Source organism: Globicephala melas, chromosome 4 (assembly GCF_963455315.2).
Source record: "Globicephala melas chromosome 4, mGloMel1.2, whole genome shotgun sequence".
NCBI lineage: Eukaryota > Metazoa > Chordata > Mammalia > Artiodactyla > Delphinidae > Globicephala > Globicephala melas.
This window is the reverse complement of record NC_083317.1, coordinates 97945797-98017885: the sequence shown is the minus strand read 5'-3', so window position 1 is coordinate 98017885 and position 72089 is coordinate 97945797. Positions and strand designations below refer to the sequence as shown.

The window sequence follows — 72089 nt, the reverse complement described above, 5'->3', positions numbered from 1 at the left end:
TTTCTCTTTCTGACTTACTTCACTGTGTATGACAGTCTCTAGATCCATCCACGTCTCTACAAATGACCCAATTTCGTTCCTTTTTATGGCTGAGTAATATTCCATTGTATATATGTACCACATCTTCTTTATCCATTCATCTGTTGATGGGCATTTAAGTTGCTTCCATGACCTGGCTATTGTAAATAGTGCTGCAATGAACATTGGGGTGCATGTGTCTTTTTGAATTATGGTTTTCTCTGGGTATATGCCCAGTAGTGGGATTGCTGGGTCACATGGTAGTTCTATTTTTAGTTTTTTAAGGAACCTCCACACTGTTCTCCATAGTGGCTGTATCAATTTACATTCCCACCAACAGTGGAAAAGGGTTCCCTTTTCTCCACACCCTCTCCAGCATTTATTGTTTGTAGATTTTCTGATGATGCCCATTCTAACCAGTGTGAGGTGATTCCTCATTGTAGTTTTGATCTGCATTTCTCTAATAATTCGTGATGTTGAGCAGCTTTTCATGTGCCTCTTGGCCATCTGTATGTCTTCTTTGGAGAAATGTCTATTTAGGTCTTCTGCCCATTTTTTGACTGGGTTGTTTGCTTTTTTGATATTGAGCTGCATGAGCTATTTATATATTTTGGAGATTAATCGTTTGTCCATTGATTCATTTGCAAATATTTTCTCCCATTCTGAGGTTGTCTTTTCATCTTGTTTATAGTTTCCTTTGCTGTGCAGAAGCTTTTAAGTTTCATTAGGTCCCATTTGTTTATTTTTGGTTTTACTTCCATAACTCTAGGAGGTGGGTCAGAAAAGATCTTGCTGTGATTTATGTCAAAGAGTGTTCTTCCTATGTTTTGCTCTAAGAGTTTTATAGTGTTTGGTCTTACATTTAGGTCTCTAATACATTTTGAGTTTATTTTTGTGTATGGTGTTAAGGAGTGTTCTAATTTCATTCCTTTACATGTAGCTGTCCAGTTTTCCCAGCATCACTTATCGAAGAGACTGTCTTTTCTCCATTATATATCCTTGCCTCCTTTGTCATAGATTAGTTGACCATAGGTGTGTGGGTTTATCTCTGGGCATTCTATCCTGTTCCATTGATCTATATTTCTATTTTTGTGTTAGTACCATATTGTCTTGATTACCGTAGCTTTGTAGTATAGTCTGAAGTCAGGGAGACTGATTCCTCCAGCTCTGTTTTTTTTTTTCCTCAAGATTCCTTTGGCTATTCAGGGTCTTTTGTGTTTCCACACAAATTTTAAGATTTTTTTTCTAGTTCTGTAAAAATGTCATTGGTAATTTGATAGGGATTTCATTGACTCTGTAGATTGCTTTGGATAGTATAGTCATTTTTCACAATATTGATTCCTCCAATCCAGGAACATGGTATATCTCTCCATCTGTTTCTGTCATCTTTGAGTTCTTTCATCAGTGTCTTATGGTTTTCTGAGTACAGGACTTTTACCTCCTTAGGTAGGTTTATTCCTAGGTATTTTATTCCTTTTGTTGCAATGGTGAATGGGATTGTTTCCTTAATTTCTCTTTCTGATCTTTCATTGTTAGTGTATAGGAATGCAAGAGATTTCTGTGCATTAATTTTGTATCCTGCTACTTTATCAAATTCATTGATTAGCTCTAGTAGTTTTCTGGTGGCATCTTTGGGATTCTCTAGGTATGTATATTCTCATGTCATCTGCAAACAGTGACTGTTTTACTTCTTCTTTTCCAATTCGTATTCCTTTTATTTCTTTTTCTTCCCTGATTGTCGTGGCTAGGACTTCCAAATCTATGTTGAATAATAGTGGTGAGAGTGGACATCCTTGTCTTATTCCTGATCTTAGAGGGAATGCTTTCAGTTTTTCACCATTGAGAATGATGTTTGTTGTGAGTTTGTCGTATATAGCCTTTATTATGTCGAGGTAGGTTCCCTCAATGCCCACTTTCTGGAGAGTTTTTATCATAAATGGGTGTTGAATTTTGTCAGAAGCTTTTTCTGCGTCTATTGAGATGATCATATGGTTTTTATTCTTCAATTTGTTTATATGGTGTATCACATTGATTTTACCTTTTAGATTATTAATAAGTTAAAATATCAGTGACAAACACAAACTTTTTTTCAGCTTTATTGCATATACATGAACTCTTAAGCTTTAGAACAGGTTAATGATTAAGAGGACACCAAATATTGGTTGGAAAAATGCTTCCTATACCCTGCTGGTTAGAGAAAAAGTGTTGGGCTCTCAATAAAATGATAGGTCCGTAATATTCCACTGGACAAAAACCAAAAATGGAACTTCTTTCAAACATATGCTCTCAGTATACATTTCCAGTAGCATTTTTGAAGTTTGCTCTTTTATAAATGAATATAAGGTCCTTCTTCCCCCTTCCTGCTTCATAGAAGAAAGTCTCCTCTCCCCAGCCAGAGTATCACAATGCCTGCCTGAGTCTTACATCACTCACCTCTTCTGGGGGCTCACAAGACAACTGTTGGTCATTAAGACGCTTGAAAGAACTGAGGTGTGGGCATGGCCAGGCCTCAGGTGGTAAGACTCTCACCCTTCATTCTGTTCCTAAAAGCAGATATTTAGTAACTGACAAAGCTGTGTTTTGAGTTGTGTTCTGTGGTGACTGCACAGCATGGAATTATTCAAACGTGTTATTTTAGCAATCCAGACAAGCAGATTTGTTACTAGAGAGCAGAAATATTTCTGGTACACATAGGGACTAGATAGTATATCTACCCATATTTAAACTTTAACAAATCTTCTGATAATACTTTCCTAAATTATTCTTGAGTATAGTCATTGTGAAACATATGATGTTCAATTGCACTGATGTTTTTAAAATTTGCAATTTAGGAAATTTTGAAGTAATTAAAAAAACTTTTAATAAAAGCAATTAAAAGTTATTGCTAATTACTCTAGGTCAAAAAGATTTATGTAAACTTTTCAAGTATCTTTTTTCCCTAAGCCCATATTTTGTTATTTTATTTGGAAAGCTCCTGCAATCAATGACTGTCCCCAAGCGTCTCTGCCTTCCTGACATGCATTCCTGCATCCCTTTGCTGTTATTTCAGGAAGGAAGGATACAACAAGCCCTGGGGGAAAAGAGCAACAATTGAAAGTTAAGAGTTGAATTCCTAATGTAAAATAAAGACATTACTGAGATTGGGTTCAAAACAAATATTTTGTCTGTCTCCTTGGTGGTTTCTCACTTGCCAGTCGGAGCTGAAAAGCTCCTTCCCTGTCAATGCAAGCAGGGAATGCTAATACATCATCTGTCTTTGAAGTGGAACAAATACCCTTTACTAACAAAACTGATCCAAAATGTAAAAGAATATATTAGAGCAGACTGTGATGGTTGTCAATAAATATGTTTTCATTACAACTATTCACTCACAACATCATGAACAGCTGCAGTATTCTCTTACGTAAATGAAAACTACCCTTCCCGCTCAATCATGTCTTTACAAAGTTAGGGGGCTCTATTTTAAACTTTATGTTACTTGACATTGAAGATAATTCTAATTACATAAATACTCATATACACAATTATTAATTCAATTTTCATTCTTTTCCTGAACTTCACCCCTTTAGAAATCCATGTGATGCCAATGATGGACATAATGGTTAGGAATTTTGCTGGTGAAGTCTTTCCAGGCCTCAGTTAAAGCAGCACAAGAACTGATAGTGAGGCAGGAGATAGATGGGCCCCAGGCTGGGCAGCTGGAGTTTGTCCCCTGTGGACAGATACTCTGAAACAGCAGGAGTGAGCGAAGAGCTGAGCCCTCCCAGATAAAAGATAGAGACCACATATTCCTCATTCTCGAGGTCAAGGATACCTTCCCAACTATAAATGCACAGAAAGCCTCCTCGGAGGTCTAAAGAGAGGGGGCGTCACCTCATAGCAAGGGATGTTAACCTACCCATAGGCCTCTTCACTAGAATCCACCTTGGCTAAGAGATGCACGTGCACACGTGGGAGGACCCTGAGACAAACCAAATATGGACTCAGAACCAGGCAAAGAAAGATGATTGGCCAAAGCAAACCCAGAAGAAATGCCCCATAAGTGATTCAAACTACCAGGAGGGCGCCACTCTCTCTCTGAGTTCACCTGTATCTACCCACACATACCCTTTTTCCTCCTAATAAACACTTTACTTGTTTCACTACTTTCCGTCTCTATGTGGAAATTCATTTCTACACAGCTGACGGGCCAGGGCCTTGTCACTGACCACTGGTCCCTCTAGTGGCTAGGATTCAGCGCTCTCACTGCTACAGCCTGACTTCAGTCTCTGGCCAGAAACCGAAATCCTCCAAGCTGCTGCAGGTTGAGGTCACCCGAGATCAATATGATGATAATACCTAGTTCATAGGGATTGTGAGAATAAAATAATACAGCTAACATGTGCTAAAAAAATAAAAATAAAAAGGAACAACAGGCCCCAAATGGAGTCACTTGCCCCAGGACAGCAAACCAAGACCTAATAACTAAACTAACTGCAGTTTCACCCTCTCCCAGGAATGTAACCTTTCCCCAGTCAACCTGGGATTACCTGATCAGCACTAGTGAGGTAATCTGTTTGACAGACTCTTGTCTCTCCCCTAAAGGAAGGTAACCTTGCCTGAACAAATCCACTTTTTGTTGGAAACTTCCTTTTCCCACCCCCTTCAGCCTATAAAAGCCTTCCATTTCATACAAATGGAGCTCCTTTCTACTTGCTAGAGCTCCTTGGAGCTCCTTTCTACTTTCTAGACAGGATGCTGCCCAATTCATGAATCACTGAATAAAGCCAATTACATCTTCAAATTTACTCAGCTGAATTTTGTTTTTTAACAATGGAGAGTGGCGAAATAAATGCTAGCTAATTTTTCAGTCATAATTTGAAGGTACTGTTTTTGTTACTTTACTACGAATAATTAAAAAATATTTTATTTGCTGTGAAACTAGCCTTGAGTACTCCAAGATTTCTGCATAAATAACTAGGTACTTACTACCGCCTTTTGAGATACAGTTCCCGTACTGCAATCTCACAACTGTCTTTATGAAAATGTGTTAAAGTTGAAAAAACAAAGGAAAAACAAACTTAAGAAATACTCCCCATTGAAGGTCCAGCTTACATTGAAGAGAAGGCTGTGTGTCCTCTTGAGAGAGTTTGCCCCCAAAGAGCAAATTCCTGACTGTTCCTTCTGCTTGTCTGATGCTTCAATACTGTTGACATTAAAATAGGGCCAGTGGGGCTTCCCTGGTGGCGCAGGGTCGAGAGTCCGCCTGCCGATGCAGGGGACACGGGTTCGTGCCCCGGTCCGGGAAGATCCCACATGCCGCGGAGCGGCTGGGCCCGTGAGCCATGGCCGCTGAGCCTGCGCGTCCGGAGCCTGCGCTCCACAACGGGAGAGGCCGCTACAGTGAGAGGCCCGCGTATGGCAAAAAAAAAAAAAAAAAAAATAGGGTCAGTGAAGCAACTTCCATTTTCACTGACCCAGTCTTTACAATTCACCATAGATTCTAGAAAAATACTCAAAATTATTTTAGCAGACAGTTCTTATTATGCATGCTACATGCATAACAACATTTCAGTATCAGAGACTTCTACCCCATGAGCAAATACTTTCAACCCCAAAGCCAGCATAAACGATCTAACAAGAATTAATTTTTCAATAATAGACATTATGGTCTGATTTGTTTCCCCCACTCTGCAGTAGCAACTACACGATTTTTTTTTTTTTTTTTTTTTTCCGGTACGCAGGCCTCTCACTGTTCTGGCCTCTCCCGTTGCGGAGCACAGGAGCCATTATGTAATGTATGAGCCATTACTTTGTCTATGGTCGTAGACATAGACATAATGATTATCCCATCACACACATTGTACTGCATCAGTTTTTTTTCCTTCTTTCTGTCTTTCTTTTTTTTTTTTTGCAACCTCAATTACACCACTTTTTTACTATCATGATTTTAAAAAACTTTATGACTGGAAAAGGACCACATTCATAAAGAGTTGTGCCTCATGTATGCTACATGTTCAGGCATTTTCATGAGTAGTTAAAATTCTTTTAATGCAGCCAGATTGCCCCTGATTTGCGATTTCACATCTTTTGTGTTGCAGTAGATTTTGTGACTGGTTCATTTTACAATGTTTACTGACTTAATTCAGTCAGTTATTGTTTTCTATAAATTAGAATTTGGGGGACACTTCATAGAATATGGAAAACCTGGAACTGAATATTTGAAAATAGAAGTACCTGAGAAAATCCATGCTGTTTGTACATTCCTGACATAAATCCATAAAGAGTGACACATTTTCTTTCCTTGTCAAGTCGTGCAACCAAAGTCACACTACCACCAAAACTGACTGAAAATTTAAACATTCAGATAATCGGTTTGGTGGATGCTTCACCAAATTCTCTGAACTACCAGTTACTTACCAACGAGTTACAGAACAGCAGTAGTTTAACATGATCTAGGGATTCCCTGGTGGTGCAGTGGTTAAGAATCCGCCTGCCAATGCAGGGGACACAGGTTCAAGCCCTGGTCCGGGAAGATCCCACATGCCACAGAGCAACTCAGCCCGTGCACCACAACTACTGAGCCTGCTCTCTAGAGCCGGCAAGCCGCAACTACTGGAGCCCGTGTGCCTAGAGCCCGTGCTCTGCAACAAGAGAAGCCACCGCAGAGAAGCCTGCGCACCGCAACGAAGAGTAGACCCGCTCGCCGCAACTAGAGAAAGCCTGTGTGCAGCAACAAAGACCCAACGCAGCCAAAAATAAATAAATAAAATAAATTTATTTTAAAAATAATAAAATAAAATGATCTATACATCATTATTATGTAGAGGATCAAGTAATCATGCATCCAGACAACACCAGGTGTGAAAGATAACCCTTCCCCTTATTCCAAGACAGTCCCTGAGGGATAGGACAGCCCCAGAGCATTGTTGGAAAAACACTGAAGTAGATTCTAAATTCCTTTTCAGTGCTAAAGTTTGAGAAGTCCTCAAACTTGGAACGGTAGGTCATACAGATTAAGCTTAAAGAGTAGTATACTACAATTCATTGATGAATGGCTCTTGTTGTTCATTCAATGCAAACAGGTTTTAGAGCTAAATTCATTCTTTTGTGAATGGACTTTTGCACACATTAAAACATTTAGTTCAATGGCTATATTCCTGTCTGAGTAAATCATAGAATCCATTAAGCTCAACATTTTAATTAGTATGTCCCAAACTCCATCACTCATCACCTGGGTGGCCTTGGTCCAATTACTTAACCACTCTAAGCTATAGTTTCCTCAACTATAAAATGGGGGGAAAATCATTATGACTCATAAGGTTGTTAAAATGATTAAATAAATGATGCCTGTGCCCTGCCTGACAAGTAGTAAGTGCTCATTAAATGTTCATTAATAGAAGAACCAGTAGTAGTAGATACCATATTTGGAGAGCCATCGATTCTGTTTTCCAAGAATTCTGTTAGTGAGAATTCTGTTTTGTTTTGTTTCTGTTGCATTGCTATATACAAGAATGCAACTTCCATCTCTAAAATTACTCAAATAATGAGTCAGGGAAAAATAAACTTAAGTCAAGAGTTTGACAGTCTGAATTGGCTGAACACTTCTAAAAGGAAGATAAAACTGCATGCACTTTTTTGGTTGTTTTTAAGTAGATTTTGGACAAGAGAAAGAAATGAAGAAGTCCCTCTCCAAAGAAAGCCCAGTTTGGCGGTGAGAAAACTTTGGAGACAGCTGAGTAGAAGGAGAGTCAGCAACTGACTTTCTCTTTGTGTGGAAGAAACACTAAGAGCCCATCCAGAACTGTGGGATAAGAGAGGAGGGTGGAGGGAAGAAAAAAGAAGAGGCAAACAAGGGGCTGTCACCATCCACCACTTCTGCTCTGAATACCTTTGAAAAAATAAAGTTGTAGGAACAAGGAGAAAGAGAAAAGTCACCATTTTATTCCCCCACTTGAGATTCAGTTAGAGGAAAACATGCAGATGGCAACAACCCCAGGATGGGTTCTCTCGGTGACAAAGTTCACTTGGTTCTATGGATCTCTAAAGTTCTAGCCAGCTCCTGCCACTAGAAATAAAACATGTGGCAACAGTAGCCCAAGCCCTGGAGACCCCTAGGAGTCTTCTAAGAGGGTTCAGTATAAAGTTGGAAGAGTCTAGAGAATTCATATTTGCTCAATTATTGGGAAGGAATAAACTGGGTTAGATACCACTTGTTCCTAGATTTTGCATTTGTCTAAGCTTCAAATGAGATTTTCTTTCAAATTTATATCAAGAATCATGAACATAATCTGTTCTGTGCAACTTCTATATTCCAGTCATGGTGCTAAGCACTTTATTACATTTTATCTTATTTAATACTCACAGCTTCACTGGGCAGGTGGAATTATTAGCTCCATTTTCTAGCCCAAGAAACCCAACCTTGGAGAGATTGATTAACTTGCTCAAATTCACACAGCTGGTCACTGGCTGAAATGGGATTTGTACCTATTTGATGACATATTTGATGGTGAACATACCCTTTTATATTTTACAATAACTTTTCATTTAATTTTGTTTTCTTATCTTTGAAATATATGTTCATTGTAATAAAAATACAGATAAGCAAAATAAGTATATCTTTGCATTAAGGGTTTAATTTGCTTAAGAAAAGTTATTTATTTCAAAATCCTACTCAGCAGTTTTGCAACACTTCTCTTCCTATGGAGGGTTAACTTTTTGAGGATTTTCTCTCGTTTACCCACTCTTCCTAGGATAGTTCTTTGCCCATTATGGGCAATCAAATGTATGTGGACCAAATAAATCCAAGAGAAAGCTGCTTGTTGGGGTTACCACACCAGTTGAGATCACATTTCCTAACTGTAGTTCCCAGAGTTGGGTGGTAATACTTGCCCAGCCATCCCAGTTTTCTGGATACAGAGCAGTGTGAACAGCATCACAAGTACTATCAGAAAATCTGGTTAAGAGTGAATATCATGGAAGTGTTGCTCCATTTTTTTTTTTCTACTCTCAAAACATCTTTGAGCAGTAACTTATTCACATATAAAATTTTTTTTCTCTTCAATTTTTTCTTTTCTTTTTGAATACTGTAGTTGGTTTTGGGGGAAATATGCTCAGTGAAAGAAAGAAAAAAGAGTATATGGTTGACAAAGAATAAAATAATAAAAAGTTTCTAAAAAATTAGAAAGTTTAGGTTCGGGAGTTTTACTCTTTGGGTGTATCCTTATTTAAAAAATAATTAGATGATAAGAACAAAAAAAAATAATAATTAGAAAGGAGAAGCAAAAGATGAAAGTGTCCAAATAAGATTCCTGATCAGTTGTTTATTTTATTGATATATTTTATCATGTATTTGAGTTACAATATTTATTTATCAGGAATAAGAAAATTTTAATCATAAAATTAGATAACATCATTTCAACATTGGATCTTGTTATTTTCTTCACAGGTATGGTGGAGAGTCATTCCTTTGCATGTCCAGATAAGATCTTTGTTGTCTTGGGGAGCTGCTCCTCCCACATTCCAAAATATGGTCCTCATATGGGAACCACATGACAGGGGCTGCTGACCACATTATCCCAACCCCCAGGATGGGGCCTGGGTGCTAGAAGGCCAATCGGAGTATTTTCATGAAATTTTTCTAACGGAATCTGGCAGGAAATAGCTTTGTTCCTTGTTAGTTACAAGGCTATAAGAATATAAGCCCCGAACTATCTGCTACCAGTTCCTGCCTCATGGATATCACAGCCTAAGATGATGAAGACAACAATCGGAAATGGGAAGAAGTGTGTGTGTGTGTGTGTGTGTGTGAGAGAGAGAGAGAGAGAGAGAGAGGGAGAAAGAGAGAGAGAGAGATCCATTGTCTCTGAAGCTAAATCTACTTTCCAAGGTTTGCCTTTCAGAACAAATACACTGCCCATTTGCAGAGCTAGTTTGAGCTGAATACATGTTGTTTAACTAAAAGTCCTGACTGATAGCCAAAATTCAGGGTGCTAAGCAAACAAAGTCTGCAAGACATCTATTTTCTAGCTTCTATTCCCCTTGACATCTGTCCTGAAAGATCTATATAGGAAATGTTGAAGTCTTTTGGCAAGTGCATAAAAATATTATTCAACAAATGTATTCCATGCCTCTTTCGGGCCAGGCATTGTGCTAAGTAGTAGAAATACTAAAGAAACGGGCAAGAAAGTACCCTGTATCCATGGCAGAGGCATACATCAAAGCCAATTATTATAGAACTGTGTAAGAAGGGCTTTAATAGATGCCTGTGGAAAGTGTCATGGAAACTCAAAGGAGCAAGCAAGTTCAAATACTTGAACTTTGAGTATATTTTGAAGAATGGTAGAATTTTCCCAAGCAGAGAACAGAGAAAAGTGCACTGTGGACAGCAGAAATAACATGTTGAAGGGCATGGACAGATGAAAAAATACATGCCACATTTGGGGAATAACAAAACCTTTGATGAAACCAAAACATAATGTTGTGGAGTTGGGTAATAGTGAGGGATTTGGCTAAACAACTAGGCAAAACTCAGATTCTAAAAAGTCTTAAATGCCATGCTAAGGAGTGGACTCTTTACTGTAGGCTGTGAGAAGCCACCTGAAGTTCTCAATCAGATGAATGACATCATCTAATTTGGATATACATGTATATAATGAACACACATGTACCCATCACCCAGTGAACAATTGTATCAACTTGTGCATGAGGTTGGGCAACTTTTCATACAGTTCAGAGTAATTTTCGTATCTTTTTCTATGAATTTTCTGTAGATCTGTTCTTGGCCTTTTTCATCTCAGTTTTTAGAAGCTCTTTATGTATTAGAGGTACCTTTGTATTATATATCATTACACATTTCACTGTATATTTTGCAAATATTTTTTCCCAGGCTCTTATTTGTATTTTTTACTTTGTGTCTGATATGGTATTTTTACCATGAAAAGATTTTTAATTTTCATCTGATAAAATTTGTCAATCTTTTTTCTCATTGCTTCTAGATTTTTGAGGCATATTTAGGAATGCTTTCTCATCCCCTGATTATAAAGGAATTCACAAGTGCTTTTTCAAATATATGCATGGTGCTTTTTTATACCTTTGATTTAAATATCTGATCTGTTGGGAATTTATCCTGGCTTATGGTGTAAGAAATGGATCCAATTTAATTTTTCTCCATATGGCTACCCAGTAATCAGAACAACATTTATTTAAAAGTCCATCTTTTACCCAGTGATGTGTGATGCCACATATAATGTATATTAATTTCCATATGCAATTGGATATATTTCTGGATTTTCTCTTTTTCCTTTGGTTTGTTTTCCTATTCATGTGCTAATATAGAATTGTTTGAATTACAGAGGCTTTACAGTACTGTAAGTGGCTTTTTCTCCTAGCCCTTAAGTTAGGGAAAACTGACATCTTCATGATGTTGGCCTTTCTTTCTCTCCTAGAATTGATATGTCTTTCCATTCATTAAGATCTATTTTTTTCCAAAAGAAATTTCCAGTTTTGCTCATATAAGTTTTGGACATTTCTTGTTAACTTTATGTTAAAGTATTTTTTTCTCTTTTATTTTCTATCATAAATGGGGTCTTCTCTTTATATATTCAAACTGTTCTTTATTTATACAAATATATGTTTATGTATAGGTTTGTAAACATATATACATACATATGCTATTAATTTTTATATCCTCATTTTATAACTTGTTATTTTATCGAGATTCTCTTGTTGATTATTGTATTTTTCCATGGATTCTTTTGAATTTTCCAGCTGTATAATCACATCCTCTCTTAATAAACATAGTTTTACTTCTTTGTTTCCTATTCATATTTCAGTAATTGCTTTCTCATGTCTAATTGCACTGGTTAGTATCTGCAACATAATGATAAATGTTATGGATATGGTAGGTACCTTTGCTCTTGACTTTAGAGGAAAAACTCTACAATATTAAATATTAAACAGTAAAGTTTTCCCATCTTTGGGGAAACTGATTTAGGGATGGTAATATATTGGTTTGTAAGATTTGGATCTATCATCTCAAGCTTTTTGTAAGACATCAGAGTGAGGATCTCCATTGTATATGGCTCTATTTTCTGAGAAAAAGCCCTAGATGGAATATTTATTAGGTCCTTACTTTTTGCCAGATACTGTGCTAAGCGCATTACATGAATTGCTTCATTCTAACCTAACAACAAGATTTAGAGTTATTATTCTAAAATTCCAGGACAGGAAACTAAGACAATGAGGTTAAGTAATTTATCGATATCACCTAACCATTAAGTGGTCAAACTAGTATTTGAGCCTAAGCAGTCTAATGCCAGAGCTTAAATATAACCCCTATGTGATGCTGACTCATAGGATTTGGAGAGAAACTAGTTATTCATTGCAGTTGAAACATTGGTAATGAATTAAATGCTCAAGATTTTATAAATCAATAGTGAAGAGTGATAAGAAAAATGTTGAGAGCCAAAGAATTAAAGAAGAGACAGAAGAGGAGCCCAGGGAAGAGACTGAGAAGGGGCAGGCAGAGAGATGGGAGGAAAATAAAGGAGAGAGTACATATGGAATGAGAGAGGAAAGAGTGTCAGGAGTGATGCAGAATTCCAGTAGGGAATGTGGTTTATTTTCTGACCCTGATTCTTTATTTTCAAGTTCCAAAATTTCCCATCATGCTAATCAATTCCTGTTCTTTCACTATTTTCCAAAAAAAAAAAAAAAAAGATACCTGGTATGAAATATTGCAGGATATCCACAGCTATCTTAATAAAATGTTCACAAAATAGTCAAACAGAAAAAAAAATCCCTTTTTCATAAGTGAAGAGTAGTACTTGCATTACCTCAGGAAAATTACAAACTTACAAAGGTTCACCTTTTGCTTAAATATATTTCAAGTTATCAGTCAAAATATAAGTATTATAATGTGCAACCCCACAAAAGGAATTTGATTAGTTAGAATTATAATCTCTAGCAGATTCTAAAATTCAATCTTTATATGTAGGGGACAGCATTAAACTCTGCAGATAACATTATTCTAACAGCTCAGGTTTCTTCCTCCTCACTGTACTCTTCAATTGCAACTGACATATAAGGAACAAATAACCAACATAGTAATCAAATGAACAAACAATTTATCAAATTTTTTTTTAATCCTCTGTAACTAGTTTAACATAGCAGTAAATATATTAGCTTTGCTTTGTGATCTTTATTTACATCATGTCCTTCTTTGTAAGATATAAAACGCAAGATCAATGTGGTTATCCATTTGGCCTTGGTTGAAAACATTCCAGTACAACACTGCCATTCATCTTCATAGTCATTTAAATGCAATTTGTTACTCAGTTTTGTGATTTAATATTATGTTTTATGGAGCTGATAGGACTCCAGAATTGCTTTCTGAATTATCCATCTTGTATATGTATATAGGAAAGCTTTTTCAAGCCCCCAAAATGAGTTCTTCAAGAGCAGGAAGGGTGGGGAGAATGAATCAATAGGGTTTTACGTTTCTGCAGAATCATAATTTTAAGTGATCTTATATCCAGTTTCAAGTAACGATTTGTTGACTATGTAACATCTGCCATCTTGTGGCTGACTTCAGGTACTACAGAATAAACTCAAAAATTGTATTTTTACAGTAATAATAATAAGGAAGACGGCAGGGTTTTGGTCGTTGTATTACAACTACATTTCATGTAGGAAACATACATGTTTTTATTTAACTAACTTTTTTGTGCCAATTTGATCTAATTATAATTTACTCCATTTTGTGTTGACATCTTGAAAGTAAAGGCGAAAAATAAAAACAGAAAGAAAATAAAGAGAAAGAAAAATAAAATAACATTTTTAAACCTGCCACAACAGAAGATATAAACAGTAATAATTTAATTATATTTCTTAAGTTGTTTCAGTTTTAGGGCGATTCCACTTTATCATTGAACAAATGCTAATTTATTCTTGAAACATAATTAGAATAAAGCTAATATATTTAAAAGAAAACATCACAGATAAAAATGAGTGTATAAATCTCCCCCTTTATTTTTACTAATGTTAAATTATTATATACATATCCTTCACCATCTCTGACAGAATTGACTTTAACTGGATAGTCTCCATGCCAAAGGTAATGATTGATTTTCTGTTCTTATCTCACTCAATTCTCAGCAGCATTTGACATAGTTGACAGATCCCTCCCTCCTCCTGGAAGCACTTTCTTCACTTGGACTCCAGGACACCATATTCTTCTGGCGGCACCAGCTACATAATTTGTGAGCCCAGAGCAAGATGAAAATGTGGTCTCCCTTGTTCAAAAAGCAAGGAAAAAACGCCCTAAGGTAGTAAATTATAAAGCTTTTTCCTTTCTTCCACTGTCTCTCCCTCAACTTGTCATGTTTTTTTAAATTTGCTTTCTATGTTGTTCATAAATAAATAAAAATTTAGAATTTAAATTATCGACATGAATTTTACCATCCAAATTTACATTATGCAATGCCAGATTTAATGAAAATATAAGAGCATTTAACTCGCATGAATTACACAATTCATATTTTGTAGCCCATGCACACATATATATTTTTAATTTTTTCCAGCACAGTGCTGCACAAGACTAATCTAATTATTTTTATTTCACTTCTTGAAATGCATGCATTCTATCAATACTGTCTATTTTTGGCTTGTGGATGAGAAAGGAAAAGTCTCTATGGCCTCCTCTATCTTTCCCGCTCCTTCTACATTTCAGGGTGAGTGGTTGGCTAATACAGGGAAGTAATGTAAGCAGCTCTTTGCAGGAAACGACCCTCAGCAGGAAGCCCCTTTTCTTGTCACTTTAACAAAACTATATTGTAACTAACTTTTAAACCAAGCACCTCCATGCTCTACTCATCTCTGGCCCTAGCATCTTCCCTGGCCCGGGAAGATGCCATGGAGCAATTAAGCCCGTACTCCACAACTATTGAGCCTGCGCTCTAGAGCCCGCGAGCCACAACTACTGTAGCCCGCGCGCCTAGAGCCCGTGCTCCGCAACAAGAGAAGCCACCGCAATGAGAAGCCTGCGCACCGCAACGAAGAGTAGCCCCTGCTCTCCGCAAGCAGAGAAAGCCCGCACACAGCAACGAAGACCCAACACGGCCAAAAATAAAAACAAATAAATAAATTTATATATATATATAAATACCTTCCCTAACTGGTCAGTTCTTTCCGTAGATCAAAGAAGTAGAAATGAAGAATAAGTAATTAACAGATAACAAGATGTCTTCCCTAGCTTCCCTTTCAGTAATCTTCCAAACAAACTGTGTGACCAAGTTCTATGAACAAGATGACATCTAGAGGAAGATCACGAGTGACAAGCCTGCACACAGTGGGGAATGGCGATGACTCTGACCCTCACCTCAATGATTAACTGAGATTGCTTCCTTCCTTTCCTTTAAAACTTTCATGGCCGAGCAGAATCTTCAGAGGCTGTTTTTGGGGAACACTTGAGTCCACCGTCTCCGCAGATTGCCGGCATTCTGATTAAAAGCACCTTTCCTTTCTACCGTTTGTCAGTATGTAACTGATTCTGTACGCAGCAAGCAGCAGGACCCAATTCAATCACAGCAGTAACATAAGTAAGGAAGGATCGGATAGGGTTCTTTGGTTGTTCATGCTTCTTAGATCACCACTGCCTTCTGTCTGTTTTAAAAGCAAATTCTGGTTTGAACAGAAAGCACCGCCTCTCAAGGCTGTCAGCACCCACACCACCACTTGCTCTGTTGTCGGTGTAATATACTTACATGTACTTGATTGGAGCCTCATTGAACACCCAACGCATCATGGGTCCCCTAGAACTCTGTGCTCATGGGGCATCAGGAATATGAATGGGGTGTCAAGGAATGGCTGATACACACAATGTGTGTATCGTCTCTCCTCGCTGGCATGCTCCATTGTCTCATCAGACTTCACCTACAAAACACAAGTTCAAAGATAAAATAAGTAAGAATTCGTGGCAGCTTAGCAACCAAGTCTGGGGCCCTTCTGAGTGCAAAGCACTGTGTGCTGCACTGGTAACATGCCCATGAAACCTGATCTGCTTCCTGGGTTTCTTCCTATATCACTGGCTGCACCTTCTCAAACTTTCTCATTGGCTCTAGATATTATGACTTGGGTCAGTGCTAAGGCTTATTTTATTTATTTCTTCTTTAGCTGATGTCATCCAGCCCCTAGGCTTCAAATGTCATCTATGTGTGAATTACTCCCTAATTTGTTCTTCCAGCCCTGACCTGTCTTCTGAGCTCCAGTTGTACATATCAAACTGCCTGCCTGGGCTTCCCTGGTGGCGCAGTGGTTGAGAGTCCGCCTGCCGATGCAGGGTACACGGGTTCGTGCCCCGGTCTGGGAAGATCCCGCATGCTGCGGAGCGGCTGGGCCCGTGAGCCATGGCCGCTGAGCCTGCGCGTCCGGAGCCTGTGCTCCGCAACGGGAGAGGCCACAACAGTGAGAGGCCCGCGTACTGCAAAAAACCAAAAAAACAAAAAACAAAACAAACTGCCTGCCTGGCTTTTCCACTTTGATGTCTAAGGGGCATCTTATATCATCTCAATTTCCCACAAACTTCTGCCTACACTTACTATCTTAGCTCACTATTTACTAGTCACTTCATCACTTAAACACAGGAGTCTTCTTTGACTATTCTCCTTCAATTCCCTTAAATCTAAATCCAATACAAATCCTATCAGCTTTACCTTTATAATATACCTCCAATTTAACCAGTTCTCTCTACCTAGGTGGAGAGAAATCTAAGACACTATTATTTATTTCCTGAACTGTTGTAATGGCCTCTTAACCAAACTCTTTGCTTCCATTTGTTTCTCTATGGTTCCTTCTCCACATGGTAGTTGGAGTGATCTTTCTAAGAGAATCATTTCACAAACTTTCCCTGCTTAAATCTCTTGAGTGGCTTCCCAGCCAATTTTAAATAAAATCCAAACTCCTCAAAGGATCCTCAGATCATGCCTCCCCTCCAGACCTTTCATCCTACCACACTCTACCTGGTGCCCTGCGTTCCAACTTCCCTTTTTCCTTGCTGAAAACACCCCAAGCTCAGTCTCATCTTAGAGTCTCTATATTTGCTGTTCCCTCTGGCTGGAATACCTCTCCCCTCTCCTAATCTTCAAATTGCTCACTTTTTCAGCGTTTTCAGTGCTCTGTTCAAATATTGTCTTCTCAGAGTGGACTTTCCTGGCTATTCTACCTAAAATAGCATCCTTGCCCTGCTCCCCGACCTTATATACTCTATACTATTACCCTGTCATCCTTGCCCCACTCTCCAACATTGTATACTCTATACCATTACCCTGTCTTTTACTTTTCAGAGCACCTGTCTGTAACTGTACTCCTTACCCATTTGTTTACTTGTCTGTCTCACGCACCAGAATATAAACTCCAAGAGCACAGGCGCTTTGTTCACTAACTGCTGTATTTCTAAGGCTTCGAACAGTGCCTGGCATGCAGAAGGTGCTGAATATTTGTGGAATGAATAAAGGAATGCTTTATCTTTGAATCCCTGGAGGCTAGTATAGCACAATGTTTTCCTCAGTATAACCACTCAATAAATATTGTGGAAGGAAGGAGGTTGGAAGGAAGAATCTCCATTTCTCAGTTTATTCGTTCTATATAAAATGATAATTAGCTTACTTACTTCTACGTGATTGGCATCTAAAATATTATTTCAAAGTTAGATGAATTCTGCCAACATACTTAAATTTAAAAAACTTTAAATATATCTTATTATACTACTAATATGGCTAAAAACTGCTCTTTATTGGAGGGTGAATGGGATTAGGGTTTAAACTGTAAGAATTTTTTTTCATGGTCCAGGATAGGAATTGTTAGTCTTTTTGTTTTTTTACTTTCAGCTCTGATTTACTCTACTAAAACGTATATACCCAAAACATTTGATTTTCTATTTAGTTGTAATAATCTCATGGGCAAAAGTCAAAATGAGATTTGAATTATGCTTTGTTGACGGGTGACTGATTGCCTAATGAATATCTAAAAGACATTTCATTGCTTTTGTTGATAAATATGACATTGTATTTTCATCTATTATGCATGAAAACTGATGAAATATCATTTCTATAACTTTTGGAAAACAAGCACTTAGAAGACCTCTTTAAGTGCAACAAAAGCAATATTACATCTCAGTAAGACTAGCCCTGTTCTAATAGACATTCAGTAAATACATAGTGAGTGAATTTGTATGGCTTTTTCATTTGAACTCAGAATACACATGTTTAATGACATAGCTGTCTTTTATGAATAAATTCAGAATCTGGAATGTAGATATAGATAGGTAGCTACTATATCTACCTATCTTAAAGTAGATAGGTAGATATAGCTAAATGAGTGTAGCTATAATAAAATAAAAATTGGTTTCACTTGTTTGCTTATCTTTAGCAATCTCTTTCTGAACCACCACTCCACATTGAACTATATACCTGAAGGGATAGTCAGCTGCTTTTGGGTTAAGTTCAATAAGCATTTGTTAAATAGCTCACATCTGCAACAAGAACTGTGCAAATACTTGGGAATAGAATCATGAATAAGATACATTTTCTGTCTTTTGAGGTTCACAGCCTAGTGGGAAAACTAACAGATACCTTCTTATTTCAAAAAAGTGTGAAATACAGGGCTACAATAAAGATATTGCCAAAGTAATAAGAAAGCAATGTGGACTAAATTATCTTGAAGGACAAACGGGACAGAGTTAGGCTGAGTTAAGGTATGTGGAGAGTGTCAGAGAAGGGGGAGTCAGAATGAGACACAACACATGTGCTCTGGAAATATTCAAAATGTTCACAACAGGCAACCACTCTGAGGGTCTTAGGTATCACCCTGTAAGCAATGGGAAACCACTGAAGGGTTTGAGGCAAGGGAATGATGTAGGATAGAGTTACCATATAGAGCTGAGCTTCTCAACACTTCAAAGTTTACACAAATTACTTGGGGATCTTCTTAACTGTGAATTCTGATTCAGTATGTCTGGTGGGACCTGTGTTTCCTATAAGCTCGCAGGTGATGTGCTGGCTGCTCACCAGTCTGTGGGCCACACTGTGAGTAGCAACATTTTAGGGAACTTGCCTTTAGGAGTACCCAATAGGGACAAACATGATAGTTTAGGTAAGAGATGATGAGAGTTTAGGCTAAAGCAGTAGCAGTCACTAAAGATATTTTGGGGGCAAATTGAAAGAATATTTTTTAACACATTTAATGAAAAAATTTGAAACATTCAATAATATTTAAAGTCTTTTACAGTCAGTACACATATAACCACCACCTAATTCTACAATTAAAATTTTATTATGCTTGCTTTATCACATACCTATTCATCTATCCATCTCTCAATCCTTTCATCTATCTATCATTTTTATGTATTTCAATGTAAATTGCAGATACCAGTACACCTCCCCCCTGCAATAAAAAAAAAATTAAGATTGATTGAAAATAGGGGTAAAGGAATGTGGGTTGTTTCCTAAGTTTATGCTTGATGAGGAAGAATGTAGAAATAAATTTATGGGGTGGACTGGGAGATGCTGTGTTGAGTTCAACCCAGTATCACTGAACTAGAGATGACAATTTAATATATATGTTATGCATATATATGTGTAACGTCTACAGCTCTAGTTATGGACTGGGAATCATTAGCTGGTAGTTAAAATGAGAGGAGTAGATGAGAACGCTCATAGAATGTAGACATAGAAGAGAAGAGGATCAAGGATGGCATTTTGAGAAAAATGACACTTAAGACATGTACACGGGTAAATGATAAAATAAAGGAGACTACGATGGGATTAGGGAGACAAAAGAGAATCAGCAGAGGGGAGAGGGACAGTAAACATGTCCTTGTAAATCTCCTCACTGCTTGGGAATATTGTGGTTTTAAAAATGCTGACATTACACTTTATATTTATGATATCATCTATATCACATTGTATTTATACACTTATATTTAAAATGCTGACATTACACTTTCAGTAGTCAATCTCAACTTCACACTGCTTTATGTACATACCAGTGGAAGTAAAGAGCCACACAAAGCAGATTATATTAAGTCACTTTCTCAATTCTCACTTACTGAAATGTCAATAAATGTTCCTTGTTTTGCTTGGAAAAGGGAAGGCAACTAACTGGACCCCTGATTCTCGTTTCTCAGGTGAGAGGTCCTTTTCGTGAAGGGTCACTGACCCACAGACATGTTTACAACATAGTGAAAAGTGACTTCCAAGTAATTTTAGGCTCTTAGAGCATTGGAGGTGGTGAGAAAAAAAGAGGTATAGTTTTACTTTAGATTTAAGGAGGAATCTAAAATTTCATTTGATAAATTATTTTAAAAATATATTTTAGTTCCAGGTTATGGCTATTTAATGGAGAAAGAAAGAGTTCAAAAGGATGAAAAATATGAGAAAGAATTATGGATGACGGGAAGGAAAAAATGGGATAAACCAAGCAAAAGAAACAGAAGAAAAAATAGAGACAGGAAAAGTAAAAGATCTTCCCAGGAGGGATAAATTTGTGTTTCATTGGAGAACCATGTATTGTCCAAGGAGGCATAACCAAACTTTTCTTATCAAGGATCAGAGAGTCAATATTTTGGCTTTGCTCTGTTATAACTATTAAATTCTGCCATTGTAGCACCGAAGCAGCCATAGACAGTAAATTTTTAAAAAGCATGTGTGTGTGTGTCTATGTTTCGATAAAGCCTTACTTACAAAACTCAGGCAGCCATCTGGATTGGGCGGCTGGCATAGTTTTTACTGACCTCTGCATTAGAGCAAAGGCCAAAAAATGGGGTCAGCAAACTTCTTCTATAAGGGCCCCATAGGCCTCTAGCTTATTCTTCCTTTTTACCAATGTTTGTTTGCTTTTACAACCCTTTAAAAATGTACAAAGCATTCTTTTTTTTTTTTTTTGCTGTACACAGGCCTTTCACTGTTGTGGCCTCTCCCGTTGCGGAGCACAGGCTCCGGACGCGCAGGCTCAGCGGCCATGGCTCACGGGCCCAGCCGCTCCGCGGCATGTGGGATCCTCCTGGACCGGGGCACGAACCCATGTCCCTTGCATCGCCAGGCGGACTCTCAACCACTGCGCCACGAGGGAGGCCCACAAAGCTTTCTTAACTATAGGACCTACAAAAGGTAACTGTGGGCCAGATTTGACCAGTGGGCGGGTGGTTGCCTGGCACTTGTCTAGAGCACACCTTTCTGTCTTATCTGATTCCAGTTTGACGGGAGGTATTTTACAACTCCGTGCTTTGTAAATAACTGGCACGATGCAGAATAATTTTTGTCTATAGACACGACATGCAAATTCTGTTCCATAGAGGTCCAACTGACTTCCATCACTCACTGTGGAAGAAGCTAGTTTTGTGTCTATTTGCACATTCATTTTAATATTCCAGGTTTATAAATATAACTGTTTAGAGTTCTCTTTAAACTGACTGTAACATCTTACCAGTTTATCATTAATGAGTTAAAAAAATTTTTAACACACGTTCATTTTTAAATCTGTATGAGAATCATGATTTTACATTTTTGTAAATTACCCTTTGAACACTGGCATAACACTTATTTCCCACAACACCTCCCAGGCTTTCACTAGACACCTCAGTGGTAGAGTGAATTTTTCCTGCTACCTTGAATCTGACCTTTTATAACTCCATCCATTCCCTGACACCTTCCTCCCTAGTACCTGGTCACTCTTCCACACACCCTTCCTCAAACCAAATTGTTTGTTTGAAAAACCATCTCCTTCTAAACTTTGACGTAATATGGTCTTTTCTTTTGTATACAGGCATAATCTCACTCATAAATTTCAAATTTGGAAAGGCAAAGATTATTGAAACAATTTTCAAAAATCTTGGCAATGAAATAAAATTGAATTTAAGGCCCACTTTGACTTGGGAAGTGAATAATCCCACTCCTGGGTCTATGTAATGACTTAAATGTCCATATACTTATGGACAATTATTCAGAAATGAAAAGGAACAACTGCCACTATATGCAACAATATCAGTAAACCTCAAATGCATTATAATAAGAGAAGGAATCCGGATTCAGAAGTCACACACAGGGCTTCCCTGGTGGCGCAGTGGTTGAGAGTCCACCTGCCGATGCAGGGGACACGGGTTCGTGCCCCGGTCTGGGAAGATCCCACATGCTGCGGAGCGGCTGGGCCCGTGAGCCATGGCCGCTGAGCCTGCGCGTCCGGAGCCTGTGCTCTGCAACGGGAGAGGCCACAACAGTGAGAGGCCCATGTACCGCAAAAAAAAAAAAAAAAAAAGTCACATACAGTATGGTTACATTTTCATTACATTCTGGAAAATAAGAAACTATAGGGACAGAAAACAGATCAGTAGTTGCCAGCAAATGGAGGTGTGGGGAAGAGATTGACTAGAATAATACAAAAAGGAAACTTGAGTTATCATAGAACTGCTTTCCTCTTGATTGTGGTAGTGGTTACATGACTGTATGTGTTTTTTTAAATTTATACAACAGAACAGCCAAAAAAATGAAGTTATTTTATATAAATTATACCTCAATAAACCTGACTAAAAAATCTACCTACCTATCTATCTATCTATCTGTCTATCATCTATCTACCTACCTACCTATCTTCTTCTTCATCATCATATATTTACTTTCCTGAAAAATCTGAAGATTTAATTTTTTAAGTTGGAAAACAATCTCTAAATATACAACTTACCACAAAAGTACTACTTAAACTGATTTAAAAATTTGAATTATAGAAATACTTCACTCTTCCTAGTTTACAGAGAGTTTTTACCATGAATGGTATGGGATTTTGTCAAATGCTTTTTCTGAATCTATTAATTTGACCATGTGGTTTTTCTTTTTCACCCTGTTGATGTGATGCATAACATTAATTGATTTTTCAATGCTGAACTAACTTTGCCTATCTGGGATAAATTTCACTTGGTTGTGGTATATAATTCTTTTTATATTTTTCATTGTTGGAATCAATTTGCTAACATTTTGAGACATTTTGCATCTTTGTTCATGAGAAATATTGGTCTCTAGTTTTTTTGTTTGTTTGTTTTTTCTCATGTCTTTGTCTGGCTTTGGCATTAGGGTTAATGCTGGCTTCATAGAATGGATTAGGAAGTATTCCCTGTGCTTCTATCTCCTGAAAGAGATTGCACAGAATTAGTATAATTTTTTCTTTAATGTTTGGTAGAATTCACCAGTGAACTACCCAGGCCTGGTGCTTTCTGTTTTGAAAGGTTATTAATTATTGATTAAATTTCTTTAATAGATTTAGGTCTATTCAGATAGTCTATTTCTTCTTCTGTGACTTTTGGCATATTGTGTCTTTCAAGGAATTGGCCCATTTTATCTCGTTTATCAAATTTGTGGGCAGAGAGTTGTTCATATCCTTGTATTATCCTTTTAACATCCATGGGATCTGAAGTGATGTCCCTTCTTTAACTTCAGATGTTAGTAATTTGCCTCCTTTCTTTTTTTTCTTAGCCTCAATAAAGGTTTATTGATTTTATTAATCTTTTCAAAGAACCAGCTTTTGGTTTTCTTTCTTTTTTTTAATTAACTTTTATTGGAGTATAGTTGCTTTACAATGTTGTGTTAGTTTCTGCTGTACAGCAAAGTGAATCAATTTTACATATACATATATCCCCTCTTTTTTAGAGTTCTTTCCCATTTAGGTCACCACAGAGCACTGAGTAGAGTTCCCTGTGCTCTACAGTAGGTTCTCATTAGTTATCTATTTTATATATAGTAGTGTATATATGTCAATCTCAATCTCCCAATTCATCCCATTTCCTCCCGCTCCCCCATATACAGCTTTTGGTTTTAATCACACTAAATTACCAAAGATGCCCAAATCACAATGCTCTCTCACCTCCAGCCCCTTGCCCATGTTGTTCCTTCTCTGGAAACACTCCCATCCTTTTCTTTGCCTACCTGACTCCTGCTCGACTCCCAGTGTCAGCCTAGATGCCAGAAAGTCATCTTTAACACTCTGCCATCCCAGTGCATTGTGCTCCTCCTAAGTGATTCCTAACTGTTCTATGGTTACTATTATTGTAGTACTTTTCATGCAAATTAATAATTTCCTATTACTTCTTTCACCTTTACAAGTTTCTTTTTTTAAGGGAGTCTGACTTGTTTACTATGGTACTTCTGTCACCTAACATGATGCCTAGCACACAGTAGAAGCTAAATGTCTTTAATTATAAACCATGAGAGAATTTTTAATTAATCCGAAAAATAATTTGTTTAAATGACAGCTCTTTATAAAAATTGATTTATCCTATGATTTAAGGAGCAATGACCATTCAGCATTTTGGCCTTATGTACCATATTTATGCTGTCAAATTTTGCCATTGGAAAATATAGTGAACAACGAATCCTATTTGTTGAAGAAAATAAGAATAAATGTTTTGAATATAATTGAAATTTTCTTTGGTATTTATCATAATAATTCTTTTAAATCATTTCTCTCAGAGCTGCCAGGCTAAGTAGTGGTTTCAGTTAACTGAAATGATTTTAAATTCAACGAAATTCCTTGATGCCTTTAGACTTATTTCTACCAGACTAGATATCTCACATTAAAACATAAAGCAAAGCATTCAGCACAATAAAGCCAGAAATGGAATCTTATTGTTAGAGATTGTCACTAAGCACTTAATAATTTTACTTGTAATGACAGGTTAATTGAATTCAAAAAGAAAAGTAACAAAAAATATTATGAGTTTTTAGGAATAAGTTGATTTTTAAAAGTTGATATGATATATGCCAACATCAGTATATTAGCCAAAATTTGGAGATAAAAGCTAGAGTACAATAAAAGTATAGCATATACAGTGGTTTCATTAAATGTTGAACATCTATTAATCTCCTTTCCCCCAAAGAAGCAACTCATTATGACTGGGAAACATCAGTAATTTTAACAGGCATTGGCTAAACAAAGTAGAACTCTTGGTACATATTATATCATATTTTTTTGCAAATGTAAAGTTTAAAAAATGAGTTTCATTGGCATTTGGCTAGTTGCCATTTCTACTGTAGAGAGTATATAGTCTCTAGAATTTACCAGTTAGCATGTGTTAGGCTATAAAAGACGATACATGCATGAGAAAAATTTTAATATTCCAAGAGTCAGCAGTGCAATAACATCAGATTTGAGGCAACCTCACATACTATTTAGTTTATTCTCTTGCACCTTTTATCAGAACCATCCTGTACTCATATTTTAGGTCTCTCAGAGTTGAGCTGTTAACTCATCCCATTATTTATCTGAAAGCAAAAAAGCCTTTCTTCATATTTCACATAAACCCCTTGTGTATACATGATGTTATTGTACTATAACACATGAGTTATATTAGCATGACATGCCCTATAGCCCTCTGTGAGTTTCAGGATGATAACTCCGCTAAATAAATAAAATGTTCCTACTCCATTATGTACACTCCAGCAGCCTGTTTCCTTCTTAGAATCAACTCCAGAGCACTGACTGCCAAAGACCCCAAAATTAGTCTACAAGTTAGTATCAGCAAAGCCAAGAGCAAACAGGGAAAATAAAGAAAACATAATAGGGCTTTTTTTTTTAAACAGACTTTGTTAATTTAATGGAGTATTTTAAGATAATTTTTTCCTATTTGGATTATTTAATAGATTTTTCATTTTAGAAATGATGATGATGACTTCCCTGGTGGCGCAGCGGTTAAGAATCCACCTGCCAATGCAGGGGACACGGGTTCAAGCCCCAGGCCAGGAAGATCCCACATGCCACAGAGCAACTAAGCCCGTGTGCCACAACTACTGAGCCCATGAGCCACAACTCTGAACCTGCGTGCCACAACTACTGAAGTCCACATGCCTAGAGCCCGTACTCCGCAACAAGAGAAGCCACTGCAATAAGAAGCCCGCGCACCTCAAGGAAGAGTAGCCCCCACTCGCTGCAACTAGAGAAAGCCCGTGTGCAGCAAAAAAGACCCAATGCAGCCATAAATAAATAAATAAATGAATAAATTTATACTAAAAAAAAGAGAAATAGAGTTACAGATGTAAAAAATAAACTTATTAAAAAAAGAAATCATGCAAGTACATAGTATTTTTGTTGTTTTTAGTTACCACATTTGGAAAAAAAATTGTTAATTCAATGCCAACTAATTAATTTAAAAATTTTTGCCTATTTATAAAAGACTCAAAATTGAAACCACTATTTTACAATATGACTCTGTAGTATTAGCTACTTTTAAGTAAATTAAATTTTTGATTAAAAATTTATATTGTATATAAACATACATATGCAAATATATATATGCTTGTATAACTATGAAAGAAGTTTCCTCATGAAGCAAGGATATTTAAAAAGATCTAAAATGACAGAAACCTGACCTATCTCATGCTTTCTTTTAATCATTATTGCCTAATAACAATTTCTCTCAGTTTAAGTTTAGAACTCTCTTAGTCTGCTTTTTAATGGGTGCTGCTGAAGTCCTTGTTCTGCCTACTTCTCTTTGGAGGTAAGATCTTGTTCTCAGCTAATTAGAAAAGTACTCTCTCGAAGAACTCCCAATTCCCTGGTTTCACCTCACCAGTGAGTACCTATTATGTGCCAGACCCTGGCCAGGTCCTCAAAATTTTGTTACACTAAGCACATAACTGTTCACACCACAGGAAAAAGAAAGGGCAAAACCTTAATTTGTCTCCAATTTAACCTTACAGGACGGAAATGAAGGCTTTTTCCATGATTATTTTCTCCCCAAAGAATAGAATGTGAGACAGGATCCATACATCTGTGTTAGAAATGCCGTGGAATTTTTCTCAGTTTTTCTCTTGTTTTCCGATCAGTTATTCTTCACATTCCTATAGGAAAATATGCACTTCCTACACAGTTTTTGTATAGATATATTTTCTCTTCTTTTTGTTTTGTATCATTTTTGGAGGACATATTAGGGATCTGGTAACTAGCCTGCTGCCACTGTCTTAAGCTACACACAAATTTTATCTTTTGGTTTGATTTCACACTACTGAGAAAATACTGCATCAGACAGAGGAGTACTTGTAAACAGTAACCTTTTTTAAATAGCTCACATTCCAAATTTGGGATACTTCTTTTAACTGGTCCTGAAGCTTAAGAGAAAAGTAGAAGGATTTTTTAAAAGTTAGTTGTCTAACATCATGTACCAACTGTTTAACTGTCCTTAGCTGATATTAGTCAACTTGGAAGTTATCAAAGGACTTTACTCAGTTTGAATCTTGATTGTTTTGAGGACATTTCAAAAGTACTTTTAATATTGAGATATTACTTTTTAAAAAGCATCAGATACATCAGTGCCTTGTAGTTCCTTGTAAGGATGCTGATCCTTTCTTTGTAAGACAGCTAACCACTGAAGCGTTTGATCAGAAGAATGACTGCATACTAACAGAATCACGCTGGGTACTGTGTTTGAGGAGAGAATGTGGGTAGTATGGTCTGAAGCAGGAGACCAGTGAAGTGTCTGTTGTAATAATACTGTTAAGAAATATGGGATCTCACACCAGTGTTCATAACAGCACTATTTACAATAGCCAAGACATGAAAGTAACCTAAGTGCCAATGAATGGATAAAGAATATGTGGTGTGTATATATATATATATATACATACACACAAACACACACACACACACACACACACACAATGGAATATTACTCAGCCATAAAAAATGGAACATTGCCATTTGCAGCAACCTTCTCAATGGATGGACCTAGAGATTATCATACTAAGTGAAGTAAGAGAAAGACAAATATTACATGGTATCAGTTATACATGAAAACTAAAAACATGATACAAATGAAGTTATTTACAAAACAGAAACAGACTCACAGACTTCAGAAACAAACTTATGGTTATCAAGGAGGAAAGTGGGGGAGGGATAAGTTAGGAGTGTGCGATTAACAGATACACAACACTATATATAAAATAGATAAACAACAAGGATTCACTGTATACCACAGGGAACTATATTCAATATCTTGTAATAACCTATAATGGAAAAGAATCTGAATATATATATGTGTAAATATAACTGAATCACTTTGCTGTACACCTGAAACTAACACAATATTATAAATCAACTATAGTTCAATAAATAAATAAATACATAAGAAATATGGGGTCTCATAGTAGCCATGGAGGGCGTGAGAGGTGGTCAGATTCTAACTATATTTTGAAGGTAGAGCTTACAGGATTTCATCCGGGATTGGGTGTGGTACTTGAAAGAAAGAGAGTAGTTAAGGATGATTCCATGATTTGGGGTTTGAATAGATGGAGGGTATGAAAGGGGCTGATCTGGATAGGAGATTTAGAAGTTTATTTTGAGAATATTAAGATTGAGATGACTATAAAACATCCAGAGGAATTTCAAGTAGGCAAGTAAATATATAGGTCTGGGGGCTTCCCTGGTGGCGCAGTAGTTGGGAGCCCGCCTGCCGATGCGGGGGGCGCGGGTTCGTGCCCCTGGTCCGGGAGGACCCCGCATGCCGTGGAGCAGCTGGGCCCGTGGGCCGTGGCCGCTGAGCCTGCGTGTCTGGAGCCTGTGCTCCGCGGCGGGAGGGGCCACAGCAGTGAGAGGCCCGCGTACCGGAAAAAAAAAAAAAAAAAAAAATATATATATATATAGGTCTGGGATTCAAGAGACAGAGAAGGGTCTCGGATGGAGTTATAAATATTGGAATCATTAGCATATAAATTGTTTTTAAAGCTATGAGGCTGGATAAGTCACTAGTAGAGTGAGTTAAGAGAGAAAGAAATCTAAAGACTGAGCTATGGGCACACCCGTATTAAGAGACTGGTAGGATGAGTAGGAAATAGCAAAAGAGATTACAAAGTAGAAAGAAAACCAATGGAGTGTGGGGTCCCGGAAGCCAAATGAAGAGAGTGCTTCAGGAAAGACAGAGTAACTCGACATTTCAAATGCAGTGGATAGATCAAAGAAATGAGAACTAGTGAATTTAGTGGCTTGAAGGTCATTAGTGGCCTTGCTAAATGTAGTTTCAGTGGAGTAGTGGAGTGAAAACAATACCTGAGTGAGTTCAAGACAAATGGAAAGAGAATTGGATGCAGCAAGCATAGACAATACTTGCAAAGCTTTTCCCCCATGTTGTAATGGATGTAAAGCAACGGGATAAAGCTGGATGGAGAAGTGGACCAAAGGGCATTTTTGTTTTGTTTCTGCTTTAAATGGGAAAAATTACAGCATGTTTATATCTTTGTGGGAATGAGGCAGCAGAGCAGAGAAACTGATGATGCAGAAGAATTTCTGGATCAATTGTCTTGAGTAGAGATGAAGTGATAAGATCTAGTCCACAAATGAAGATAGAAGCATTGATGTCACACCTGTTAATGAGAAGAAAGCAGAGTAAATGGGCAGGTAGATGAGAGTAGGTGGATAAATGGATGATGGGACCCTCTGGAAATTCTTTTCTGATTGCTAAGTGAAAGTAAGGATGGGAGCAGAGATCTTGGAAGTTAGGAGAGAGAGAAGAAGGTGAGGATCAACTGGGAGACTGGGGGAGACACTGGATCTGAGGATTCTGGAAAAGTCAGAATCGAAACACTGGAGTATGAATAGGTTTTGCCCAAGGCAGTGGAGGTATGGGATAGTTGTTTGGAGCTAGAAAGCTAAAAAGATAAACTAAGACCAGTTTTTGATTTATTTATCTTACCTAATTCATTTTGGGATAACATTAGTCTACAATTTTTGGACTTGGGGAAATTCTGACGTTGCTTAGAAAAGACAAGGATAAAAAAATGTCTGACATTTGGCATCTCTACCCCTATCATGGGAAAAACATCCAGAAAATTTGAGATGTAATGTTTTAGATATTTGATAGTTTTTTAAAAAAATTATACTAACTTGAATAGAAACAAATAAATTTGTAGATCATTATCAAATATGTTAAATTATATTTTTTAGCATAGAAAGTTTTTAGGCTAAGTTTCAGCCTAAAGCATTTTGTATGTAAAATTAAAGTTCTAACAGTAACATAATGTGGAGGAGAATGTGTTTTCACTCTTTTGATATGAAGCACATCTCTAAGGTTACTGAATAGTGTTAGTCTATGGATGGATTACCACTGCATGGAAAAAGGAATGAAAAGGAAACATAATGTTTTTTCCGACATGCCAAATATCTTGTTTTCAAATGAAGTTTTGAATAAAATGGTTTCCTAAATGCCTTGTTCTCTAAAGCAGTAAAGACTATGAAAGTGTTTACTGTGCTTTTGGCAAACAACAAATTCTCAGTACCCAAAAGCAGAGCTAACATTTTTCTATTTGGGGGAAAGGAGGCATGCAAGTAACAGGTTTAGAGAACTTTTGTTTTATCAGCTCCTGAAGTTAAAAATTCACAGCGCTATCTATACACATAGCAGGCACTCTGAGCAGACTTCTTGGACCAGTAAACAAGTATACAATATAATATAATATTCTCGCCCTTTTCTGTGACAGGTTGTAAAAATTTGCCTTGAAACGAAAACCTGCTATTTCTTTCCTTGTGCCGAACAAGGCAGAACTCTGTACCTTCAATTCAAAGGTGTTTTATTTGAGCAAGGTTCAAGCTGGAATTAGATAGCTTCCCTTTTGCCTCTTCTGCTTGTTCTGAAACTACAGGAGAGAAGCACGAAACCAAATACTGAAGGATACATTGCACTAGTACCACTTCAACTAAACTCAAGCCAGATGCAAACAATTCAAGAAACAATGGAGCTGAAGACAGCATACTTTTCAGGGATGCTAGGGCCATTTGTTCCCTCTGCTATAATTTATGTTCCTATAGTCAAGGTTCAGTTCTACCACAGTTTAGGCAACTCACTGGAAACAATGATCACCGTTAGCTGCTCCAGGAGCACAGGAATTCCTTAGATGAGCACTGAGAGATTGGTAACAATACCTCCTAAAGGGCCAGGTTGCTAGGTAACAGGTTGTTTCCTTGGTCACAGTGAATACATGGAAGACCCCCAAAGGAGGCTGCAGATTCTTGGTGGACGGCTCTCATAGCCCCTCCTGGGAGGAGGATGAAAAATGTCTTCAGAAAAATAGCCTTATGAAGGCCAGAGGAACTTTATGCACCAGCAAGACATGTCTGAAAGGTAAGCAAATGACATGCTAAAAAGTAGCCTCAAGTCATTCCTTAAGAGAAAACAAAAAAACAAACATAGGTAGTATTCCTGTATTAAATTTCATTTAAAAATGTAAAATCATGCAACCTTTGTTACTGATGATGGCTGCTTGGAGAAAGAAGCCACCGTCTCCCCTATAGCAGGCAACAGGCTACAAATGCAATTCAGGTGATCAATACTGTAACAGAGAGAGCTGGACCTCTGTCTAGTAGTGGTACATTTATAGCTACACAGGGCTCTTTAAGAGAACGAGTGTGAATTTCAGGGGGAAAAACAGTTAAGACAGACAAAAGGAAATATCTATTAGTTAATATCCATGAATTATTAGTTAATATTAGTTTGTACCTATTAATTATATTTAAATGAAATTACTAGCACAAAACAGGACTTCTACTAGATCAATAAAGCCACAAATGAGATTAAATAAGAGGACCAAAACCCAATCCTTTTTTCCTCACTCCTAAGTGTTAGAGCTGTTACATAAATATTTCTCAAAGCACGCTGATAATTAGACAATATACAATTAGGGGGGTTGCAAGTTTCTTGAATTTTTTTGGTCCTTCTATTAGTGTTGAAGTTGGCTCTCATCTTTAAAAAAAGTGAGATTTGCACCTTCAATTTTCAGGATGAAATACACTGTGGTTTCATGAGTGTATGAAACGTATTTATAGCTCCCTAAATTTACTGCTTATAGTTAATGTAGGAATGATGCTTAGGAAGAGGTTCAGAAGCTGAAGCAGTTCTATTACAGAAGTTTTGTTTTTGTTAGCAAACTGTGTACATCTCAAGCAGTGTCCAGATGTTTTGTTGATTTTAATGTTAAAAACTGTGTCATAATTAAAATTGGGCATGTGAAACAATAGTTTTTAAATGGGTAGAAGTTCTGTGAACAATTATAAACTTTATTTTTCCTACTTGCTAACACCCTTGAATACACTATACCAAGAGGAAGTTTACTTGTGAGCTCTGTGAAAAAGTGATCTTTATGATCAGTATTATTTTTAAACTAGTAAGTTTTATAAAATTATTTTAGAGACAGTGTAAAAAGTAATGGCCAGGCTACAACTTAAACTTTAACCTTCAACTTTTGAAGGAGGAAGGAAGGAAGGAAGGAAGGAAGGAAAGAAGGAAAGGAAGGGAAAGGAAAGGAAAGGAAAGGGGGAGAGAGGGAAGGAAGGAAGGAAGGAGGGAGGTCGGAAAGAAAAAGAAAAAAAAAAAGAAAAGAAGTTTTCTTAGTGCCAGTATTCGTTCAGTCACGTTTCTGCACATCATGAAATGAGTCTTAGTCATACTACTTTCCTAACAGACTGTCACTTTCATTTGGAATTTTATTATAGCTTTGTTTCTGTTCACAAGATCTACCTAATCACATGTTGTCCTTTAGTGTCTATATTCTTCTCCTTTGTAGTGTTGTATGTGGTTGAATTTTCAAAATTATAACAACATAGGGAGTAGTAAAACATTCTTTTTTTTAATTTTTAATTTAATTTTATTGTTTTTTTATACAGCAGTTCTTATTAGTCATCCATTTTATACACATCAGTGTATACATGTCAATCTCCCAATCTCCCAATTCATCATACCACCACCACCACCACCCCCACAGCTTTCCCCCCTTGGTGTCCGTATGTTTGTTCTCTACATCTGTGTCTCAATTTCTGCCCTGCAAACTGGTTCATCTGTACCACTTTTCTAGGTTCCACATATATGCACTAACGATATTTGTTTTTCTATTTCTGACTTGCTTCACTCTGTATGACAGTCTCTAGATCCATCCACATCTCTACAAATGACACAATTTCGTTCCTTTTTATGGCTGAGTAATATTCCATTGTATATATGTACCACATCTTCTTTATTCATTCATCTGTCGATGGGCATTTAGGTTGCTTCCATGTCCTGGCTATTATAAATAGTGCTGCAATGAACATTGGGGTACATGTGTCTTTTTGAATTATGGTTTTCTCTGGGTATATGCCCAGTAGTGGGATTGCTGGATCATATGGTAATTCAATTTTTAGTTTTTTAAGGAACCTCCATACTGTTCTCCATAGTGGCTTATCAATTTACATTTCCACCAACAGTGCAAGAGGGTTCCCTTTTCTCCACACCCTCTCCAGCATTTGTTGTTTGTAGATTTTCTGATGATGCCCATTCTAACTGTTGTGAGGTGTTGCCACATTGTAGTTTTGATTTGCAGTTCTCTAATAATTAGTGATGTTGAGCAGCTTTTCATGTTCTTCTTGGCCATCTGTATGTCTTCTTTGGAGAAATGTCTATTTTTGGATTGGGCTGTTTGTTTTTTTAATATTGAGCTGCATGAGCTGTTTATATATTTTGGAGATTAATCCTTTGTCCATTGATTCGTTTGCAAATATTTTCTCCTATTTTGAGGGTTGTCTTTTCGTCTTGTTTATGGTTTCCTTTGCTGTGCAAAAGCTTTGAAGTTTCATTAGGTCTCATTTGTTTATTTTTGTTTTTATTTCCATTACTCTAGGAGGTGGATCAAAAAGATCTTGCTGTGATATTTGTCAAAGAGTGTTCTTCCTATGTTTTCCTCTAAGAGTTTTACAGTGTCCGGTCTTACATTTAGGTCTCTAATCCATTTTGAGTTTATTTTTGTGTATGGTGTTAGGGAGTGTTCTAATTTCATTCTTTTACATGTGGCTGTCCAGTTTTCCCAGCACCACTTATTGAAGAGACTGTCTTTTCTCCATTGCATATCCTTGCCTCCTTCGTCATAGATTAGTTGACCATAGGTGCATGGGTTTATCTCTGGGTTTTCTATCTTGTTCCATTGACCTATGTTTCTATAGTAAAACATTCTTAAGTATTGGGAATCTTCTAAATAACAGCTATATGTGTGGTTACAGTAAAGTTCTAAGAATTTCTAAATATAATTTTGTTAATGGAACATAGAGGTATCTCAGTCTATCTTCATTGTTTTTGGTATTTTAATATAACTTCTTATTTCTATATATCAGTGAACCCACTAATAGGTACTGAAGTTTACAAGCTTTCCCTCTAGAGAAGTTTGATACATGTTTGTTCTTTTACTTTTGTTGTACCTTAATGTGGGGACCTATTTGTGTTTATAAGAAGGCACATGGGGTTGGAACAACAGGGAAAAGCAAAATTCATAAGAATACAACGTCGCATAAGATTAAAACCTGACCCATTCAGATAGAAATAGAGAAATGATAATTTTAGTTGTATATTTTTCAAAATTACAGTTAGTTGTGCTATGTTTTTAGAATCAACAATCTAAATAATTTCAGATATATCTGTTACAATCTGGGCCTTGGATACTAAAATTTGAGGGATATCTGTAAAACACACGGTTTTTTAGAACAGTTCACTGCTATATTATTTACTCAATTTATGGGTTTAGTTCTGGGAAATTAATTTAGAGCCATCCCAAATTTGAACATAATAACTTGGTATACCAAATCTGCCATTCCAGAAACTAACACATTATGATACCAAATTACTTCTTGATTTCGTGAAACTTCCTTTCTGAGTACTTTATATTATCTCATCATCATCTCTAGCATGCAGATAGTAAAATGATCACCCGTTTTACAAATGAATACATTTAGATATAGACATAGAGAGGACAGGGATTCTGGATTTTAAAAGATAAGAAGAATGGTGAAAGAAATCAAAGAGGCTGGATTGATATCTCCTTTCACCCAAATTTAATGCTCTAGAGTCCGTGGTAATTTTCCTCTAGCCAGTAACCTACGAAGTGCCTGGGTTTAGCAAGATTCCACTAGATTTGAGAACCTAGCTCAATATTTTGGGAGGAGAAAGAGAGCATTTGAGGATTTGGGGAGTGTCCTTTGCCAACTGAAAAATACGATTGAGCTTTTTCTTCCTTTCGAAATACAAAGCTCTCATGATGCAGCACTGAATGTAAATGGAACATTTAGAAATGGAATCATAGGCAATGCAATTTAGACAATGCTGGGTGTCTGTAAGGTGCCCTCTGGCCTTCTGGTTGGTGTGTGTCCAATATAGCCTCCCTCACCTCAAGAGCTCGGCTTCACCTCAGAAACTAGGCCATCTGCCACTTTCTCCTTCACTCTCCTTACAAAGCTACATAATCACCAACTTGACATTTGAATTAAACAGATAGCACCCTGTTGCAGCCGACAATTTATGAGGCTTATAAATTCCTGTTTGTAAAGGACATTGCAATCTTCCAATGAAAGGGGCTCATGAATTAATAGATTATATTATTATTGTTTCTCATCCTGCAGTCTCAGCTCACCCGATTCCTTCTTGTTGGCCATTCTACACTTTTTAAAACCAAGAATAGATGGCCAATTCAGATAATACCACCTAATTTAAAGACACTATAAGTTACTCCTGACAAATGTACAGTTTTAGCCATGGCACCTCCTCTGTGGCAGCTTTATACTACAGCATTAATAAAATTAATTTCTCTTTCATAAGGATTTAGAGTTGTAATTTATGATAACTGTTTGTTCACTGCAGGCAGAAAGATTAAAAATGAGTAAACCAATATACCAACTAAACTGCAAGTCTAGCTTTATTTTCTTTTGGGGAGGGGCAAGAGGAGAGGGTTTTAAAAACAGCTTGATGTTATCTGGAATGGTGTTCTCATAGGTTCTACTACTAAAGGCTTACCTCAGTAAACAGTCAGTGCTAAGATTTACATGTTCTATTAACTAGTAAATTATTTATCTGTAGTTAAGTGGAGCAATCAGAATAAGAAAGATCAATATTAATGATTTTCCTTACTAAAAACTGCACCCTAATAAACGATACAGATTTACAGTTATTTAAAGAATCACAGTAGCTTATCTGAATCTTATTTGAACCCTGGTAATTAAGAACACTTGGTCATTTACTTGTGTGACTTGGGCAAGTTATGCCACCTCTCTGGGTCTCAATTTCCTCATCTCTAAAATCAAAATAATAATGCTACCCACTTTGTTTGGTGACTGTAATGATTAAATGAGTTAATCGACGTAAAGTTCTTAGTACAATGCCTAGCACATAGCAAGTGCTCAAGAAATGTTAACTGTAAAATTATTATATTAGTAATAGTTGTCATCATGGCAATAATGTTGCAAAACAAAACAGAAAACCTTTTCACTCAGGCAGAGTCCACATCATCTTCTGAATATTAAAGGTAAGGAACCACCAGAGGTGCTAAGTGACCTGAGGTCACAGCAGTAGCTGTTTGTAGATTCCTAAGACTCACAGGTCTTGCAGTTTTGACATCAGTGATGTGTGCATTAAAGCAGATGGAGTAGAAGTTTGAGGGTGATCTACCTTTTCTTTTTTTTAAACTAAAGGATCAGAAATTATATTTCTTTGCTGATATTTCTCCCCAAAAAGCAGACCAAAGAGAACTTCCGTATGGAATTTAAGATAGAAGTAATGGAACAAAGAAGATTTTCAGAATGTCCCAAAGGTTTTACTGCAAGATTCCAGAATACTGCCCTTCACCACTGCCCTCTGGTGTGGCGCCCAGGAAGCGTATATGAATGTGAGAGAAGGAATCCAGCCTTTGGGACCCACAAAAAGATATCACACTGAAAGAGAGTCAGACTAGTCATCTACTGGTTAGAATCTTCTCAGATCATCTGTCCTTAGTTGAAACTCTACACCAAATTCAATTCATTCCATTCTGGCAGGAAAAAAAAAAAAAAAAAGAGAAAAAGAAATAGTGGGGATGTTATTTGCGTATGTACTTGTGTTACTGAAGTTTTAATTACCTTCTATTATTCATAAATGTCTAGTAGTAGTCAGGGTAATGGCGCAAGTACTAAGTTAAACTCTCAAATCTGCTAATGTAAACTAAGATGATGAGATAATTTTCAGTTACCTGTAAACGTGATTTTACCTTGAAGCTGTTGGGCTTGGTCTTGTAGCACTACACAAGAAAAGTGTACTGAAAACCCAATCAGCCGGATCTCTCTCATCAGATATTTTGGTTATGTGAACTTATTTTTCCCCCCTGTTCTCTGCTTTAAGCAAAATAAGACCATTTCTCACACTTACGAGTCAGCCTCTCATCACTCTGTAACCACCACTGAAGTTTAGAATCACAGAACACCAGTCACTGAAGAAAGATTCAGTCATGTTCATTACCCTTATTTTCCTGATTTCATTTTGGCAGAAAATGGCTAGCATAGTTTCATAAAGACAAGTGAACCCAAAAAGTTAGTTCAACTTTTATCCTCTGTTCATCCCCTGAAATACTGTTCCATTTTGCCCCATTTTTTTCTCCCTGATTGTTGGCCAAAACTCTGGTCATAGATAGTAGGATTTACCTGCCTCAGGAATAATAAATTTTGCACAATGTAATGTTGTTCTTCTAATGTTTGTTAATTTGTTGTTATGGTAAGGTATTCCTTGGTAATGTCAAGAAACAGTATCCAAATTATTAAAGAATTGCTCAAGTGTAAAGGAACTGAAAGGCATATATTTTCTGACTTTTTCACGTAATTGAGACAAAGTCTTTGATTTGTTATTTCGTAGCAGATGGAGGAATAATTTTCTCCTTGATAATAGGACACAGTTTTATTTTCTTAATGGCACAGTAGTGCTATTTTTTGAAATGATGTAATGGCTATGCTCTTCTACTATAGCACATCAGTTAATGAATGAAAAATGAAAAACATTTTTACATTGTACTTCATGAAAGCAACTTCAATATACAAGAAGCGTCAGTTTCTTGTAAGTAAAATTGCTGTAGAGCTACATAGTAACTGTGTCATAAATACAGAATGCTGTCTCTTAAGATTCTTGGAGTCTGAAAAATGATCCCCAAAGAGTAAAAAGAGGTCAGAAATAGATACAATTTTTAGTTTTACTTAACATGAAAAAGCATATTTAGATATTTTTTAATTGGCTTAAAATACTATATAGCACCAATGACAGAAAGAGAAACATATAACCATCGCTAAGGAGAAAGGGAAAAGTGCAAGAATAACAGTGAATAATAAATATAGGAGAGCGAAAAAGACATTTTATATCCCAGCGGCATAACAATGGGAATACAGAGAGAACTGGACTGTTGTTAAGTGAAATGTTTGAGTATTATTTCAAAGTGAGTAAAATTGATTAAAGAACTTGAATTTTTAATATGTTTGCCACCAATTTCAGGGAAATTTCAGGGAAAATGGAAGGTCCAGATCAATGGAAAAACCAGTATGGAGTTTAAGGCTTGTTTGTGCCAAATCTGCAATGATAGCTCTACTAGGAATGATATTCCAAAATTGGGGCTGACTTTCTCGTTCATACCCCATAAGCATGTATTCGTGTGTACCATTAGATTTACTTTTCTAAGATCTGCAATCTATGTAGACACCCTTACCTTGGGAGAGAATTTGTCTTAAGTGACTGTTAGCCATAAAAAAATGTGTGTAGGACTATGACAGAATTCCTGGGGTATCCTTTCTCTCTCCTCTAATTGGAAAAGTTGGTGTTTATAATTTGTTTATTGTTGTTTTATACAAAGGTATTTACATTTAAAGACTTTAAGCATTTTCTTTCATTCAGCTCTTCAGGTCAAAACACAAGCAGTCAGGAGATTCACCCATCTAATTCATCCTACACCTCCGACCTGAGTGAGTCACACACTGGCTCGGCTCTCTTGAGGAACAGAACTTTTTATTCACGTTCGGATTCTGGAATATCATCCCTGGTAAATATTTCTGATTAGCCCTTTACCTAATGATAAGTTTAAAAATGTGTTTTACCTTGGATTTCACACTTTTTAATAAGTGTATAATTATAATACACTTTTAATAAGTGTATAAACTTTATACACTTATTAAATAAGTGTATTTTAATAAGTGTATAAACTTTTAATAAGTGTATTAAACCTATCCTTGTAATTGGGGGGAAAATAAAAGGTTGGTACTCTCAGTCCCAACTCAAAGAGGCAAGGGAAAGAATCTGAGGTGGAGGAAGGAAGACCAAAGAGACCAAGATGAGTAGAAAAGATAAATGACCAGAGAAACAAAAATGGCGTCCCTTCCTTTCCCCCACTGAGTTCAAATTCTGTCCCTAGTCTAAGATTTATCTCCTTTCTTTCTGGAATGTCCTTTGGCCAAATTTTCTCCTCGTAAACTCACCACTTCCAAGACTTCTCTCTAACACATCTAAGTGGAATCAATCAGGCCTTTTCTCTTTTCCTTCTTTCAAAATTGTTCCACTCATCCCACTGGATCAAAATGAGTTATTTATATGTCTGCCTCGCAAATTACAGAAAATGAGTTTTTCAAGCACAAATGCCATATTTTATTTAACTTCGTATCCTCAGTGTCTGACAGAGTGCCTGACACATAGCAAGGGTACAATATATATTTGTGAATAAATGAATGGATTGAAATTCAAAATATTCAAAAATATTTATTGAACAAATGGATTAATCAATTGGTCCATCAGAATTAAAAAAGAAAAAAGAACAGGGTAAGACACAATATTCACTATTCCTTTAAGAAGAAACAACAGTCACAGAACTGCAACACACTGACAGCCTTACATAGATATAAACAAAGAAATGCAAAAGCTCATTTTCCTACAATGTCAGAAATCCCAAAATCAACCTCATAACTCCTTTCAAAAACAGACAGAGATTGGTGGTGCAGTGGTTAAGAATCTGCCTGCCAATGCAGGGGACACGGGTTCGAGCTCTGGTCCGGGAAGATTCCACATGCCTTGGAGCAACTAAGCCCGTGCACCACAACTACTGAGCCTGCATGCCACAACTACTGAAGCCCGTGTGCCTAGAGCCCATGCTCCACGACAAGAGAAGCCACCGCAATGAGAAGCCCACGCACGGCAACGAAGAGTAGCCCCGGCTTGCCGCAACTAGAGAAAAGCCCGAGCACAGCAATGAAGACCCAACGCAGCCAAAAATAAATAAATAAAATAAATAAATTTTAAAAATGGAGGAGGCAGCATTTGCAATGAATATTAAAGGATGGATGCAATTTTAAAAATAAAATAAGATGAAAGAGTTTAAAAAAAAGACACGTTTTTGTATAAAATTAGATGTCAATTGAAAAATGGAAACTTTATTCTCAAATACAGCTTTAGCTTAGATCCTTTCTCAGCAAGAGTCTCATGAAATAGCACCAAAAGGTAAATGGGGTGTGGCAACTACAGGAAATTTAACTTCTAAGAAATTTTTATTCTATGATAGGAGCAAGCAAAAAGTTCCAAAAGCACATAACAGGTTGGGAAAGAAGCTTCCATAAACACGTAAACTGAACAACCAAGAATGGGCCAGAGACTACATTTTTCAATAATCTGAAATGTATTTGTGCTTCTTGTTTTTTTATTTTATTTTATTTATTTATTATTATTATTATTATTTTATGCGGTACGCCGGCCTCTCACTGTTGTGGCCTCTCCCGTTGCGGAGCACAGGCTCCGGACGCGCAAGCTCAGCGGCCATGGCTCACGGGCCCAGCTGCTCTGCAGCATGTGGGATCTTCCCGGACCGGGGCACGAACCCGTGTCCCCTGCATTGGCAGGCGGACTCTCAATCACTGCGCCACCAGGGAAGCCCTAATTAACTTTTTAAAGTTGCTCTTAATAAGGGAGAGAGCTTTTGTTATTTTTAAAATGAAGATATTGAAATATTTATGGAACAACTAAGGTCATTCAGTGATGAAGTAATGAAGTAAAAGATCAAAGCTAATTGATTATTAAAAAGCCACCTCTTCCCAATTTATTTTGAGACAGCTTTTCCCAAATTCTGCTTTACAGGATGCACTAGTCCCATGTGCTGCTCTAAGAATAAAAGGTTCCATGGTTTAAAAGTCCAGGGGAACACTTTGTAGTACAGACTCACAATATATGCTAAGATACTAAAGGCTCAGAGAAGTCCTGTAGTAAGAGAAATGCTTAGTTCGGTTTAATCCAGAGCCTCAAAGCTTATTTAATGGTGGAAATGTTTTTCATGTTAGTATCAGTCAAACAAATGTACAGCTCAAGCAAAGCATAAACTATGCAAAATGCTGCTCTGTGAAACGAATGCAGTTGTTCCAAATATTGTAATGACATTTCTTCAAATCAAATATTCCGGTTTCATTTATATATGTGCATAACACTGGCTAACAGAAGAATGAAGCTATGGCGTATGTATTTAACATAATATTCCGTTCTGAGTAATATGCCTTTTTGTTTGTGTTAACCTTGAAACTATCATAAGCTATGTAAAATACAGGAATTTTGATTGATTACAGCCTCAGTAATAGTAAACAACATAAAATTGCCCTAGATGTGATCTTGGCACATATTCTGGTCAGTAATATACTGTCCAGAAAAGGAAGATGACCAGACCTGAAATATCTCATTCAATACTGGCTACACATTTTAAGAGCAATGTCAATAAAATGTAACTCTTCCCAAGGAGAACCACGTTTTCCCTGGATATTTAATAATTTGTAAACCATGATCTGTGAGTAACAACTAAATGACAAAGAAGATGACAACTATTACCAAACACTTAAAATAGTAGTCACATGTGGAGGGGTTCTTCTGTGTAGCCTCAAAAGGCAGAACTTGTACAACTGGACTAACTTAGAGGGATTACTTGGGGTCCATATAATGAAGAGCCATTAACAATTACAACTCTTCTAAAATGGAATAAGATTCTTTATGAGCTATTCAATAAATATTAAAGGACAGTTTATCACAGGTGGTGTAAAATGGGTTCATGAATGGGTAATATATTTATTTCTGCTGTCATTTGTCATCAAACATAAATCAGTTGCAGGTGTTGGAGATGCAAAGTTGAATAATACATAATTTAGATTGGACTAAGATAACGTTTATGAGCACACCATTAGGTAATTGGAGTTCAATTTGGCTGAATGTTTGGGATGGGTTCGCATTACTTGCACCCATAAAAGTAAGTGAACTATATATTGCCAGATGATATTTCTCTTCTCTCTTATTTTAAAGCTTCCATCAGATTCTTTTAAGTACCTTACTTGGCACAAGGTAGAACAAAATGACATCCAAGGAAGTCAACTGCGTTGCCCAAGAGTAAGAGAAGGTAAAGGAACAGAAGTGTGTGGTCTTTGCGTACATGCTCCTAGTGGATGTTTTTTGAGGATCACAAGACATTACTTGGGGATTAAAAACCTGTATTACTTGCAGGTAGAAAAATTTCCCATTTCAAGACCATAGAGTTGTTAATATAGTGAAGCCACCTTTAAAAGTATATTCTTATAGCTGATTATATAAATAATAAATGTTCAGTATTAAATATTGGAAAATAGAGAAAGAAGAACCTGTAATTCAATTATCCAGAAATAGTCACTGTGACTTTTATTTCCAGTTAGTCTTTTTGTGAAAAGCATGTATATATTTCTTTACAAAATTATGTGAACAATTGTTTCTTGAGTTTTTTCACTTTATATTGTGAGCCTTTCTTTCCGCCATGTTATTAAACATTATCCCAAACAAGTTTTTTAAAAGTTGCAGATCTTTCCATCATAAGGATATTATTAACTTTAGTTAACCAATGATCTTTGTTGGAATTTTATGGTCATGAATAACACTGTCACTTCAGTGGATGCCTTTAAGCTGATTAATCCTACATCAGTTTTTTAAAAAGCGTAAAAAATAATCTAAATAAACCAGGTAGTCTCATTAGTATGTTCACTAAGCATTTTAAATTTGGTAAAATAACCAATGTTTTACTATTCCTTTTTCATCCTATCAGATTTTACAAGTGTACTGGTGTGACAGTATGAAGAATTTTTTATCTGCAGCCCCAATATACATAATGTTTGATTTCTATAAGTAGCTTCAATAGATAAGTTGTGTAAGGGCAGAGAGTGTGCGTTTCTCTTGTCTCTTTTGCATCCCTCATAAGCTGATGAAATAATATTAGACATAATTCCTGCTGCAGTGAGTATTTATTCTTCACAAAACATCAAGTATCTTGGCTACCTTGTATCTGTATTTGCAAACTTGCAGATACATTGTCTATCGTACAATTGTAATATTGATTTAAGAAAAGTTGCTTTAGATATACTCATCTGCCCATTTCCCCACTCCATTGCATTACTTTACCCACCAATGTCTTTCTTCTTTCACTCAAACTCAATTGACAAAGAGTGATTAAAATAATATCATTTTCTTTCTTATGTTTTAACTCTGCCATATCTATTTGCAGCTAAGCACTGGCTTATATAAGAAAACATTATATTATAAAGATTTATATTATATTAATTTATTTTATAATAATAAAATATTATTAGATAGTACTATTAGAGGTAAATTAGAACTTCCCTTTGGAGAACTTAGAATATTTTTCAAAGAGCAAGAAATTATGGGGAATTAGTGACACGTACACACTTCTATTTTTAAAATAGATAACAGGAGCCTACTGTAAAAAATTTTTTTTAAATGAATAAATAAATAAGTAATAAAAAAGAAATTATGGGGAATTAGGAAGGAAGGAGACCAGAGGCCGTGGAGGCCATGTGTGTCACAGGCATAGAGTTCATCAGCAAAAGAAAGAGAAAGGGTTACATCAGGGGCTAACGAAGGCAGGGTTTAACTGGCTCTTAAACTTCAGTGTACGGACAAATTACCTAGAAGTGTGTGGTAAACACAGATTCCCAGGCAGCATGCCCAAATAATCTGATATAGTTAGTCTGGAGTGGGGCCCTGGAATCTGCATTTGTTAAAATTATCACAGGCAATTCTGTTGCAGATGATCTGAGGGCCATGCTATAGGAAACACTGGTTTAGGGGGCTTGGGGAGAGGCAGGAAAGGAAGAAATTTGAATAGGAAGTGAAAACTTGAGAAAGTAAGGGTGTTGGCATTTATGTGCACGTGCATGTGTGTGTGTGTGTGTGTGTAAGTGTGTGTGAGGGGAGTGGTTGATAATTGTGCAAGCACAACGAGGCTTTGGAGCACAGGTGAAGAGCTGAGGTTTAGAGAGAACTGTAGAACTGAAGAAACTGGAAGAGATGACAGAAGAATAAAATCTAGGTGTAAACTGAAAATGAGCATGTGTAAAGAGTACTGTGGTCTCCCTCCTTCCCTGATTTAAGCAGCCAAGTCATGCCCTGAGGTCGTCACTCAGCAAACCGAGCCTTCCTGATGACCATGCTGGCCATTTATGCAGAGGCTATCATTGCTCTGCAGAGATAAGGCATATTTTCCTTCTACAAATCATTAACAACACCCATTCTCTTGCAAGTGGTAAAAAGAATGGAGCATGATCTAGGGGATGGGAAACAGTGGAAAATCCCATCACCTCAAACCGTGAAGAAAATAGATGTCCTTTGTTTGTTGCCCTAAATTTTGTTGAAGTGTTTGGTTTTTTTCCTTTGTTTTCGGGGTTTTTTTTTTTTGTGAGATGGAGAACAAGTGCATTTCAGAAGCATTCTGATAAGAATGACTCTCTTTCTAGATTAGATCCTGAAACACCCATAAGACTACTTCAGTTGATCTCAGTTGCTCAAACTGTACATCCAGGAAGAGTCCCTAAGAAAAGAAAGGTTAGCTGGTGTGTGATAAACAGCAATTTCCCAAGGCTTTGATTGCCAGATAGAGACGGACTTAACTCCTCCCAGTTAAACGAAGCAAAAGAGCAAACTGTTGGCAGAATTCTTTTAGAGAATAGATTCTTTCTGTTTGAAAATCTCCCAGCAAGTTAATTCAGTCACTGCTGTTAGGAGTTACTAATCCAGGGAGGGGACAAAGAACAAGCTCAGAGATGGCAGGTGAAAGCCAACATCCCTGGGCTGCCAGATATTCCAGACTTCAGTTCTCAGCTGCTAAGATATATCTTCAATTATCAACCAGGTCTGACTTTAAAAAAAAGAATCCAATTTAATAGAACTCCTCACAGTGGAAGAGACCTTCGGCTTCCTACTTCAAAGAAATCTTTGAAAGCTGCTTTAGAAAGAAATAATTGAAAGGACAGAAGATCGATAGAACTCAAATAAACAATACAGGGCAGAGTTTAGTAACTCTGGGGCATCTATTGCACAAAGAAAGCCACCAAATTTGGGGGGGTATTAAAGACAATAAATCCTGAGGTCTCCCCAGTCAATTAGGTGATGGTTCCAGTTTTTCCAGTCCTACAACTTTTAACTCCAATCATCCTAATCAATGAACAAGATCACTTCCTAGCACAAGGATATTTTATTTGTAAAGTGATTGGGACACTACCACCTTCAGGGGTAAGTGGTTCCCTGGGTGGCAACATTAGAGTTTGTTATGAGAGAAATGTCTAAAAGGACAGGTTAGATTCTGGCTTCCACCTGTGCCTGATGAAAAAACTGATGTTTTTGTCAATAATGGAATATTGGACTGTTGCTCTTATCGCCTTCCATAAATCCTTCACAAACGGACTCATTATCTCCCATCACAGTCCAGATGAACTTGCCACAAAAGCAAAGTTTGTTCCTGATACCTTCAATATCTTTTCTATGCTCTTTTCACCTTTGAAATTAGGGGAATCATGAATTCCAGAAAAATGAAGTTGGGGGGAAAGGGGTACAAATGGTGCCAGGTCTGACTCAAGAAATACAATATATTAGAGTTGGAAGGCAATTGAAATCATTTAGTTTAGGATTGCTGTCAGGGGCCTTGGTTGGCATCAGAGCTGAATGAAGTTTGCCTGGGGTAGCATGATAAGAGTGTAGGGGTCTATGGCAATAAGAAGCCTATGTTGGTGTAAAAGTATTAGAAATCAGTATTTTTTATAAAACGTTATCAACTTCAAACATAATTTCTCACCAAATTCAGCCCTTGATGGGCCCTTGATGCTAGTCTTCCCCATATTTTTGCAAACTTGGAAAACCGAGGCTCAGAAAATTAAAATTAATCATCTGGAGTCACACAAGTACCTGCTACTTAACTCCAGACTGGAAACAAGATATCCTTTCCCTAACCCTGGAAGTTATGTGCAAACCCGATTTGGAACACAATGCGGTTGGAAAATAGTAGGAAATGAGTTTGGAAATGGAGATTGGGATAAGATAGTAGAAAACCTTGCCTGATGAACTAGGCTTTTTCATTTTTATTTGGTAAGCAATAAGAAACCTGAAATGTTTTGAATATGTCAGTCCTGTGGTAAAAGCTGTGTTTTATGAGAGCTGGGTGGCAATTTGTGTCATTTATGTTGAAGGAGAGAAGACTGCAAACCAGGAGATCCAAGAGAAAGTAGTTACGGTTCAGGTAGAAGATATGAGGGTCTGGACATTGAAAGGGAAGGGATAGGTTCTCAAGGGGAAAACTGGTAGGACTAGGTGGCTAATTGCATTGAGAGACAAAAGAGAAAGAAAGTCAGGAGTGACTTCATAATCCCTAAAGAGAAAATTATATGAAAATTAAAACCATTATACTGATGATTCTTCTCACTTGCCTGGGCTAGAAGTAATTTATGTAAGATTAAAAGTTAACTCTACATGTTGACTTTTCCGAACAGTTAATAGAGGTCATTCCTCCCCTTTAATCACTCTAGAAAATCATCAAATTATCTCTGAACCTCAAAATATTTGCCCAGAATTAAAGAGTCTAATAAAGAATACAGATATTATATATTTTAGCTAGGACATTTTTCCTAGCAATGTGCTAAATTGCATTTAAAAAGAAATCTATAGGTGAGAATTTAAGCTAAAGCTGACATTTGATCCTCTGTGGAAACCTAGACCATAGATAGCAAACTTGTGAACAATTTAAATTAAAATAATCTGCAACCCTATTTTTTTTTCTGATAACTGTATTCACTCTACTGTAAACTTAAAAAAAGTAAAACAGATGGAAAAGAATAAACTTGCTGATTTGTTTGCTATTTCCTCTCTCTTGTATAACTCATCCTGTGATGGGAGGGCCTAGGAAGTCAGCCCATCAGAAATGCCACAAGGCTTCCTGCGGCAGGAAGAGAAACAAAGGAACTGGGTGGCTTAAATATTTAACAATCATCCCGTGATTAATTTACTCTTGTCATACCTGCACATCTGATTTAGTGTTCTCAAATCAGAGGTTTCACTTTGTTTTGTTTGGAAGACATGAGAGGAAAGTTATTCAGCAAATTTCAGGAAAAATGATTTTCAACAATTAGAAAGTGTACAAAGTGGTCAAGTCCTGGCATCTTTTCTGTCCCCATCTCTTCCCCAACCCAGTTAAGGCAGGCAAGCAAGAGTGTGTTAAGTAGCATAAATACATTTTGTTACTGCTCACACTATGTGGGCCTAAGAGTCTAATCCTGTCTCCCTCAATCCAAATATCTAGTGGAAGTTTAAAACAACCGGCCAAGCATCCAGTGAGGCTGTCAATCCTGTCTTCCTAAACCTACTTCCAAGATCTCACCTTGTGATTTCTGCTCAGGACCCTCTGCGGAAGAGTTGTTCTTCAGACAGGAGTGTACCTTGCCTCCACGGAAAAGAGTCCTTGAAAAAAACAAATGGGAAACATGGCTGCAAGAAAACTGGGAGGACTGCAAGGTGAGAACATAAAAACAGAAGAAGAAAAAAAAAGCCTATTTCCCTCATTGATTAAATTACGACATTTTTTTTTTTAAGGGTATTTGCCAGCATAAACACCGAAACTTTAAGCACATCTTTAGAACTTTCTCTGAAAATAGTGGTGTTTGGGCTCTCCATCTCTTTTTCCATCCCTTCTCTTCATCAAGACTTGCTACTTATTTTCTAATCTTTATTTTATCTTGATATTGCTGAACTTTGGAAAAAGTTTAAAAGAATTGAGAATGAAATTGGGTTTTTTTGATAATAAAAAAGTCAAATATTGAACAATAATCCTTATGAGAGAATTTATGATGCAATCTTGAATCCTTTGAACAATGCAGTAAGCCAAAATTTTTGAAGATTCAGGGCAGCCAGTTGGGTCTGAACAGAGCTATCCTGGAACAAATCAAACTTTCACCAGTGAAGGATATGAGCTGTGGTTTCTTGGTGCTGAAAATGACTCCGCTGGCTGAGCCACTGGCATTGAAACAGTCCCTGTAGTTAGCCCGACCACTACCAATCTATGGGGCTGCCATCACTCAAGCTTCTAATTCCAATTGGAGCAAGTCATGTTTAAGCAGAGGACTGAAGATTTAACTGGGAAGACTAAGCCATTGGTAGCAATAAAAGAATAAATCAACTTCTTTATAGCAGAGTAAATGTCAATATTTTTTCTTCGAAGTGATCAAATTGTACGTGAGGATTTTAGGAAATCTTCCCCAAATGAGACTTACTGGGATCTCCTGTTGCCTTTTTTGTTTTACAGATTGATCTTGTATGTTGTAGGATTATAGAATTAGGGCGTGGGAAGGAGCTTCAGGGAGGGTCTGGTCCCAACTCCTTCCTTTCAAAAAGGAAAGTTTAGAAAGAGAAATGATTTGCCCAAGGTCACACAGCTAATTAGCAGAAGACAGGAAAATAGAATATTGTTTCCCAGTACAGTGTTTTCTTTCTAAAATTAATTTTAATTATTCTTATATAATGGATGGATACATTCTACTCTTTAAAAATTTAAACAATGCTCCTATTTATTTATTTGAAAAATTTAACCAATACACTTAAAACTTTGACCTCCACTCCCAGGATTCTTTTTAGAGGTAATCATTCCAGTGTATACCTGCATTCGTTCTTTATAGCTGTCATTTAAACCATGGATATATTGTAAAGGCCAATGGAACCTTCCTAATAAACTATCATAGAAAGTTTAACTGGCCTTTAGATAACTATACTGTCAGAGAATGGCTAAATAAACTTTAAACTATCACAGAAAACCTTACTGGGAAATAGTGGTCAAAAAATTCTATTTGAGAAGGTGATATTTAATGTAGAAATGATAAATATAATATCTTAATATTTCTTTGGTTTTATTTTAAATTAAGACCTTTTATATTTTGGGAAAATAAAATTTAAAGTAACAAATTTTATAATGTTTAATGTCTAAAAATATCAAGACCATATCTTTTTAGATAGATATTGATATTTCCCTAAAATAGTAAATTATTTTGCTTCAATTTTTTTTAAAAATGTCATTTTATGCAATAATTTCTATTCACAGAAATTGATGGTAAAACTTTGGAAACAAAAAGTTAAGTTGACTTTTAGCAATAGAGTTTACAAGAGCAATGCTACCACTGAGAGTGGTTTTAATTTCCTTGGGATCAAAGTTGGGGCTTCCCTGGTGGCGCAGCAGTTGAGAGTCTGCCTGCTGATGTGGGGGGCGCGGGTTCGTGCCCCAGTCCGGGAGGATCCCGCATGCCGCGGAGCGGCTGGGCCTGTGAGCCGTGGCCGCGGAGCCTGCGCGTCTGGAGCCTGTGCTCCGCGGCGGGAGAGGCCACAGCGGTGAGAGGCTCGTGTAAAATGAGATCAAAGTTGACTGATGTTAAAAGTAAAAATAAAATACCCACTATCTCTGAAATATGCCAAGTCATCCTTATGTATGTATCCCAGGTTATTTTTAAATAAAATCATGTTTTCCATCTTTTGAATGATGGTATCTTACTCTGAAATGTATATAAATGTGATTTCTGAGTATTTCCAAGGAGGCTAAAGATAACTAATCATTTAAAGCCAAACAGAACTTTACCTCCTCTACTTTTTACCCCTAGAAGTTTTACCCCTAGAAGTTTCAGAATCTGTTTGAGGGTCTTTCCCTCTCTCCCTGATACACCCGCCCCCACCAACCTTGTGTGTAATCGTAATCAGGATCCAGTCAGGATCTTCACCTTCCCTCCCTACCTTGAGAAGCTCTGCAATAATTTTGTGTTTGGATGTGTGAATATTTTAGAAGACCAAAAAACAAAATAGTAAAAACTGCTGGTTTAAATATACAACACATATTAATTTAATAACTATTTTTAAAAGTTGATAAAGCACTTGCTTTTTCTTTTTATTTGTTTTTCCTTCAGAATTTGAACCTTTCATTTCAGGATTTGGGGGACCCTTATCAAGTTGCAAATTTTAACAGGATTCTTAGAAGACTAATTCGAGTTGAAACCCTCTGGTTAGTGGATAATTCACTGGTGGATTTAAGTGCCGCAAGATTGCCAAGGTATCTGCTCCCCAGCATGTCCAATTACTAAGTTAAAGTGAAGTCTTTGCTCTATGGGTACGTGACCATTGTCTGTTCATACTGTGGCTCCTCTCATGTGGTCAGGTCTTAGTGAGAGTGCTAAGCGATGCCTGGGCAAGGCAAAAAGGGAAATTTATAAATCAAAATGTCATACTTTAGAGGGAAAAATCTATTCTTTTTCAAATTAATACTGTTATTATCAATTATTAAGGGAGTAATTTGTAATCATAGAACATATTGGCAGAAAAGCCTGCTGTGTTCCTTGCATTGTCAACTGGAAATACAATTACATTATATATACATTATCATTCTAAGTTAGTGATTTTTTGTCATATTGTCTGAACACTTGTGGGGAAAGACTCTACAGGTAGTTGACAAGAGTCAACTTGTCACTTCACATTGGCTTCAGGGTCACATTCTAATGGAGGGGTAGGGGTTGCCAATCAGAACAGTGACAAAAACAAACTAAAAATTTTTAAATTTATACGGCCTCCTTGATATTCCAAGGACCCTAAGCTACTGAAGTTAAAGATAATCTGTCTCTTTGCTCAGGATTGCTTGAGAACTCTTTGGAGAGCTGCCCTTTGCTTCACCAGGCAGATGGGTAGCTGGAGTGAGCTCTGGTAGCCATCAGAGGGGCAGACAGAGGTTCTCAGAAGAGAATTAGGAGATGAAGGAAATCAAGCAGCCACAAGAAGGAAGGGTAAATCTCAGAGCAGGTTAAGATACATCTCTGAGCTGGGCTGAGGTAGGGCAACAAAAAGAGATCATCAGGGGTGGGATAGGGAGGGTGGGAGGGAGACGCAAGAGGGAGGGGATATGGGGATATACGTATACATATAGCTGATTCACTTTGTTATACTGCAGAAACTAACACAGCAATGTAAAGCAATTATACTCCAATAAAGATGTTTAAAAAAAAAACAAACAGATCATCATAGTTGCACAGGAGAGGGAAACAGTCAGGCAGACAGAGGAAGTGTCAGAATATGCAATGGTTCCTGGGTATCTTCGGTCATATTCAAAGCCCCTTCCCAACTTTAGACAGACTTGGATAGCATTTGATTTTACTTATGTTCTTTTCAAATGACAAATTTAAAAATACCTAAATAAAAAATTTCAGAGGAATCTTAATATCACTTCCACCTTAACTTATTCAGTTACTTGATGTTAATTTGTTCAGTTTTTTTTTTTCCCCAGACTCTCTTCTAGGGATAAAATAGTGATGCATTAGTTATATTTTTCTAATACACATTTAAATAAACAACGACGAATTTTAACAGTAACATAGCCTACTTTGGAAACACTGAACTAGAAGACCATTAATTTGGAGTATGTGAACTTGACTTGATCCAGATCAGTAAACTTCCAAATCTTTGCTATCATATAAAAAAGAAGAGAGAGAGAAACTCCAGTGACTGAAGAAAAGACTTGACCGAGTTTTAGTATTCTCTAGATGTATTCTTTTGGCCTTTCTTTCTTTGGAAATAGGATATGTCATATAAAATTATATAATTGCAATTCAAACTTTACAACTGTCAAATCAGTGTATCAAGAGAAAAGAAAATTGATGCATGTATATTCATAGCCTCCTTCCCTTCTGCCCCAGGTGAAAAAACCACACTTGGTTTGCCACTCGTCTCCCCTAACATTATCCGACTAAGGATCTATGGTAGGGTGAATCTGAGAGGCTGAGAAAGTGGCAGGGTATACACTGAAAATGAGAGAATGACTAGCAGATGAGAAAACAACAGATTTCAAGGAGGACAGAGAGACAGGATCTGCTTGGGCTGGGTTTTCAATTAGAAATTGCAATAGTACTAACGTGCATCTAAAGATTATGTATAGGGACTTCCCTGGTGGCACAGTGGTTAAGAATCTGCCTGCCGATGCAGGGGACATGGGTTTGAGCCCTGGTCCAGGAAGATCCCACATATCGTGGAGCAACTAAGCCTGTGTGCCAAAAATACTGAGCCTGCGCTCTAGTACCCGTGAGCAACAACTACTGAGCCTGCATGCCACAACTACTGAAGGCTGCATGCCTAGAGCCCGTGCTCCACAACAAAAGAAGCCACCGCAATGAGAAGCCCGCGCACTGCAATGAAGAGTAGCCCCCGCTCGCCGCAACTAGAAAAAGCCCGCACGCAGCAACGAAGACACAACGCAACCAAAAATAAAAATAAATAAAAAATAAATTTATTAAAAAAATAAATAAAGATTATGTATAACCTAGGAAAGAGTGGAAACCTAAAGTTATCAAAGATATGACTAAAAGACTGTAAAATATCCATATGGAGAGGGAATGTTAGAAAACAAGAAAATGACAATAATGGATGTGAAAAATTACAATGAAATCTGGGTGGGTTCAAACTGAATTTGTGTTTTTCATGCTGCTTTGTGGCTGTCCTTTCTCTGTTTAGCACCATATTTACCATTAGCAATAATTATTTACTAAATGTCTTTGTGGGGTATGAGGTTCATAAATAAGTACGCTGTCTCAGGGTATTAAACCTCAGCTTATAAAGGAATTTTTCCTTTAGGTAAGGTGTCAGTGATAGATTTGGAATTATTGTCTCTACTTGCATGGTTTTATACAATTACAGTTTTAAGGCAAAAATATGAAGAAGCATTATCTGTCAGGAAAATGTATTCAACCTAAATGCCTAACGCACATTTCTTTTCCTAAGGATAGCTTTTAGTTTTCTTTGGTATAAAAAGGCCTTTTTTTTCTGATTTAAAATGCTATTTCTCAATATAGAATTTAACTACAGAAAAGTAGAAAGAAAGGAAAATAATTAGAATCTCACTATTTAGGGGCAATACTCTTCAGAAGTTATTAAGTTTCTTTGGGTGAACTTTTATATTGCTGAGATTACATGCAGCTCTTCACTCTTTCATTCAGGACTTATTGAGAATCCACCATGGACCAAATACAATGCCAGGTACTGAGTGTATACATTGGGAAAAGAAACAGATTCCTGCCCTACACAAGCTTACAGTCTTATATATCTTGCTTATTTTCTCTTAATATTTTAATATACATATTTCTCTTTTCTTCCCAACCACATTTGTAGAAAATATCACTGTCACACCTTTGAGGGGCTATGGTCTAGGTGAGGCATGCTGGTGTTTTGCAAGATTTAGTGGTTTACCATCCTCTTTAGGAGACAAATGACAAGATGTTTATATTTTATATCCAGCTGCAGAGTTTTAAATATGAACAAAAACCATCTCACATCTTTCAAACAATTGCCAAAGATACCTCAGATACAGCATTTATCCTTGGCTGAAAACCATATTGAGACTCTGGCTGGGCTCTCCAGTTTGCGGTGCACGCCATTGGAATCCCTTACGCTCAAGAGGAACCCTTGTGAGTTTCACCAAAACTACCGGAAACGGTGAGGCCCCAAACGCCTTGTCACCTTTTGTACTTCATTGAATATTATACTTTTAACAGTTGTTCCCCTCGTGATTAAATCTGCTCAGCAAGTATTTATCTTATTTACTATGTGTTGAACTTTTCATGCTTCTAATCTCACCTAAAGAACTTTGAACTGATTTGTGTGTGTGAGTTTAATCTTTAATACACTCTTCTCTCAGTTAATTTATGACTGCTGTACAAACTTTAGGCTCCTCCTGTAATGTGACTTTACATACATTAAGATGTTTCATTTTAGACTTTCAAATCCTATGCATTTTCTCTCATAATGTTTAATAGATACTGTATCTTTTTAAAAATTTCTAAATATAGGTTCCTATCAAGGTCCATATGACCATCTTATAAATTGTTTATTCTCTGGCTTTGTTTTCATCCCTTTGGGCCACAAGGGCACCATTAATTAAGTGAATACAAAAAAGTAACTGATTTGATCTACTCTAGTGGTGGAAAGAGCTGGAAAACCTGCCAAGAATAAACCATTTTTATTTCTTTGTCAGTACTGGGAACATTCTTAATGATAATAATGGAATCTAAACAACCTTGGAGTGTGCACCAAGTAATATGGTAATATGGTAATATTTATCTCCAGCTAATTCCCAGCACCACTATTAGTGTACTTACAGGAATTAAAAGGGTGAAAACAAGCCACTGAATTCTAGAACCTATATTTGCCCCCAGATGACCACAAGTCATCTCATCTCTCAGTGTGAATCCATCATACAGAGCCTTAGATCATCTCTAGACTCCATTTCCAGTCTATGATTATAGTGCTTCCTCCACATCCAATTTCAACAAAAGACAGTTCTCATTACCTTCCTTTCTCACACTGCCATTTTCCCAAGACAGCAACTGTATTCCAGAGGCCTGTATAATATTAGACTCTTCAACCCGTGATGAACAATGAAAATTGTCAAAGTAAAAATTCTAATCTCTGTTGGTACTACATAAATCTCATTACTGCCGTTGTCTTCCCTCTGATGTAGTCTGAAAGCAAAATTTCATATTCTGTGACAATAAATTCTCAAATTGCTTTTACATAAGTGAAAACTAGCAGCACAGTTGCCTTAATATTGAACTAATATTTAACCATAATAATGTTTTGAAGTCTAAAATTCTATTTCCTACAGTCAGAGGAGATTTAGCTGGACTTTTCAACATTATTCATAAAAAAGCACACTTCTAGTCATAGAGATAATTGATTAGTATTATATTTCAGTTTGGTTAATTTATATGTGGGATTTTAGAAAACACCTTGGTCCCAACTCAGTCACTTGCCTCCCTTCAAAGAATTCCTTGTAACAGTAGTGTTAGATTAATTATCTGAAATCTGATATGCCCTGAGGTCTCACTATAAATCTGTCTTCAGAATTCATGATGTGGTATAGAATTATGTGAGAATGAGCGATATAATGAGGTTTTCCATTTTCCTAGTATTCACTCTATTGGATTGAGTCCAAAGTGGATATATACTGACACTCACGCTATAAAAAGCCAGGTTGTATTGACTGAGGTAGTGCAGGGTTGCTTTAAACAGAAAGACGTGGTCATTTTAAAGTATGAGGGAAGGTTTTAAGTATCCACTCCTGCTAAGGAACTAAGCTGAAGTCTCAAGTTCATCCAAATTTGGGTTTAGTTATCTAGCCAAAATTCCACAAGAGGATTATAACAGCATTCATTTTGTCACTGTCATTCATTTTGTCATTTTGTCTCTGTCGAGGATTTAGGCCAAACTTTCAATGGCCCTTTACATCACGATCAGAATTATTTAAGTATAAGCTTTTCTTGATCACTGACACCTAGAATTGTGACTGTCTTTCCCTTCCTCCTTTGTTTCAGATCTTCCAATAAGAAGACAGCACAGTTCAAAAGAGAAGGGACTTAACGATAGAGCTAATAGTATAAGTCCCAGTAGGTAGAGGGCAGTCCAATTTCTGGGACACCCACAGGCAAACTCTTCTACCATTCTTCAGAAGTCAGTGTTATCTTAGTTCACCATAGTTTGACTTTTTAAAAAGAAAGTGACTAGGAGTTCCTGCCAGCTAAGTCTGAACGTGGGAGCCAGAAGACTTAGCTTTTAATCTTTGCTCAGTCACCTACAGGCTTTATGATCTTGGATAAGTTATTTAAAATGGGGGATAAAAACTAACTTGACAGAGTTGTTGTGAGGATGAGATAATGTGCAGAAAGCATTTAGAGCTAAGAAAGTCATGCAGCCAATGGGAGCATTCGAGGAGGTTGGCACCATCATTAGTTGCCTCAGCACATCACCTGAGAGGCTTCAGCATCTTTCAGCCTGGGCCAATGCCAGAGCCATGCATTTCCAATGGCCTGAGCCCCCAGAACTCCCCAACCAGGAAAGCTGTCCACTTGAAAGAAAATGCTGCTTTGTAACACTGCTAGGCATACAACTACTGTTTAACTGGGTTGACATGAAAGACTGCTTCCTGAACCTGGAAGTGACTGTCTAAATTGGAAATGTGAGCTTCAAAAATGCTCTCTGTCGGGGCTTCCCTGGTGGCGCAGTGGTTGAGAGTCCGCCTGCCGATGCAGAGGACACGGGTTTGTGCCCCGGTTCGGGAGGATCCCACATGCCGCGGAGCGGCTGGGCCCGTGAGCCATGGCCGCCGAGCCTGTGCGTCCGGAGCCTGTGCTCCACAACGGGAGAGGCCACAACAGTGAGAGGCCTGCGTACCGCAAAAAAAAAAAAAAAAAAAAAAAAAAAAAAAAAAAAAAAATGCTCTCTGTCAAGGCAAAATCACTCAGCACCAAATTATTTCCCACCCCTTCTTATAACTCTCAGCCAGAATTCTTCCTTAACTATCACTAAACAACTTGGACTTGCTTTACTCTAAAAAAAAAACCCCAAAACTTTTAACTTTATAATGTGTACATATACTGTGACCTCATTCTTTCTCTTATGGTTAGTTGGCTAAATCCACTCATTGATTTTTTTTTTCTTTATAGGACTTTGTAAAAACTGGAATGATATTCTTTTATAAAAACAGACTATGCAGTTCCACTCCTCTGCTCAATACTTAGAATCTGCTGAACTATCTAGTAGCTCACTGAGAGGGCAAGCTATGGGAGGGTCATCACCTCAGTGAACGTGAATAGTACTTTACTGTAACTTCATTGCAGAGACAAGGAAAACAGAATAAAGTGATAGCCACTCATCTTTCTTGTAACAATAGGCAAAGTCTACTCATTTATAAAGAGAGTAAGTGAAATACAATGCTTTTGTTCAGTATAGTTACTTTTATTTTTTCTTTAACTTTTGCTTTAGAGTGTTCTCCTGTTTGCCAAACTTAAAAATGCTGGATGGGATCCTGAAGCTACCACAAGACACTTCACCACCAGAAACCAATATTTTTTCCAAAATATGTATTGTGTCCTAATGCTATCTGTCTAGAAAGAAAGCAATCACTATTGTCTTTAAAAATTAATAAACAAGAAATGCATGACTAAATATTGCAACATATATATATACATTATGTATCTAGGTATATTGATTTCCTTTAAACCAATTATCTCGTTTTTTTAATTCTATACCCTATCAATCAATAAATTTTGAGCACACACATTTTAAATGATTTAATTTATTTTATTTTATTAGTTAATTTAGTATTTAATTAATAATTTTATGTAGAAATTATATACACAAAATACTATATAAATATACAATATATATTTTAAAATATAAAATTAGAGATTTTTAAATGATGGGATAAAAATTTAACATGAACAAGGGCTCTAAGATTTTCCCACGCTCCAGGGACGCATCTGGTCCACTCTCAGGACTATAAGCCTGAGTGTGCTTGGAGTGTACTGCTTTAAATATCTGAACGTATCAAAAGGAAAAGGGACAACTGGAAGTACCTTGTACAATTTTAAGCCACATTCACTGAATTCTTCATTTTAAACATTCTGTCACTTATTAGTGATTTTCTCACACAACAGAAATTTAAGCCTTATGTTATTCATTAAATACTCAGAAAGTAAACAATAAAACTTCTTTTTGATCAGAGAATTTCACAAGTGTGATTTTAAAATTGCCTTCCCTACATGCTAATAAAGAACACAATTCAATTTAATTGCTTTCAAAATTTAGAGAAAGGTCAACACCCAGATCAACTTATGACCTTATATTTGTCCTTATTTATAAAGACAACTTAGTTGCAGAACTAAGGTTTTCCCAAGATGGTTTATCGATTAACTAGGGATCCTACCATGAAATAAATAAAATATTTTCTGGATCCTTCTGCCAAGAGTGAATGCTGCTTGTAAGATTATATAACAAGGATTCTAACAACACCAAGACACAGTTCCTTTCCTCAAGAATCTTATGAATGATTGAAGACAACACACACATAAGACGTAAAATTCAATGAAATGTGTTATGAATATCTATTATATGAATAAGTGGAAGAGATTTAATTGTAAATTATGGAAAGCTATCTGAGATGGATATTGAAGAAGAGTAGACTTTTCACAGGTAGCAGGTAATAGCAGACTCTTCCAGACAGGTGACACTACATGAAAAGGGGCACAAAGACCAGAAATTGTATGTGAGTTAGGAATGGGCTGGCTGCAAAAGTCAGAGAAGCATATTGACAATGGCTTAAAGAGTAATATTAATAAAAATAGCTATAATTTTTGAACATCTACTATGTATCAAGCATAGGACAGATACTATGTATCCATTATTTAAATCCTCAAAAAACTATGAAGTTCTAGTTATTCTTATTTCCTAGGCAGGAATATCTGAGGCTCAGAGAGGTTAAGTAATTTGCTCAAGGTCGGTGACACGAAAGGTATGTCACACAACTATCACATGACAAAGCCAAGATTCAAACCCTGAACACCTTTCAACACTCTTGCTGCCTCTTCTAATAATTTGTTTCTAATTTTAAAATTCAAGATGGTATTTTTGTGTTTCCAGGGACAGCTTCATCTTCCATAATCCATCACAAATCCTAGCATTTAATCATAATCAAGGATTCACTATTCCTTGAACATACCTTAAACTTCCCTTGTTCAAGTTTTTGCTTCTTTCTGCAATACTTTTCCCTTGGAGGCACGCCTGAGAACATATTTTCTCCTTTCAGTGCTTGCTTTGGATTGTATTTCCTCCAAAAATCTTCCTTCATCTTTTCAATCAGACCTGTTTCCTCTGCAGTTCCAAAGTACTTTTTAAAAAATATTGGTCTTATGGTATGTTTTCTCATTAATGCCTCAACTTGATTAAAAAACAATTTTTAGACGTTGCTTGCTTCCAGAAAAACAGGGGCTTTAATCATGACGCAAATAAGAAAGTGGGACACATTTCATTTTAGATGTTTACACATGTAACCTTCTGCCTCTCTAACTCAGGCTGGGAAGACGTTTTCAGTAGAGGCCCAGAGAATAAACATTGTAGGTTTTCTTGGCCATATGGTCTCTGTCCTAACCACTCAACTCTGCCATTTTTAGTGCAAAAGTAGCCATAAACCACATGTAAATGAATGGTGTGACTGTGTCCCAATAAAACTTTTGTTTACGAAAGTATGTGGCAGGCTCTAGTTTGCTGACCCCTGCTCTAAATTTTAAGGTCATGTGCTTGATTGCTTTATTTTTTATCAGTATTCACTGTCCTCCCTGGAAGAAGTATATACTTCCGCTACTCCTTGAAGTCAGATATGTCAAGCAACTTGATCTGGCTAGTGAAATATAAGTGAGTCTGACATATGTCACTTATAGGCAGAAACTCTGAGAACCAGTTTGTGCTTTGTCACACTTTCTTTCCTTGGGCCACACCAGCAGGCAAATTTCCATTTAAAAGCTGCTCCATCAGTCTAGGTCCTGGGGTGAATATGATGTGGGGCAGAGCTACAGTCATCTTACATAGAATTCCATTTGATGCTGTACCATAGCCTAGCCTTTCCCAGCTAATATAGCTCCTTAAGTTTAGGGACTGCAATTTAACTTATTCAATGGTGTGTTTTCGCCCCCCCAAATAGCAGGGTAGGCATGCAAAATGTTGAATAAATGGATAAATGCCTATTACAGGAAACCATGAATGGGGTACTAGAATTACTAGGTAGGACACAATTATAATACTTTAGGTGAAATGTATTAAAAAATTTTTAATTAGAACAATAGTATTAGAAATAGACACAAGTTATGAGAGCATGAAAAACTGGGGAGTTATGACAGCCAACAAAGTGTTTTATTGTTTAAACTAGTTTGAATTGAGTTACTACCTGCAGGCAAAAACATTCTAACTGCAAGGAAAAGCATGGGCTTCATAAGAGGTGCTGGGTGGATAGCTATGAAGAATAATGGCCAAATGCACTGCAAGCAAGGGTCTCAAGATATATATCACACTATTTCTAAGAGATAGCTTGTGTTGAGTTGCAATCTGATTTTCTGATCTTAAGAGGTACAGATTCTATGGGAAGTGTGGCCAGAGGGGGTTGACTTAAGTTGGTGATGCTTACCTACGCCAGAGGGAACCGACTGGACCGAGGCCAATGGACTGCATAAAAGTGAAACCCAAAATTGAGTCTACCTATTCACTGTGGCGCCAGCAGCTCTAATAGCTATCAACAGTGACAGGTCCAGGAGTGGTACTGCTACTATTTCAAATAAATCTGTTCACTTGACCTGTGTAAAATACTTCCTTGCATCTCCTATAACACCCAGAGATATGAGCCACTCACTCCCACAGCCTAAACATACTAGCAGACATACTTTGTTAGGAAATATGCAAGGATTTTTTTTTTTTTTTTAAGCAGCAGTAGAGCTATGTTTGTGGGAATTTTGTGCATAGGTGCCAAAGATGGGTAACTTCTGGCCATATTGTATTTAACTCAATAGAACCATACCAAGCTCCCATTCTAAAACAATTTAGGTACATCCGTCCTTCTGAAATATTCAGTTCCTCTTCAATACACGGGGCGATTGGCATAAAAAGATTTCCTAATGCCACTTAATTTCACATCTAAGTTTGTGTCCCAATTTCATTCTTACCCTGAATGGCGCATGTGTATAGGTTCATGATTATCTGAATGGCTTAGTTCAAAACAGTGGCAGGAGTTAATTGTGTAGACCCTACACCTACAACTTTCTGAGAGAGGGCACAGTGCAAATAACTCCTTTGTTAGAAAATAATTTCAGGGAGAGAAGCTCGTTCAGTATATGAAGAAACCTTACATATCAACTACATGTCCAGCTCCTCACCAATATCCAATGAATGCTTGGATCAACTCTACATTAACCTGTAAAAGACTTTCCAGTTCACATTTGAACAAATTGAGGGATTAGAAATATTTGAGAAAACTATTTTTGATCCATTCTAATCTTTAGGCAGTTCTTCCTTGTATTGAATTGCTATCTGCCTTCTGCAGTTTCCAACTAATTGTTCAAACCTTTCAAATAAGTATAATTAATTCCATCTTGTAGGGAATTTTTCTCAGCTTCCAGGTTCTTAAAAGTACCCTGATATTTTCTCTTACATTACAAGGGAAATGTAAATGGTTAAATGAAGATTCTGTGGGGTGAGGATGGTGAAAGAAGGGTAAAAAAGCTAACTAGAAAGCCCAGAGTAAGAAAATAATTTTATCTTCTTCAAGTTTTATATACACCTAAAGAGGAAGATTCCTCAAATGAATTCCCTGTATCAAATTTTAAGAATTAAGTTAGCAGGGGCTTCCCTGGTGGCGCAGTGGTTGAGAATTTGTCTGCTGATGCAGGGGACACGGGTTCGAGCCCTGGTCTGGGAAGATCCCACACGCCGCGGAGCAACTGGACCCATGAGCCACAATTACTGAGCCTGCACGTCTGGAGCCTGTGCTCCGCAGCAAGAGAGGCCTCGATAGTGAGAGGCCCGCGCACCGCGATGAAGAGTGGCCCCCGCTTGCCGCAGCTAGAGAAAGCCCTCACACAGAAACGAAGACCCAACACAGCCAAAAATAATAAATAAATAAAAATTAAAAAAAAAGAATTAAGTTAGCAAGCTTATTTTTCAATTCCTTTAGAAGTCATCTGCTTCCAGTTATTATTTCTTTCCAGAACAATTATAACTAATTGCTTGTCATTATATTCCCAAACTGTGTTAATAGATGCTTATCTTTTTAAAGGCTAAATGCAGTCATGAAACAAAATTTCTAATTAGTTTTAGAGCTTTGGAGAGATGCATCAGTATTTGAATTGTGCAGGTGTATATTTGCTTATCTGCTTCTTTTCTCTTCAAAAGAAGTATTCTATGAGATCTGTTCAGAATTTCTAAAAGGTTATTCCAAAACTTATTATAATACTCTACAAATGTCATAGTGAAATCTACTATTGCTAAATTTTTTAAATTTTGTCTCCAAACTCTGTGTCCTTGAGCTATAAATATTTTAAGGTACTTTTCATTCTATAGCTTATAGTCTAGTTATTTTTGACAATGTCTAAAATGCAAGTTTCTCCAAGAGCAGGATTCATCTTCATTCTTCTTTACACCTCTCAAAAACAAAACTTTGTTCTCAATGAGTATTAAGTGGACGAGTGTGAAATTCGAGTATATCCTCCTTGAGGTTAAATCTCTAGGGCTGGAAAAAACTTGTATCTAAAGAAACATTATAGGGCTGAAAAAATATTTTATGAATACCAAAAATCTCACTGAGACAAGAATTCTTCAGTGGGAGAGAGGTTAGCCTTGAGATTGCTCCAGCTTCTTTTCTGACCAAATCAAGCTAGAAGTTCTGTCCTCCCTCTTCCTCCAGGCCAAGAGGGCTGAACTGCTTGGACACTGATTACTGATTCCACTGCATTTTTCAGGGGTGGAGCTTTCAAGGGGGCTTTGATTTTCCTTTTCCTAATTTTCCTCCTTCTGCACTTGGAAAGTGGTAAGGGCTCCAGCTTTCTCTCCTCCCTTCCCTCCCCTCCCCATTCTCTCTCTTTCTCTCTGTCTCTATCTCTCTCTGTCTCTGTCTCTCTCTCTCTCTCTCACACACACACACACACACACACACACACACACACGCACACTTTGCCTCTGTCACTCTCCTGCTCAGCAGGAGACTCTGTCCTGGTCTGGGAGGGGTGCCTGCCTGGTGGTCTAGGCCTACTCAGTGCTGCGCAAATACAGCAGATGCTCTTTTCTGCTTCTTGTCTCCACGCTTTCCTGGGCTGGCAGGTGTAGCTTTTTGTTTTGTAAAGATGGTCACTGCCTAAATATTAAATCTAGGCTCAGTAGGATGGCACCCACTCACATATCTAACTGGGGTGAAAGTTCTACTAAATCCCAGTGTAATTTACTAGACTTTGCCAATGGCTTTTGGGACAGAGACTTAATTTATAATAAAGTGTTATTTTGTTTAACTAGTCACTGCTCTCTTCATTTATCACCTTCCAGAAAATTGTCGGAGGTATTTTTCTGGGGAAGGATTCTGGCATTCCTGAGTCCCACGGCCAAAATATAATTTTTTTTTAAAGATTTAATCTTATTTATTTTTGGCTGCGTTGGGTCTTCGTTGCTGCACGCGGGCTTTCTCTAGTTGTGACGAGTGGGGGCTACTCTTCGTTGTGGTGCGCGAGCTTCTCCTTGCGTTGGCTTCTCTTGTTGCAGAGCACAGGGTCTAGGCGCGCAGGCTTCAGTAGTTGTGGTGCGTGGGCTCAGTAGTTGTGGCATGCTGGCTCTAGAGTGCAGGCTCAGTAGTTATGGCTCACAGGCTTAGTTGCTCCTTGGCATATGGGATCTTCCCAGACCAGGGATGGAATCTGTGTCCCCTGAATTGGCAGGCAGATTCTTATCCACTGTACCACCAGGGGAGTCCCCAAAATACCATTTTAATAGCATGCCAATCGTACTCTACTCTCAATATTAGAGTACGTGTTTGCATATATACATACAAATATGCTGACAGATTTCGTATTAAACATTAAATTGAATTTTACCTAAGTAAAAATCTATAAACAATCAAAACAATATCTTGATTAAGTTCTATAGATCCCACTATTACAGATTCTCAATCTATTGCCAATCTGGTCAGAGACAGTTAATGATATTCTCTCTGCCTATTGTATAACACAGAAAGCTAATAACACAGCAAAGCTTTGTTGTGCAAATTAAGGATTAAAATAAGGAACCAATATGAATGTACATTTATCTCACACAGAGCTGTGAAATTCAAGCAAAGAGCTGAATATTGGTCTGTATTATTCAGAAGAATTATGGCTTCTCTCTTTAGCTTTTTAAAATAAAAATAAAGACAAAGCATTTGATCACTGGGTAAAAAGATCTAGGATGCCTTTCAAATGAATTTATATTAAGTATCCACAGGGTAAATCACCATCAGTTTTTAGAAGTAAAACTCATTTTGATGAAAAACTGTGTTTTAAAAGGGTCATTTATTTTGCTTTTGCAAGCACACACCTGTTCAATGACTAGATATATTTCCCTTGCTTTTAAAACCATTATCTGTCTAAAACACATTTTTAAAAAGCTGTGTGTTTTTTCTCTCAGTACATTATCATGGATAAACATAGAAAATGGCCCACTGGTGAGAGGAAATAAAGTTATAAAAAGCAAATGAATTGTATCATGCATTATTGTTCTAAGTTTTGGGTGAAGGTTTATGCATACCTCACACTTAACTCTCCACAGCTCTTTAACCTACACAAAAGAGCACATGTAATCTACCTCTGATTTAAAAGCTGTAACACTGGGCGGTTCACTAGATAATAATCCAATATTTTATAATATTCTTAGGGCAGCTAACATTTATTTAGCAGCCACAATATACAATACTCTATGCCGGGATTTTTAGATCCCATGCTACCACGTGTGTAACTTCTACCCCATCATATTTTTAAAATGTAATTCTAGCAGTAGATAAGATTTTGGGATTTGAGGAGCCTCATATTGGCGCTTCAGTCTACAAATTGTCTCTTAAGTTTGTTTTTCTTGCATTTGGACCTTCAGATCCAACTGGGAGCAGATATTCTTCTCCTTTGAATCTTGACTGGGCAGAGTGGAAAGGAGAGAGAAGGAAGTAGGTGTGGTATAAGCACAATTGGACATATACTGGGTGTGATGGTTAATTTTGTGTCAACTTGACTGGGTCATGGTGCCCAGATACTAGGCCAATCATTATTTTAGATGTTTCTGTGAAGGTTTCTTTTTTTTTTTCCTGGATGAAATTAATATTAAAATCAATGGACTCTGAGTAAAGCAGATTACTGGCTACAATGTGGGTGGGCCTCATCCAATCAGTTGAAGGCTTGAATGAAACAAAAGACCACCTCCTCTACTCTCCCCCTCCCACCCCCACCCCACCTACCCACCTCCCAAAATTCTGCCAGCAGGTGGGCTTCAGACTGGAGCTGCAACATTGGCTGTTCCCTGGGTCTACAGCCTGCCAGCTCACCCTGCAGATTTTGGACTTGCCAGCCTCCACAATTGCATGAGCCAATTCCTTAATAATAAATACACAAATACATTATCAATAAGTAAGTAAGTAAATACACACACACACACACACACACACACACACACACACACACACACACCCTACTGGTTCTGTTTCTCTGAAGAACCCTAATATACCAGGTAACCAGCCTATGATGTGTATCTCTTGTTTGCTTCCAATTCTCTCTGAGCCCTCTACCCACCAGCCCAGGAAAGTGGTCATCATTTTTGTTTTTACTCTAATTTCTGTGTGGTTGGAAATGACTCCTTCAACATATCCTTAATCCTTTCTCTCCTGTGGTTCCCTTATACGCCATGCCTGAGTCCATCGGCATCTAACTTTTGATACTTAAAGATTTTGGAATTCAGAAAACTCTTTTGCCTAGTTCTTGCCATTGAAAATCTAGTTTTTAAAACGATTACTTTTCTATATACTTTTTAAAGTTTATCTTGAAAATCAAGGCTGAACGCTGATTTCTTTTGTCCTTGGTTTTTATCTGCCTACCCTAAAGCAATGGATGCTTCATCATTTATGCTAAGAGAGCAAAAGCAAAATAACTCATGAAAAAATTTTTGGTCCATGAGCTAATATTTGTAAATATTTTCACTCTGCAAGAGAGTGGCATAAATGTGATTCTCAGTCCTGGCTTTACTTTGGAATGATCTGGGGACCTTCAAAACTATTAATGCCCTAGTTCCATCCCCCAGAGATTTCAAACAGGTCTATGTGAAGTTCAGGTGTCACTATTTGGGGACCTATATCTGGGGACCTTCAAAACTATTAATGCCCTAGTTCCATCCCCCAGAGATTTCAAACAGGTCTATGTGAAGTTCAGGTGTCACTATTTTTGCTAAGCTCCTTGGGTGATTCTAATGTGCAACCAGGGGTGGGAACTGCTGGTGTCAAGGAAAGGCTATGGGACTGGGCTCCTATGCCTGTTTTGCCATGTCCAACACTAACATTCTATAAATCCATCATTGTGAGAACTAAAAGGGTGACCTTGTTCAGTGAGTGATTAGAGTATCACAAAAAGGGTTAGTGTAGTCACACAAATAAGGTTTCTACTTTGCTTTGAAGTAACATATTACGACTAAAAGAACTCAATGCTCCTTTCAATACAATGGTCTTTCCCTCTTGTAGACTGTCAGATCGTTTAGGGACCAACATCAATTCAGAAGCACTACCTTATGCAGCTCCACACCCTCTGTTGCTCAGCTAAGTTCAACGGCATAAGCCTCAAATATTTTCTATGTTGAAAGTATGTGCCTCAAAAAAAGTGGAGAAATTGTCCCACTCTCACGTATTTTGAAAATGTGGACTGTGTACAAGGAATTTCAAGTGGTGCATTAAATAACACTGAACTGCATGGTAGATTCTTTCTCTTTTTAATTCTGTTTTATTTCTCTTGGTTAAAAAAAATCTTAGTTTATGCTGGGATATCATTTTTTGTATTCAAACTTATAATTAATATTCAATCGGTATCTTTTACTTTCTCAATTTGAAAGAGGAATATAATTTCTCTTTTGTCTTTCACTTTACCTTTCCTCCCCTTTCCATCTCCCAACAGCTGTCTCTGTTAGGATATCTTTATTACATAGCTAATATTTGCTAATATATTTTAAGAGAGAGGTGGTAAATTTCAGATTCAAAGTTTCATGCAGGGAACAGTATTTAGCTAATATGTAATAAATGTAGTTTCACTCTAAAATATGTTATATATATGCAGGGGATTTCTATTTAAATAGATATCAAGCTCCCTTTTAAAGTTCTTTTATACAAGTAAAGAAGAATTTACTTCACTGTCATGCAAAGATTCAGATGAAATTATTGAGAAAACGTTTATTTGGGAAAAGATGCATGAAAGTCAGATCTCAATTGGACTGTCTGATCAAATAAAAATTACAAAGAAAATTACCAAGGTTATGCTATTTGGGAACTGAAATATTTTATTTTTTCATTGGCTGGGTCTTCACGTAAAGGTGGAGAGGATAGTGTCTTTTTTTCAATTGGTTGAATAATAGATGTTGATTGGCCATGTCTTACTATTCTACCTTATCAGTAATTACATTAATTATGAATGAATTAAATACCCAATCAAAAGCAGATAATCTTTTTAAAGGGTCCAACTGTATGTGTCTATATGAGATACACTTTAGATTCAAAGATACAAGTAGATGGAAAGTAAAAGGACAGTAATAGATTTAATATGCAAGCAGTAACCCAAAGAGAACTGGAATGGCTACACTAATACCAGAAAAAATAGACTTTAAGACAAAAATTGCTCCCAGAGACAAAGAATAGAATGATTTTTTTATAATAACAACAAAGTCAATCCATCAGGACCTGTATTAATACTAAAGGAGTTTTTTTTTTTTTGAGGAGTTACATATTCTGATACCGTCTATCTAGCTATATGTAATGTTTACTCTCCAAGCAAGTCCATTATTTTCATTCAAATTACTTTTAGAGAATGGGGGTCTTAGGTAAGGTTCTGCCAAGGAGTTCATTGGCGTACCCACCAGTATCTAGCCACATAATCTGATTTACATAGAACCCAGAAGGCTTATAGAAGACAACCTGAACCTAGTTTCTACTGAGGGACAAGAGACCCTAGACTGGAGAGAACCCCAGTGGAATCCCTGAAAGAATAATCCCCCGGCCTGGTAGATGGGATTTGGCAGTGTAGTCTGTACCAGGGAAAACTGCAGCAGACTGAAAGTAAGGGTGGAGTAGCCTGGAGGTGGGTCTGTGTGGAAAGTCTGTAAGAAGGCTCTCAGTAGAGACCTAAAGGTCTCCACTAGGCAATGATATCCCTCTTCTCTGAAAGAAGAAAGTGAACAGTGTAGTATTATCTAACCAACTGGAAAGAAAGGTAAGTTAGACTCTGAGACTGGGTGGGAAAATGGAGGAGAGAACACATTATCCAGAGGCACCAGAGGTCAAGTAGGAGAAGGGCCATGATGAGAGGCCTGAGTAAAGCCTGAGCCAGCCAGCCAGGAGCTCACAGCAAGAGCAGATGCCTGAGCAGAGGAAAGGCGGATGCACCGGAAAGCATTCAAATTGGATCTGAAAAGAGTCTTTTGGGGGAACCCAAAAGAAAGATTCAAAAGAACTAGAAATGCCAAGAAAAGTCTAGAAAATTACACAATGTTTAAGGAAGGCCATTTCTCACTGAAAGCTACTGATTGACATAGCAGCCTTAGGCGTAAACTGCAAAATGAACTCATGAGAGAAACTGAGTACACATTACTATGAAGCAATGTATCTGTGTATACTTGTAAAACATTTCTTCATAACTCATTGTAGGCAATCTTCATAACTTGTCCATGAGGTGATATTATTCCCATTACATGGCTCAGGAAGCCGATACTCAGGGTCACTTCGAGTGACTTTCTTGCGATCACCCAGCTGCTAAGTGTGGGTGCTGCCTCAATCCCAGGTCTTAGGACCCCCAAACCAATGCTCTTGCTACATCACCTCCAGTCTTCATAGCTTTCACTATAAATCTACCAGGACCCCATTTTATAGACATTTTCCAGGAGCCCAGTGTGTGTTTTCATCAATCACAATGGACTTCACAATAGGCCTAGTAAAAAACTGATCACATGCTGCCTAGAAGGCAAGATTGCTTTCACCTGTGTTCTACACCTAAATTTCATCCTCCTCAACCCGATATATGTAAAGCCTGGACGCTGCCATTCCCTACTGGCATATCATCTCAGTAGCAGACGTCTTTCAAACCTACAAAAGTGCAGTATCTGGAGAGATGCATTTCACATTAGGGTGACCAGAGGGAGGCAGGAGACAAAGGTGCATGTGTGTGTGGTTGGCGTTGACTCAAGATGAAATGTGGGGGAATAGGGCTTGTTATTCTCTCATCTACAGAACAGAACAAAAAATTAGAACTAGGATTTGTTTCAGAATCTCTAAATACCAGTATTTCTGCTTAATGGACCATTAAGCTAGGATCTGGCACCCTATACCTGCACTAATCATCAGGACGTCATGAGTATTCCTTTTTTCATGAGCGTAAGGGTTAGAGAGAACCACATCTCTTGGCAGAATAAACCTTCACAGGATTCAAGAGTTTGTTAAATGAGTAAATGAATCAGACTTTTTTTTTTAACTACAGAGAAACTTACTGTTGGAGAACAAAAAAGTAAAAAGGAGCAGTAATTTGTACATAGCTATAGTTCTTGACAGAATATTCTTCTCCACTAAAATGCCATTTTTAAAGTTGTTGTGCCACTATACCAAGGTATCTCAAAAGACTAAATGCGTCACTTTCGGTGACATAGTCAAATGGTGCCCTGGAATGTAAAATTTGCTATTCCAGGAAGAGAACAAAAGAGACACATATTTAAGATTTTTAAATTATAGTCATCTACAGCAGTATCATCAACACCACCACCATCATCATCACTATCACCATCATCATCATCATCAACAAGGACTATCTGGGCACATACAACAGAGAGGAAAAAAAACTGGATTTACCAAAAAACAAGAATGACAAAAGGGGAATGCTCTTGGCAAAGAAAAGTAATCAATACTAAATGACATTCTTTATATATGCTATTTTAATCTTTCTAGAAATTAAACAGAAGGGAGCCAAGCAAGATAGAACAAAAGGCAAAGGTGAATAGAACAAGAGTAATTTCTTATGTGATAGACGTATACCCATATTCTACAAACATGCCCCATTCCTCATTTTCCACCTCTAAAAATAACCTATGGAAATTTCATTTAGCTGATGTGCTTCATCAAGGTCATCACCTACTTCATGGAAAATTGTTCAATTACATGACTTGCTGTCACAATCTATAGAGACTGTCATTCTAAGCTCCTAGTTTCCATTTTGGGCTTTGGTCTCGTCTTCCACTGGAAAACATGTTGCATTTGATTCCTTGCATGGAAAAATTACATATCATTTAAAATATCTCAGATCTCAGACAAAGAAACAAGCCTGGCATCTTGTTGAAGATCTGTAAAAAGCTGAGACCAAACTGGTTTCTTACACTGTAGAAACGTTAAGAGTTTGTTCCATAACTCAAGCATTCTTGGTAGAACTTTCCCCCTGGATAACCATGGAGCATGTATAGGTGTTGTTTACAATAAGCTTCCTTATTGTCATATAATAAAGGAAATAGTCCAGAATTTAGCATACCTTTAGCTTATTCACATTTTTTACTAATTAGCTTGCTGTTTAGTTCAGCTGACTTTTTTTTTCCCTTGAGGTAAGATTTCATTAATGTTGGAAACAGTGAGTTGATTTACATTCTGGCACAAACTCCTTAATCTGGGCAAGTACTCTGATTATTTTCCTGTCGTTGCAGCTATGTCATCAGAATTTATTCCCAAACTAAAATTAAATTCTGAACCACATTTGCTGGCAGAATAGTCACCATTATGTTCAAATCACACACACACACACACACACACACACACACACGTGTGTGTGTGTGTGTGTGTGTATATATATATATATAAAGAATTGTCGCATGGCAATGTCTGTTCATTTATCAACTTGTAGTCAAAAATACTTTGCTAACTCTATTTGTTCTGACTTGGTTTTCTATATCTTTCACCCATTCCTGAATAGGCTGTGGGGTCATTAGAAAGTACTTTAGCTACTTTCTTTGTGGCAGAGACACCTGAAATTTCCAAGCAAAAATCTTTACCACAGTCTTTTGCTAAGCCTCAGCAGTTGTATGTAGTGCTACGTTACAGGTAACCCATATACCACTAATATTCATATGTGAAATAGAATGTTTTTGTGTGAAATAGTGAACATATACTTCTGTCAGCTTTTCAATATTTTTTCTTTCAAACAGTTAAGCATATTTCTTTATGCCACGAGTGCAAATCTTGCTTAAATGTTTATGATTTCATTACTTCTTAGCCAGTACATCTTCACAAGTAACACATCGAGGTTTTAGTACTTCTTTATCAACAGTGGCCACGAAATGAAACACCATACATAAAACATCATTTTTCCAATTAAAACAAGTATAAGTTTTCTGGTCTTCTTTTGTTAGTAATCACATATTTTATTGCCACATTCAGAAAAAAGTGTCTTTTTTCTTGACAAAAAAAGAGAAATTCAGTGAACTAGGCTCAGAAAAAGGTAATCTGTAAATTAGGGTTAAGTGTAAATAATATAAATTTTAATTATCAAATTTTGCTAACAACATTAAACTGTAAATTTTAAAATTCTGAATTAAAATGTAAAAAAACTAAAAATAACAAGTTGTAAATATCTAATACCTGTTCTCAGATTTCTATACACTTTTGGGTTATAGCTGACAAAATATCTTTAAAATGTTACACATGACTAGTATGCAGCTGAACCACAAGCAAATCACCACCCAACTTCAACAACATCTATATTGGTCTACATCCTATTAAACAAGAAGAGTTTGCTGATCATGAACTTGGATACCATGGCATGCCAACTGCTATAATGTTTTCTACATACTTACTCTCATTTTCTATACTTTCTTTGTATTATATTGTTTACAAACCAGTAATTAACAGTTTGCACACTGGCATTGAATGCAGAACCCGCTTTGACACTTAATTATCTATCTATCTATCTATCTATGGAGAAAGAGAGATTGAAACTTATTTTAAATCTCTAATTTGTATTATCACCTTTCATTATATGTTTTCTTAAAAATCTTTGTATGAATCAGATTTCTTTAGCCATTCAATCCTAATGTTCTCTTTTATTTCAGGAAGTGTGTCCTTGTGTGATTTTCAGCTAACCCTTAGCAAAGCCCCTAACCTCACCTTAGAACTTTTTTTTAGTAAAACTAAGGAAATCATGTATTACAAAATGGTTTTTTAAATAGAAAATCTGACTGTTTCAGCATCTCCTTTTCTCATCCTACATGAGAGAAACCAACATTACCTTCTTAAAGGCTTTTGAAGAAAGATCACACAGGACTCCTACAGAGGGGAGAGGAAAAGGTGTTGGCAGCC

At 37.0% G+C, this 72089-nt stretch overlaps 1 protein-coding gene across 1 annotated transcript; it reads left to right on the top strand.

Moving 5' to 3' along the window:
* The first annotated feature begins 31115 nt into the window (after positions 1-31115).
* Positions 31116-55555, top strand: LOC115857261 (uncharacterized). Its single transcript, XM_030864163.2, has 7 exons — positions 31116-31141; positions 38711-38855; positions 42131-42224; positions 47529-47644; positions 50071-50213; positions 53435-53632; positions 55510-55555. The coding sequence occupies exons 1-7, from the start codon at positions 31116-31118 to the stop codon at positions 55553-55555; spliced, it is 768 nt and encodes a 255-aa protein (XP_030720023.2).
* Positions 55556-72089: the final 16534 nt, after the last annotated feature.

Coding starts and splice junctions, on each gene's coding strand:
- LOC115857261 (XM_030864163.2), top strand. CDS start 31,116: ATGCACCAGCAAGACATGTCTGAAAG. Junction 42,225..47,528: donor TTGCCCAAGAGTAAGAGAAG/GTAAAGGAACAG, acceptor ATTTCTGCTCAG/GACCCTCTGCGGAAGAGTTG. Junction 50,214..53,434: donor AGTGCCGCAAGATTGCCAAG/GTATCTGCTCCC, acceptor TTTTATATCCAG/CTGCAGAGTTTTAAATATGA.